Consider the following 60,934-nt stretch of genomic DNA (forward strand, 5'->3'; position numbering starts at 1 on the left):
AATCATGATTTTTTTGTTGTTGATAAGTTTCTTGTGTTTTTTTTCTTCTAAAATTCTTTGGACCATACATGATGCTGTAAATATAGTCAGTAAATAAATAAATCAATGTTTATTTAGCATAGAAATATTGACTTCCTTGAAATACAGCAGAAGAGAATTCATTCATCCCTTTTATCGACTAGCCCGGTTCTTTACGTGAGAAAGTAGGCAGTTGCTTATTTGGAACTGGTCTTTCCCAGGAACGATGGTTAGGTAACCTGCCCTAAATTTTGTTATTCCACTGAAACTTGTATCATTTGGTCTTTTTATGTTTACTAAAGCAAAGTGAAACAAAAAATATAGTAGATAAAGTTTAATATTTAGAAATTAATAGCATCTTAAACAATGGTAATTAAACATCCTCGAAAAAGTTTGCTTCAGTTCATCCAGAACAATGATTTCAAACTTCAGTCAAAGAATCACTGGTCATTTTAATACAGTTGCCTTTCTCTGCTAATTATTACTCGATAACAATTAACTTACCCATGCATGCCGTCACCAACTGTTATCCCATTTCATTGCATAGACTAATTATAATCTTTAACTAATTATAATCCAATCACTCCTGCTCCAATTAACCGCAAACTTGTGAAAACACAGACTTTCATCAACACGTGTCGTCTTTAAACCCTTATCAGTACACGGTAAACAGCTAGCTACACTGTGTATTCATAAACTTCCCCGATCGATATTTACCTGAGGTATCTCACAGGGATGAAATCGCTTAATGATTTAAGACGCTGCGCTAATAATTGAGGCACCGCGCAGGATAATTAAGCGCTGCGGGAAGCTGTATTTCGTGTTTTAAGCGCCGCGGTAGCGCGGCGCCTTATGCGGCTGGGGAAGGGCCTGATAACTGTTTTAAGTTTCAAGTCAATAGCTTTGATAGTAACAGAGATATTTGACTTCATCAAAAACTTTAACCTTTGCCAACGCCAGGGCGAGTGCAATAGCTCTACTTTTTCTTTGAAAAGTCGAGCTAAAAATTCCAGAGACCCTAAATATTCAAAGAATGTGAAAGCAAATAGGAATTTTGGCATTTAATGTCATAGATATGAATTAAAATTCTACACAATAACACTCTTTTTTCTCTCAATATAGTATATCAGTACTGTCTTTATTTATCCCAACTGTCCTACAAACACTGTAAATTATTTTTCCTAATCTCTTCTCTATTGAAGTAGCTAAAATGCTCTGTTACATGCAGGGCTTTTTTTCTTATTCAGTATCGAAGGAGACGTAAACCTCTTCTCCACAGACTCTTTTATACTGGTAATCTTCAAATCATGCAGCTTCCCCCTAAAACTGAGTTTACGTCAGGACTTTTTTTTCAAATGGAGCAATAAACTTGTCGTATTTGCTGCAACAGGAACCAAATCTTTTATACTGAAATTAAAAAGACCAGCATATTTTCAAAAAATCCACCATTATGTAAATCAGATTTGTGAGAAAATCTCTTGATACTTTTCAAGCCGATACAGGATCTATCTATTGTGACTGACTGATGTACATGTAAATATTGATGGGCAAAAAGATGTACAGACAGACAAATGATGTGTATATAAATGATATAAGTAAGTGACCTGATTTATTTCATTTCAAAATCACCAAAAAATTAGTAATTTTGGAAATTATTTGATAATTTTTACATAAATCAATAATGAATTGAATCCCCTTTCCGGGGTATGCCATGCTCCCTGACCCCCCTAGATAATTGCCTCAGTTAAAATTTGTGTCCGGCTACGGCTCTGTACACCCTAAATCAGCGCATATGTAAACAATGGCATGGAGTGAAAAAACACCCAAAATTCTATTAAAAGCTGAATGGTTTGAAAAATATAGCTGTTTTCTGTCTGATATACCAGTACAGAAAAAACTACTAAATTTCATTTCTTTGAACTGGAATGCAGGAAAAATTAGTTAGCTAATTATCCGCTATACCCTAAAGCACTGTATCTTTTGGCCTTGTAGTCAATTATAATCATTTTGTCATTGTCAGCATTTGATGGAAGATAGTACTAAGTATTGAGAAAACTGTATGTCAAGTACATTTACCTGCAATATCATAAGATTTTTGCATTTATAATCTGCACAATTTTCAATGTTTTTTATTGTACTTCAACACCGTTTTGACCTAATTTTCTAGACCAACGTACAATGGTTGTACATCTATCGAATCGTACGTTGGATACCGTTGAACGTCGCTAACTGAGGCTATTGCAATAGTTTACACCACTAAACCAGGATATTCCTTTTATTTCAATGTAGAAAACGTTATTTCAACATTTCTAGAATATCAGGTTTTCAAAGACTTATATTCTCGTCACAAGTATATGTTTTTTGTATTGTTTACAAGTATTGTAACCAGTTACACGTGTGATCAACTCCTCCAGATTACTGTCAGTGATGTTAGTGTGAGACGCAGAAGAAACTCCAATATCAGAAGTTCCCCTAGTTCTTAAGCGTGCCCATGCATTCAAGAGACTCTGTGGTGCTCGACCTCTGGTTTCGTAGTCTTACAGGTGTTATCACTGGACAACTGCATACACTCAAAAGTAAAAGATGTTTAACGGTTCATTTATAGTTGCCATTGGAATAACACCTGGCCACGATATATATATGTTTTTAGTTGATGCGCTAGACGATTGTTCGGCAGTAGACAGATGATGTAGTTGGTGGGCATAGTTCAAGATACATGGGATTCTCCACGCCCCTGGTTCGATCCTTAACGTGTCAGGTGTAAAGCACTCATATACGTGACGCTTGCCCGCCCAATGTTAGTTATTTTAGATTGAACTCACGACCCATGGTTTCGTAGTCAGATTTTGTTATCACTGGACCTCCTCTTTGACAGGTGTTATCACTCTTTAAATTAAAGAAAAAGGCTGTTAGCTTTTATATCATAAGGAAATTAATTACGCCAATTAACTACAACCCTTTAAATTTACCCATTTCGCATCTTTTAGTGTTCGTACGAGGCTGGAAAATTACAATATGAATATTTTTTTGAAATTGACGTGTTTTAGGTTTATATACTGTATACGTCTCACTTTCCAATTTATTGTTGAAATAAACCATCAATATACTCACTTAGGCGTAATTTGTGATAAATAAATGTGTCCACCTCATGCAAACATTAATTACATGCAACGCTGCTTAGCATAATGAAGAACTCAGCTCCGTCTACATGTACTACCATTTACAAGTCAGTGATCAATCAAAAAGGACTGTACGGTTGTGAGCTTTGATTCAATTTATCTACACCCTATTTGTTCCAGTTGGAGCGTAGCCATACTAAGGTTCTATGTGCAACTGATTCAGGACCTTCCGCCATAAACCAGCACCGATAAATCATTGAGGTACCTTGGAGCAAAGTTTGAAAAGCGGAGATATACAATGAAAAAAATCTGGATATCAAATAGTTCCTTAACTGTTGACATTTTCTGAATTAATTCATCCATACCTCTCTCAGAAACAAAATCAGCTATTATTTGGCAAAGCAAGTATTTCACGATACGTTCACCTTTTCACTTTTTCAATAATGCTAATGTTATGGATTTAAACGAGACACCCGCAGAAACCATCGAAAGTACGACTTTTAAATGAATTGTTAATAACTCACATAAACACAGCTAACTAATGGGAGTAAACATTTATCAGCCAGAATCTTACCAATTAACGAATTCTTTTTGAATATATGCATGTCAGTTATGGATCCTCAGCCAACAAAATCCTTCCTCAGGGAGAGAGTTTCTAAAAAAGCTTATAGCTTCCTACTCAGTCCTCTATGTTTGCATATTGTAAAACTGTAACAATTGTAGCTATATCAATAGATACTGTTTAAATCAAAATCCGTCCTAACAACACAAGTACGCGCTCTCAAAAGCAATTATAATAGGACCAACACTGTTTCTATATCTTTAAATACATAACGTTGTTGATATTTGCGATGGCTACTGTCATACTAGGTAGACAAGAAATAGTAAAATTGAAAATTTTGTAAAACCACTTTGATAACAGTACGAGAGAAAATTCATAGAAAATGTCTTGCATACTAAGTACTTCCATGTTTGTCACTTTCAGTCTGTTCATTCCTTCAACGAGTTTAATATCGGTTTCAGAACACTAGATTTTTTTATGAAAACGACCAACATTGTCAACCTACTAAATTCTGTCTCATATTTTCCGAAATGATTTGCATGTAAAGGATGTATATTTTTAAAAAATGAAGCGAGATGCAAAAAAGAAAATGATAGTGAGAAAAAATGTCTCAAGACTGTTTTCTTTCTCTGCAAATTTAAGCTTAATCTTCATGGACTGCTTACCGTTCCAGTTTTGACTGCCTTCGGTACCTTAGGTACCTTAGGTACGTTACTTTAGTGCAGGCACACTCTGAGGAGTCCGGAAATTCGAACCACGCATTCACTGATAGAAAAAAAAGTACTTATTTGAAGTTTCTATCGATTTCTTACATGCGACATCTGTGTATGTCTGATGAGTTACTTTTATGTACATATTTTCCATATGTTCTCTTTTCTCTCATTTCTCCTTGTGTTGCTTGTCCAGCTTCTTCGGGCTTAAGATTACAAAATGGTATTATGATCTACTCGCTGCCATAACATTTAGTTCATAAATGTTTTATATCCGTTCAGGTAATGAATGATCTATTTGTGCCTACTGTGCGGTAATAGGTCTTCTTTTACAACACTCAGAAAATAGTGGAAAGATGTTTTTTTTCTGCCATTGTTAATGCAACAATGAATACACGTACTTTTTGCGTATTAACTTAAAATCATGTTTTAATGTTATTAATTTACAGAATGGAATTGTTACTAATCATGCTATACTCAGTGATTCTAGATTCTATTCCTGGTGGCGATTTCTTGTTTTTGAATATTGATATTAGGTATTGAAGTAAATCCTGGTCTAATAAACAATAATAAGAACTGTTTGTCGTCTTTTATTAAACTATTGAAGTATAATAATTAAACTAGAGTTTGTACGAGACATCAGTTTTGACTTTTATTTACTTTGCTTTACCGAAACGCGTTTAGATATTTTAGTTAAAACAAAGAGCTATAAAAATAAATATTTCACTTCTTTGGTTAAAAAAGGCATTTCGAAATTAAACAACTATACAGTGATCCTTATCGCAAGGATACTACCAGTCATTCATGAGGCCTTTTAATACATGTCTCAGAACACCCAATATCTTGTAGAATTTTTGATATCGAAAAAGATTTACTAGACTCACTGTGGATTAAATGAAATATATTTGACTGCTGTAGTATTTAGACCGCACAATGCTACTTTCAATTTTTGGGATATGTACAATATTTCTATCGAAAACGTTTTTGATCTGGTCAATAAAATTACTGGAATTACTCGGGAGGCTCAATGTGATAAAGGTTCACACAAAGCATAAAGCTCTGAAAACAAAACAAAAAATGTATTTGACTGTAACCTTTATACGAATTTACTACATTGTATATACAGCCAGTAACTGAATTAGCACGCAGAAGAAAAAATCCCCCCATAACTTCAAAATTAGTTCCAACAACCCAATGTTTCATTGGAAAATGTCGAAACTGCTAGTAAAACAAAACGAAGGTAGTGAATTTATTCCTCATCTATAGTGTGAAAACATCAATATTTCATATTTTCCTATCGATATCTAGATAGAAGCAAACTGTCTTACTGATTATTTTGTTTCAACAGTTGACTCCTGTAAATCTAACTTCCTCAATTTATATTGAAAAGAAGGTCATACTAAGTACTGGATGAATTCTTGATAGCTGAAAAAAAGGTTACTGATTGTTAGTTATAATATAATAAAGTGTCAGGCCCAGATGAAATTAGCCATAAATGTTAAAGACATTTAAAAGTACTATTTGTAAAACATTATGTCTTTGTCATTAATTGTTTATGAATACCCGGTCATAAGGAAATCTACTAGTGTTATGCCGTTATTTAAATTTCACCCTCCAATTACAGGCCTATTTCGCTGATCAGTTGCTTTGGAAAAATACTTAAAGAATCATGTTCAATGGCATTTATTCAAGTGTAGTATGCCGGTCTAATTTCTAAAGTAAAACAAAATGCATTAGATGATAATCTTCTGCTAAAAAAACTATAATGAACGTAATCAAAAATGTTTGTTCGATATTCTTTCCCTGATATGAAATATGTTTCGGCTGGTGTTCTTCAGGGCTCACTGCTTGGGCCACCCTTCTTTTTAATTTATGTGAATGAGATTACAGAAATTTATTCGAGGTTTACTCGCTTATTTGCTGATGATAGCTGTTTCAACTTCATACATAAACTTCATGCACAATGCTTTAAATAATTAGTGACTGGTCTCGGTAATGGCTATTTGAATTTAATCAAGATTAAACAGAAGTATTACCTTTTTCCTAGGGTCAGAACGCAAATCTGCGTGGACCTTGAATAACGTTGAAAGTCACAAACATTTAAGAGTAACATTTAGATCAGACAGAAACTAACACGCATTTATGATTTTTACCAGTGAGCAGATAGAACACACATAATAGCCTCGCAAGTTTCCTAGACAAAAATGACTTATGTTGAACCGTTGTAGTTATTGGTTTGTAATAGGGATGGGAACGAATGTTCGAATATTCGAATATTCGAAAATCTGTCGAATATTCGAATATGAAAATCAAATTCGAATATTCGTAAATTATTGCATTTTTTTTTTTCAAAATAAATTTCATTGATTTTGGGCTATATGAACGAGACATACAGAATAAAACCATGTCATGTTAGTTTATCACGTAACAAAAGATGTCCAATTAACAAGAAAATAGCAATGCATAATTGGCAGGGGCCATCGTTACTTATTAACAGTTTGCAACAGGCGTCAATGTGTCAGATGCTTGTCAAAAGATGTCCAATTAACAAGAAAATTGCAATGCATAATTACCTGGGGTCATCGCTACGGATTAACAGTTTGTATAAGCCGTAAATGTGATATCTTTTTATCTTTTGTTAATTTTTATTGGCGCCTGTTTTATGTAACAAGTTGTAGATTTTTTTTTTCGAAAACAATACCAAACTTGTAGATATTGTCGATCTTTTCACAATATTTTGTACGAGGTTTCAGACCGATTGTAGGACATTTGCCCCCCCCCCCCCCCAGGACATTTGCCCCCCAATGAAAAAATGAACTGCTGGACATTTGCCCCCCAGTTGAAATGGCAGATAGGACATTTGCCCCCCATTGCTTATTTTTGGAATGGACATTTGCCCCCCAATATTTTTGTTCTATATGCCAGTATATATAACTGTATTTTTGGTTGTTTTATTATCAAAATTACTCTAAAAGGCAATTTTCAGTAAAAAAAAAGTGTTTTATTGATAATAATTTGATAAATATGTAAATTACTTTCAGATGTTAAGGTAAATAATAGCCTATTATTGAGTAATAAAAGTGCTCATAACAGTGATGTAATTTCTTAATTAGTGCAATGTTTTTAACGCTCAAACTTGTTAATTTGGCAATTATCTACTACAAAATTGTATAAAACAAAGCCATTGTCCCCTAAAATATGACGAATGTCTTGTATCAAGTTCCCAAAAAATCACTTGGGGACAAAACTACTGGGGGGCAAATGTCCATTTCAGAAATAAGCACTGGGGGGCAAATGTCCTATCTACCATTTCAACTGGGGGGCAGATGTCCAGCAGTCCACTTTTTCATTGGGGGGCAAATGTCCTGGGGGGCAAATGTCCGGATCCCTTTCAGACCATCCGCAGAATCGGTTTTCATCCGCAATCGGCCGTATTCGAATTAAATTTTGAAGTAGTTAATAATAAAATCAAGAAAAACGTATGATTGATGCACAAGTTCATGTTGAAGGAGGTTTAAGTCTGCCTTACTTGCATTTTACACGACGATTTTTACACGCCGATTGAAATTTTTAAAAATGGCGGCGGTAATACAACAGCGCGTCACGTGTTTAAATGGGACGACCTGCTATTTTTAGATAAAATTGCGACGGTCTAAATTATAATCGTTTTGATTTTTTGTATCATTTTGAAGCTAAAACACTGAATTAGTTTGTAACATTTAGTTCCAGCTTGCAAACAAGTTTCCTGGACATAAATGACTTATGCTGAACCGTTGTAGTTATAGATTTGTAACATGTAGTTCCAGCTTGCAAACAATTTTCCTGGACATAAATGACTTATGCTGAACCGTTGTAGTTATAGGTTTGTAACATGTAATTCCAGCTTTCAAACAAGTTTCCTGGACATAAATGACTTATGCTGAACCGTGGTAGTTATAGGTTTGTAACATGTAGTTCCAGCTTGCAAACAAGTTTCCTGGACATAAATGACTTATGCTGAACCGTTGTAGTTATAGGTTTGTAACATGTAGTTCCAGCTTGCAAACAAGTTTCCTGGACATAAATGACTTATGCTGAACCGTTGTAGTTATAGGTTTGTAATATATAGTTCCAGCTAGTCACATGCTAGTTAACAACATTTATTGTTAGGTGCTGGACGTAACGTGCATATATAAATATTTCAGCACCCATATTAATTAAACATACCCCTATCGACAGCAATATTTGTCTTTATTGCTGCAACAACAGGCCTTTCTGGACGGTTACTGTCTTGAAGACTATTCTGACTCCCTTAAATTTGTTAAACCCGGCGAAAAACTGTTGTAATTACCATGGATACAACACAGCACAGAAAATATCTCTTTTGAAGACACGTACAAAGAAACACAAGCTTTAATGCAAGTCCTGTTTTCTGTTTCATCACAGAGCATTGACCTATCTTTAAGTCTGTATATGAGTGTGTATAATTCAACATTAATTGTAACATGAGTAAATATCCGTTATCAAGTACATGAAACCCCCGTGGTTTCTATGGAAGACTATTAATGACAGAACTTACCCCCGGATTACTATGATTGTCTCCGTGAAAACAGGCCACCACAGGAACATGAGATACATGTTTGTCAAAGTAACCCTGATTCTTTGGTCGGATGTCCACAGATTCCTTACCGGTGCAAAGCATGGATGTTGACTCCGATAATGGAAGACTGGCTGAAAGAACTGGACAGAACAATGCGTGCCCAGAATCGCAAGATTTTACTACTGTTGGACAATGCTCCAGTCCATCCTAAGGTCACATTGGAGGTAAAATGTCACTGAATTTAGTTTGAAGTTAATTTTATAAAATTTAACTCCCTATGTAAATCTGCTGCCTTTAGCTGTTTTAATAAAGACTCCCTGCATGAGGTCTAGGGTTAATGCTTAACAATTTATTACTTATGAAAGGGATGATTAACAAAACATGTGATGCTTAATAAATTCTGAATGAAGAGGATTCTCGATTCTTTGGAAACAACGAAAACCAAACAAGCAGTGAAAACTGCACATTGTGTTTGATGGAGTCTGTTCATGAGCAGGAATAACAAATTTTCACAAGTTTAAATTTTTATTCTTTCAGAATGTGAAGCTGCAATTCTTCCCAGCCAACACCACCTCAGCATTACAGCCGATGGATGCTGGTATCACCCACACCGTCAAGCTTAAGTACCGACAGAGACAACTCCAACATGTTCTTCTGGAAATGGAAAAGCAACCAACCAAACTCGGGCCCAAAATTCTTAGAGATATCACGATACTACAGGCCATCTATTGGATAAACGCTGTGTGGCAGGAGGTAAGGGCAGACACCATACAGAAGTGCTTCGCCAATTGTGGATTTACTGAGGCAAGTGTTAGTGATGTTAGTGTTGTTAATGACAGTGAGTGTGACACAGTGTTTGATATTGAAGACGATTATCCGCTTGCAGTACTGAAACTCTCATCAGAACTCTTTGGATGTGAATTTAAGGAGCTTCTTGACATAGACAATCAATTCTCAACATGTGATAATAACTTACAAGATTGGGATAGGCCTACTGAGATTCTCAGGGATTTAAGTGATTGTAGAGCTGATGAATGTGAAAGTGACAATGAACAAGAGGATGTTCCAGCTGAGTCGAGTGTCAGCTCAACTGACGTTGCTCAATATCTTGAAAAGATCAGACAATATGCATTGTGTAAAAATCAGCCAGCTATGTTAGATAAGGTTATGGACTTAGATGATTTATTTACGCGGCTGAAAGTAGAGATGACAGACAAACAAACAAAGATAAGTGACTTCTTTAAAGAAGTAAAATGTGAGCTAAGCATAAAGACAGATATCAGTTGTGTTCATTGTTCGGTGTTAAAAGGCAAAATAGTTTGAATTTGAATAATGTACATGTACATGTTTTATGATAGGGATCTTTATTGACAAACATGTAGAGTAAATTGATGAAACTGTTTCTATTTATTTATTTATTTTCTTGTCTCCACATAATCTGCTGCTGATGAGATTAATAAAGATGATGATGATCACTACTTGTAAATGTCTGTGTTGTAACATGATATTGATTGTCCTGTGTATACTTCGGTACTAGTAAGGAAAACCACATTATTTATTCAAAATTTTCCCAAATCCCACCTCTATTACTGACCCTCCGATCAGAGGTCACCTGTCTTAAGCAGCCAAATTGGCTGCTTCCCTTGGGTGGCTGCTTAAGACAGGTTGGACTGTAGATCAGTTTTTAAACTTACTGTAACATCTACAGTCAGTGCCCGTTCGTCAAAATAATTCAAGTTTGCCTCTAGATTAGGGCTAATAACTGACTTTACTTAGTTTTTGATATAGTACAAAATATTGTAATGTCTCGAGTATCACCATTACAGATAATGTTTGGAGAATACTAGGTAGGAAAGAGGTGTAAGGCCTTATATAGCTTGTGTGTGCGTATTTCCTGCTTTTCGGCTTCAATGAACCCTCGCACCATTCTAGATCAAAATTACTAAAGTGTTTGTCACATGATATCATCATAATTTTGAACTGGGGTTTCATAAAAACATTGTACCTTTTTTTTCTCATCTTATTCATATTTATTTTACATTTTTTATCAAGTAACAACACATTCTGTGGTCTGTTTAATCATTCTTGAAAGTTTGGCTTAAGTAATATCATAATACATTATTTTACGATCAAGCCGTTATAATAAATTGCATAACAACAACCTGTATTATGTACAAACGTAATAACTAAAATACATGAAATTCCTTTGAAGCGTACATTTGCACAGTTTAATGACACACACAACGAAAATTGTCATGGATATTTCAACAAATGTAAAGACATTCAGAAAACATTAGGTCATTGTATATGTTTTCAGTAACTGATTATTGTAATGAAGATCACTATTACATAATAATACTGACAAAGATAATTATAATATTACAACAATAGTTGATTTTAACAAAACACATAAGACAAAACTTCAAGAGCATATGGCTTCGAAACACACTTTCTTCAAGAGCAACTCTAAAGCTCTGTTAAATACTGAAAACATAATATCACATTATCGAAATGAAAATAATATAACAAACTAAATATGTAAGAAGGTCCTTTGGAAACATAGAATGCAACCAAGCAAAATAATAGCAGTTTGTTCATGAGAGGTAAGGGATTTAGCAACACCTCTTACACCCCCTAGCACCGGCTTAAACGGAATTCTACGACCCCAAAGGACCAGAAAGCACAACAACACTGAATCCAACAATAAATGTCAACATCATTACTACAGTGAACAAGACGAATTGGTCATTGTTATTTATCAATACTCGCAGCGTGTCTATGGAATATTTCATCAACGCTATTTAAGCATTACAACTACAGTTTCGTTTCATAATTATCCCATTAAGATGAAAGAATGAATAGTTAAAATTGCTTGTATTGGTCATTTAGTACAATATGTCAGCACCAATATTTTCACGAGCGGTGTAGCCTTCCAGATTTTGAGTTCAGATAAGCAAGCTGTTTTAACTTGCATATAAAACAAGCAAATATTTTAACGAAATTTTACCCATTTCATAGGTATTTTTGTGCCTGTTAAACATCTGCTTTACTCTTCTCAGTGTACATTTCAAATTTGTTTCCCTTTAATTCATTGAACAAATAACATGTAAAGATATGTAGCGGTAGAGCAATCCTATATCAAATATGTCCATATCGATCTGCTGAAGTGACACACTGTCTTAAACATCCCCGGATATCAGAATCACGAACAGTGAATGGAAGAAATGCCGCCAAAATGCACTAATAAATATACTCTTTAGGATAATTTCTTAAACTGATGCTGGATTTCGGATCGCATTTACTTACAATATTCAAGTGACTATGATACCCTATTACTCGTAAGTGTTCATTTATTGTTGATTTTTCATTGGAGATTTAGACAAAATATTGACGGGTTACTAACATTTTTTCGAAATTTCTTAAAACAGAGATGCTGATAATTGCAATAAAACTAATAAATCTATCTAAACGAGGCTTGAACTACTCTCTTATGGACGGGTAATGGCGGCCGGAAATTGTCCTGTAGGGTTTTATCGTGTGAATCTTTCAAACTCCTCAACTTTTTCATCTGCAATAGAAAGAATAAACACGAAGAAAGAATAATGTTGTACTTACTGGGTAAATCTATATGTAATACAGTTTGCAATCATTGTTTATAATGCTTTCAAGACGAGAATAAGAAGGCCATGATGACTATATCGCTCACCAGAGTTTCACTGTGACGCGCAAACAGGCATAACATACCTCTGGCACAAATCTAAATGACGGTCGTGTTAAGTGGACAACTTGCAGCTTGTTACAACCACAGTGCTCTAAACACAGTCTGGTATTTTAGGTAAATGGTTTCTGTTTTAAGTTGACACCTTATGATATACTGAAAGTCATATTGTGCACAATCTTAAAATCCTTTCCCTAGAAATGTTTAATGTTTTGGTTTGGCCGAGCCAGAGTGTAGTGTAGATATAAACACCGTTTATCATTTACAAACGAGGAAATTTACCTGTTCCGCCGAATATTCAACCGGGTCTTTGAACACGATCCACTGAACACTTTCGTACAAAGGCGGAGTTGTCAACGAGCCTTCGTATGTCCAATATTGTGATGTAACATCTAAAATGAAATAGTGAATGTTCTGAACTGCAAAATATACTGTAACTGTGTTTATGAGCAAGGTTTGTTCAATAACTGTTTTCAATAACTGTTGATTCGCTTACATGCTTGTTTTTGTTTTTAATTTGTAAATTTTTGCCACTTTGAGCAAATCTCAAACCGAATTTTAGAAGTCACCGCGTTTTGACATATACTGAATATTTTAATGAATCGATTTTAGTAGTTAGGGAATATAAGGAAACCAGGCTGGTCATTTTTGTTCGTTTTGTTCAAAATCCATCGCTAGTCATTAGGTCACGAAATATGTATCAATTTCAAGAAGACTTACTGGGCAACAGAAAGGTCGGATCAAAGGATATGTCTATACAATCTTCAGAATTACTTGAGCTCACTTTTCCAATGTTGTCTGTAATGACCTTAAACGATTGATTCTCCATCCCTACCTGAAAAAAACATTTTGTTTCTTTTAAACACATTTAATGAATGGAAGGTTTCAAGAGTGTGTTGATAGGAGATTATGTTATGCCTATAGTCATATACAAAAGCATGTATATTAAAACAATCTGTCATTCTTTCCGGAACTTGTTTGTGAATACAGTACGAAGAAATTTAGGTACAGAGGACAATAAGAAGCAATCACTCGTCGCACGGAACATGTGTTCAATAAAAGAACAAGTCAAATGGTTTATCGCGGCCAGAAATTTGTACAAACCGGACAGAAGTTGCGAAAATGTCATTTGTGCAGGAAAGAAGCGTTTACCATAATGTCCAGTACTGGACAGGTATAGTGACCATGCACGGACACAGCCAATTTTCTCAGAGGAAGGGGGGGGGGGGAGTGATCCCCTGCCCCCACCCCCTGGACATTTTGAAATTTAGCACTTCATTTTTTTGCATTCTGGGACAGTTTTATGGACTAACCTGTTAACTTTGGGAAAATGATAAAATCAAGCTTTCTTGAAGGTAAAATTCTTAGTTTCTTTTAGATAAATAATATGAATTATGTCGGGGTCGTATGTAGCAGCAGCCGCATATACTTTACATGCAGTCCTAATGTTGCTTTTTTCGAAAAACATTTTCTTTCCTTCTTGTCTTCTTTCCTTTTTTAAAGATTTTCCAGAGGGGGTCCGACCCCCGGTACCCCCACTCTGGATCCGCGCATGGTGACATATCATGCTTTCTGTTTATGCAGGTAAACTTGTGTTTGGTTAAATTTCAACAGAGCACAATTGTCTGAACAGTGTACAAACTCATTACTGTTTTTTCGGGCAAGGGTGGAAAAAAAGTGGTAAACAATGAAAGCAGTAACAGTTTTATTAAAAAAAATGAACAATGAGACAAACATTTCCAACATCTTTATCCCATGTTAAACATACGATAAAGCCCGAAACGCGTGAAAATGTTCCGAATGTAAATCGGGTGAAATAGACGCTCGTATAGTTAGATTATGCGTCTAGATTGATTAAACTGGGCGAGTCTACTTACTTATTACTTGAGGATGAAAAAAACGTGTTTTTTAAATGTTGCTCTTAAACAAGGGTGGCGGTTGAACTACTAAAAGTACAACAACAGTTAATTCACAACAAATCGTACGGTATGTTTTTATAATCAGTAGAAGCTAGTCGTATTTACGCTTATGAGACCTGTTTCACCCATAAGTAAAGAATTCACAGGTCCATCATAGAAACTAGACTTAAGAAGAAGCTGCCCACATTCGCAGCTTTCATAGACTTCCACAAAGCGTACGATTCCGTCCACAGAGAGATTCTTTGGAAACGACTGAGCAACATGGGTGTAAATGGCAAAATGTATAGTGCTATTATGTCATTGTATGGAACAGTAAAATCTTGTGTTAAAGTTAATGGTTATTGTACTGACTGGTTTGACGTCAAAATTGGTTTACGTCAGGGCTGTATTTTGTCTCCAATTTTGTTTAACTGCTTTATCAACGATCTAGCTGTACAACTGAAATCCCTAGATCTGGGAATAAGTTTAGACAATGGAACAAATCTATCAATTCTGCTCTATGCAGATGATATTGTTTTACTAGCTCAAAATGAAAATGATCTTCAGAGTATGCTTAATTTGTTGTCAGACTGGTGTTCCTCAAATAGTATGAAGATAAATTTTAGTAAAAGTAATATAGTTCATTTTAGAAATCCATCTTGTCCTAGGTCAGGTTTTGATTTTAAATGTGGTGATCAATCTGTAGGTCTTGTTGATAAATATCAGTACCTGGGACTAGTATTAAATGAACACCTTAATTATGATTTGACAGCAAAGTATGTTGCACAATCAGCAGGTAGAGCTCTAGGTGTGTTAATAGCTAAATATCATAGTACTGGAGGGATGCCATTCCATGTCTTCACAAAACTGTATGATTCTGTTGTGTGGCCGGTCATAAGTTATGGTGCGGCTATATGGGGCACAAAGCAGTTCTCCTGTATTGAGGCTATTCAGAATAGGGCAATGCGTCTGTATTTGGGAACTGGTCGGTATACACCAACAGCAGCAGTTTCTGGCGACATGGGATGGGAACCAGTTTGTGTTAGACAAATGAAATGTGTTGCAAATTTATGGGTTCGATACTCACATATGCAAGAAAATAGAGTGAATTATAAATGTTTTAAGTACGGTTATTTGAACAGTAGTAGATATTGTAGAAAGTGGCATTATAGAGTGACATCTCTTATGAATGAGTATGATTGTAATGAGTTTGTAAACATGGATGTTCCTTTGCCTAAGTCTAATTGTATTAATAAGCTTAAAGATGCATGTTTAAGCAAATATATTGATAATTGGGTAAATACTATTAATGCCGAACAAGGAACTAGTGGCCTTGGAGGGAATAAGCTTAGGACGTATAAATATTTTAAAAATGTCTATGAAACTGAGAATTATGTATCTGCAATTTTGCCGTACAAACACAGGTCAGCACTTGCTAAATTCCGATGTGGTGTGGCTCCTTTACGTTTGGAAACAGGCCGGTATGAAAGGTTGCCTGTTAATGACAGAGTCTGTCCATTATGTCTCTCCGGTATAGAAGATGAAAAACATACCATTTTGTATTGTCCAGCGTATGATACAATTAGAGATGAATTGTTCAGAAAAGCTATTTTTTACGAGAACAGTTTCTGTAACTTATCAGATGTTGACAAGTTAAGTCTTATTCTATCTGATCCAAGAATGATACATGTAACAGCAAAATCCTGCTTTCAAATATTAAATAGCAGATATGGGTTGATATACACTCAGTAATGATCATCAATTTTATTAGAAATCTGTGTTAATATTTTTCCATTGTAAAGATTCTATTTTATCTTTTAGCATGTGTACATTTTTTAAATAATTATACATGTAGTAGCTGTACAGTTAAGATTTCACAGTCTTTAGTAACTTATGGGAGCAGCCATGCTTTTTAGCTCAACTTTTCGAAGAAAAAGTAGAGCTAGCGCACTCGTCCCGTTGTCGGCGTCGCTGTCGCCGTTTTGTTTTATAAAATCAAATATCTCTGTAACTATAAAAGCTATTGATTTGAAACTTAAAATAGTTATTTACTATCAGGGTCAACACCAGGAGAAACAATCCCCATAACTCTGATTTGAATTTTGATGGAGATATGCCCCTTTATGACTTAGAATGTTTGGTAAAAGTTTTTGATAAAGTCAAATATCTCTGTTGCTGTCAAAGCTATTGACCTGGGACTTAAAATATTTATTTACTATCAGAGTCTACACCAGGAGAAACAATATCTGTAGCTCTGATATGAATTTGATAGTTATGCCCCTTTTTAACTTAGAATTTTGGGTTAAATTTTTGATAAAGTCAAATATCTTTGTTATTTTCTGGCGTCGGCGTGAGCTGTCTTGGTTAAAGTTTGTCAAAGGGGCTGGGCCTATTATACCCAAGGTCAAGGTCACTGAGTTGTTATACATGGAATTATTTCCATGTTACTGTCAAATAGCCGAAGAGTGGAGCACACTGCCTTAAGGACAGCTTGTGTAAAGAACGGTTGTATTTATGCATGGTACTGTATGTAAAATATTGAAAGACTGTAGTAGACAATTATGTTTTAAAGACAGGTTGGTATTTATCAGTTTATAACAGATCTGATCTGTTATAATATTTGTTCTTTTAAACCATTTTTTATTAGAAACACTTAGTGGTGTTTTGGCTTTTCAGTTTTTTAATGTAATTGTCCAGTTTTATGGCAGTTTTTAGGCCATTAAAAGCCCAGATTAATGCCAGCTTCTCGGTTTTTACACATCATAATGTGTTTTTGTTGTTGTTTTTTTAATCTTTCTTAATACAATAATAGTAATATGATAGAATTTTGTGACATGTGTAGTATTTAATTTAGTCTCTTATAATTCTATAATAGAATGGTCTTGCATATGATTTTATGTTTTTATTATAATGTAATTGTATGAAATGTATGTATGCAAGAATGAGACGTAAATAAAGATATATATATATATATATATATAATATTTTCCCCAGTGTGCAAATACTTGTCCTATTCAATATGATCGCGGCCTCATCAACAATAGATAATTCTTTTGAAACGTCACAATGGTGAACAGAATCAAAACCGTTTTCAACGCGGATGTCATTTGCCGTCACTTGATCGTCGGTGTCTGTTAAGATATTTGTTTATGACAATTTTTTAAATCTCGCTTGCATTTCCTCAGAATTATGATCCTTTTTGTACTCAGAAAATTGAAATCTGCAGACTTGTTTATCTCTACGTTATATTTACCTATTTCATTCATTTCATTCAGTGAGTATGTAAGCCAAGAACACGCATTTTGTGTAAATTATGGCTCCTTGCGTTCTCAAAAAAAAAAAAAAAAAAAAAAAAAATAGAATTTCTTGGTAATTTTTTGTTAATACCCATTTTCTTGAATAGTACATGACCTTTGAATACTTGTTAATTATCATTACATTACTAGGGTCAAGATCCATAACTATCTCTTGCATTTTGTCAGAACTTTGGCCCTTTATAACTTTGAAAAATTGTATTTCTTGGTTATTTGTTAATTTAGATTACTATAGCTCTGCTCAATAGATGAGTTTCAAGGTCAAGAACCATAACTCTTTTATTGCAAGCACTTACAGACGAGCGTTGGCACACCCAGGCGGTGCTCTAGTTGTCATGTCATTTGTGATACAACCAATATTTCCGATAACTAGAGTTCAAGCAGATATTGTTGCCTTACGAATTATAAAAGTGCAACATACTGCAGATATCAAAAGAAACGCATTTCAACCAAAACGTTGCAGTAAACGAGTTTTCTGATAAAATCAGGTAAATTATACCGCAAAACGCAGAGAGAGAGAAAAGTGTTGAAATAGTTAAATGTTACGTTTCGGCATACATGGAATAATTTGACACATATAAGATACCGAAAAGGTAACAACATATTGGTGAAGTGAATGATGTTATATTACCGAATACTTGTCATCGCATAGCAAGCAAATTGTCACCGTCATTTAAGTAACGAAATATCTCCATTAGCTGAATCACACACCACTATATTGATACAGAGTCCTAGCTGTGGTCCAAAGATAAGACACGGAATAAGTGAGCAAGCGCTCATGAGCTCATGAAAATATCATGCTTGCTGCTTCAACTTATACAGTTTAGACACTTCTGAATGAGTACTTCTGTGTCTGTTGTGTAACTCTTTTATACTTTCCAAATAAAAGAAAATAGAAGAACATTTTATAAATCGTGCAATATATCTGAAAATACTCCCAAAAGAAACATTTAACGATGCACCTTACGGGCACCTGATGACCAAGATACAAAACATAAAATATATCATATTTTTCTTACGTTAATCATTATACCAAGTACAGCCAATCCGTCACTCTTGTCTACTGATTCAGCAAAGTTTTTGTATTTGGAGGCATTCCAGTGAACTAGATGTAGCTATAGAAACAAATAAAGTCGATTATCATCATAACGAGGCAAGCGTTGATTTTAACGCTGAAATTATTTGCTGAAATTATTTGTTGTTCATTTCAAAAAAAGTATCACCTCATTCATTCAAGCAATAATAACACGAAAGCTGTGGTCTAGTAAATAAGTTGTCAGATACGTCGGTTCGATTCCCACTGGGACATCAGTACTGTTTTTTTTCAGGAACCGGACTTTAGCGAGATTCTAATAAGATTCAAGCTTTCATTACCATCGAGCTAATATATACCCTTTATTTCAACTTTTCAGTGATTATATCATTTATGACAGTTCACGCTTCTAAAAATGCCGTAGGCCTAATTGCGGAAGTTTGCTGCAAGAGACTAGAAATTTTATAAGACTGGTTTATGTAAAACCATTGTGTTTTTTAATGAATTTACCTCAGCTGCATATTGTTTACCATCAATGGTATGTTCGGAGCCCTTTGTATCATCAGATCCCCAGTGAAGATGGAACTGTTCTAGTCGGTAGGTGTCACCTTTTAACGGCCCGCCCGTCAACTCTGACAATAAAGTGCTATTGTTTGTATAATTATTAGAGCTAAAATGGTATTCAATTAATACCTACATTTTTAGAGACGAAGGTATTGTTTAAATCATTTTTTGATAAACTATATTTTGAAAGTCATGAGTAATTGATCTCTAAAACAGAATTGTCAGGAATATTTATTTATAGTTTCGTAAAAACATGTACTAGTCAGTCGAAAAAAATAAAACTTAAAAAAGATACCAAAACAATTTTATGACCGTCTGTGATCAGAAAGAAAAAAACACACTACGATGTTTTGAAACTTTTAACCTCCTAGCGAGGAATAAAATCAATAAAAATATTTTTTAAAGCTTTGAAGACAATTGAATGTAAACAATGTATAAGCAAAAATATAGAACTCCGATCATAGAACACGACGGGATCAAAAACAATTTTACACGAGCCTATATACATTCTGTAGCAAGTTATTTTACATTTATAAGTATGGCTCTAAATTTTTCGAAAGTCTTTCATGCTTAATATAAATGAATAGACACAATATACATATTTAATTCTAAGCTTTTCGGTGAAATACTGGGAGTTATCAGTATCAGTCTCGCTCTCAAGTATACACTCATTTTCAGCATGAAACGGGACAAAATATTTTAACCGCTCTTTCTTCTTTAAAGTTCATTTCTCGGTCCAAATAAAGTTACTTAATGAGACTTTCATAACTATTTGCTGCAAATAATAAAATTAAATGAAACTTTCTGTCGTCACAGGACGCCATTTTAGTTTACTCCAGAAATGGTATTGTAAGCAAAACACATAAAATATTTGTACAGCAGGAAACTGTGTTTTATATTTTACTATTCAGTGCAATTCTTCATCAGTCAAGAACCAAACGATAGCAATATGTCATATGTGATGGCAGAACACCGTACCTGACTTTTGGGATTTGATTTGACACATAATACTGTGTCCATTATTCTTCAAGCACAGTTGGTTCTCCGGGTTATATCTGGTGTTTAATGCCTCGTCACATAGGTCCGAGTCGTACACAGCCTGTGACGTCACGATGTCAATCGGTGATTGCTTCTGTCCCATGCCGGGCTTATTATCCATGTAGTATTTCGCCCATGCGGACGGACCTAGTAAATAAGATATACTAAGATAAAATAGAATATAATAAAATATACCGTGATCATGTTACGGCGTCATACTTACAGTAAAACTGAATCTTTTGTTGCTCTTGTTTCGGTTAGTGCTATTTTATTCAAACAATCCGCAACATTAATTTTTCACCTTACTTGTAATAAACGTATAAGACAGAGTTTATGTAAGCATACAATTATCAAGTTTGTTTATTAAAAGTACTAAGCATTAGACGCTGTATACATGTATGACTTTACACGGTGTAAATGTGAACTGTCACAAAAATGGCATTTTTTTTAACAATCGACTGTCACTGCATAACATTTTAATTTTGAATGTAGCTCTACATATACAATTAATTTATATATAAATTAGTAAAGTTAAATACATTTGAGGAGGGTTTTCTACACTTGAAGTAAATATCTAAATATAAAATATCTAAGTGAAAGATAGCATTGGATATCTTTAAAGATGTAACCGAACGGGAATTCTGTAACGAAGATCCTGTTCGCATGTCTACAAATTGAAACACATAATCGGTGTACATTTATCTATTTTAATATCCTTTTTTCCCGGTCTTGCAGGGGTCTGTTTGCAATAGAACTTAGTAGACATATAGATCTTATCGTTAACATTTAGAAAACTTAAAGCAAATTGAGGCTGAAGTGCCGCAGGCGTTGGATGTATTGCACAATGACAGCAATACCGGTCCTGCGTGCGCTAACTAGTTCACAGATCAATATAAGATATCACTTTGGCAGGCGACAATTAATTATCATAATTGAAAATGATTTTTTTTCATTGCTTCATTGATTAACATGTAAACCAAGTGATAAACCATTTCGACATGTGTAGATTTGTTTTTGATTATGATTTGTGTATAGATGGATGTCTTCGTCCAACAGGAGTCGATTACTCACTATGCTGGAGAAGAAATGGTTTGACTTCAAATACTTCTTGTTAAAGTTTGCAAAATGGAAAAAACATGGCAGATGGTATATGTATTAAATAAACAATAAGGTTCATTTGGATCATTCGGCTTTTCGATCTCCGCCGTTAGCAAGCTATTTTTTTCAGTATTTGAAATCTTTAACTGGCAAAACTGTCCGATTAATCATCTCCGGTTGTCAATAATATCATATCTAACTATAACGATAAAAAAAAAACACATTCTTGTGAAATTTCGTAACTGTGATGCTTGAACTTTTCGTATTCCTTAAAATTGGTACAACTTTGCCCTCACGGTTGGTTTAGGGGACAAAAGTTCAGATAAAGTTCAAAAGGGCTGACAAAGCCAACTTGTGAACTTAGTCAGATACCACACTGTTGTATTACAGAGAAATAATCTCTCTTCAACAACTACCTGGTCATCGGCCTCGTCAGTTCTACCACTATTTTCCGTCCTAATTGGGGTTAAAATGTCAGTATCACATAGGATGAAAAGGTATTTGGAGCATATTTTCAGCTTATTTTGAAATGAAACGACCTTACTACTTGTCTAATTTGTGACATAGCTAACAGCAGGCCTACTCTTGTTTAATCATTCTAATATTTTTGTGTGAAAAATCGATTTAAGGCTTATATTTTACACCAAAATCAATTACTCTAAATACTAGTTTTATTTAATAAGAACTATCAAGAATTGTTCACGAACATTCAATTCAGCATGTTTAACAATACGAGCTCGTATTATTTCCAATACTGGAACTCGTAAGCAGAAATTACCTACACGTATTGTTATTCAAGAGAAAGGTGCTAAAAAGTAAGCTGAGTGTCTTGAAAAAGTAACAGTAAGATATGCTTGTGTGTTTTTTTTCAGCACAATAAATGGATAACATGGTTACGGTTTCAGTAATATTTACCACTGTGAAACGGCGAAAACTCGCTATTTTTTTTATAAAGGTTTGAAGAAGCATTTAGAAACCTTTATGCACGCCATATTTTTTTCACTGAAATGGTAACTGCAAATTACAATATCAAAGTATACTTGTGTCATTACCAAATCAATTAGCAAATAGCAACGGTTTAGATATAAACAACGTATAACCTATTTACATACTGTATTGTTTGTTCTTGCAGCATTGTCAGAGTCCAGTAACTGATCAATAGACTAATCGATCAAAGCCTTGTTGTTGCTCGCTAATGAAACTACATGTAGTATGCTAACTTATTTCGTACAAAAACTATTCATGTTATTATGAAACAGTATACATATGTTTACTTGTGAATAAAAAAGAAACAAGTCAATTAGTCCTTTTCATAGACATACAGAGCGAGTCATATCTCGATGTAACTACTGTTCTTGTACAAGAAAAATCAAGAGAAAAGTCGAAAAACCTCAAAAGAGATCTTTGTTAAACAAAATAATCTGAATGCTTGAGAAAAACGTGCTATTGCGGTCGTAAGTTTCATTTGTGTTTTACATATTAGGCATCACTTTATAATATTAAACAGATAATTTGATCATACTGCTATCTGCTTAAAAATCTGAAATGCATGACTTACCATTTGTTGCCGTGTATCCCCAGTCATCCATCCTTAATTTTCTTTGAAAATTTGTAAAAGCTCTGAAATATAAACGAACTTTGATGATATCAAAGCAGAATATGTCTGTAACGTGAGAGCTTTGCAGAGTTCCACAGATTTCCGATATTCCGCATTCACGGCAAAAATATGATACAAATTTACACTTGGCAGAATCCGGGAGAGCAATAACTTAGCACATCTGGAGGCCATAAAGTACTTGAATTTAATATATTTTCTGATTTTTACAGGATTAGGTGGAATTATGGACAGATCATTGTTGTTACAAGGGTGCCATTAATGACAACTAAGTGTTTAATAAGTCAAAGATCCATCATATGCAATTGCAAGTTCTGATCCCTAAAAGGACATACACTTTAGCAAAAAGGGCCAGTCATAATTCAGCCCAACAGTTTAGATACCTCTATACATGTATACATTCTAAATTATAAGGTTTATTTTGCATTGCGCGCAAGAAGATTCAATACAAATTGACTTTATTTTATTCTTCAAATTCTATTTTTTCCTGTTGTAGCGCATTAATTTTGAACAATTGAACAAATGGTTTTATCACGGAAAGGCTGTTATATGAATTTGAAATGATATATTTGTAGAGTCTACAAGTACTGACTTTTGTTCTCTGAATTCTCTCTTACATTTAACATTGAATTATCTAGCTTTATAAAGTTTGTCAGATTTTCTTTTTCAGTTTAACAGTCATGAAATTTAATCAAAGTATTTCTGTTTTAATAGACATTTTTATTATTCATTGCTTTATTTTCACCGTTAAAAATGCCCAAGAGCTAGGTAGGGAATAAAATCTTCCCAGAAATGATAACCGGAGAGGCGATAAAATGGTGAGATTAATGAATCTGTGCTGAACTGGGCGCTACAGTAGTGATACACAGAACGGCTTACTATAATCTGAGATATACGGTTAAGATAATACTATTTTTTTTTTTGTAAATACGAGATATGCAACACATTTTCTATTAAATATTAATAATGAAACAGCTGTTCCGTATGAAGATTTTAATGATAAGAATTTGAATAAGTGCATATTGTTGAATTAACAGAAATGAAATCAACTGGTTGGTAGTTTTTTTTTTCAAACAAACGCATCACTGTTAACCATTTCGAAATTCATGAAGAAATACGCAAATAGTGTTAATTTAAATAAGTAATACAACGAACTTTCTGTAACCCGAAATAAACTTCAAGACCGGCATGTTCACTTTTGCTGCAGACATTAAATAAGAGGAGATCAAATAGTCCAAATATGCACAAAAGAGAAAGTTAAATATATTTTACACGTTACATTTGAAGTTTGTCCGTCAATTTCAGGTAAGAGAAACTACTAGTATATATGTCTCAAGGAAATGAATTAATTTAAGTTTCGATGAAAGCTTGTTTTCAGATCCTTTACATTATTTTGATTGTAAATTTTATTGTATATATATGTGATTTATGTACATGATATATTCGATTAATATTGTTTAAACTATATATAAGTCGCTTATAGAGGAAGTATTCCGACAGACGCTTTAAATGGACACGTCTCCAAAAACTAAGTCAAACTTTTCAAAATTAAGACAATGGTGGCATTAGCTAGTAATTCTACACATAGATAAAAATTATGTGATTCAGTTAAATAGGTAGTGTTTATGTATAAAAACGATGGTATAGTCTGTAAATATGTAGAAAAGCTCTCTATAGCTTCAGCTATGCATCATGCACATTAGAGTTATCTCTAGTTGGTAACATACACATTACTACTTTTAACTACTTTTTTCTGATTTTTTTTTAACGTGATGATATTTTATGTTTGAAATAATGCTCAGTTGTAGACATATCCTTAAATGAAACCATCTTTGCGATGGGCAAATTACTTAGCATTGCTTAATCCGACATATTTGACCAGACTTTAGTGCGTTTTAATCGACCTTGCGGGGCGGGGCTTCGCGACGGTCCACTGCATTACTGTGCAGGATGTGTAGTATATTCGGCTTCAGTGGTCATCTATCTTACATTGTAACCATGTAGCGTTGAATTTAAGTCATCGGTTTGCTCTGCCTATTTTGCTCGTGTTTATTTTTTTTGAGATTACCATTATTTGCATAAGTCAGAGATTAACTCCGCCCTGCCAGGTCGAATAAAATACACTATAACATCCGGTGTACAATTTTTTCTCGTTGAATTAGCAGCCATTATCATTGGTAATTTAGGATAACGATCAATTATACGTATGAGCTAAATGCGGAGACCAATTACCTATGATTACACGGTATTTATAACCAATTAAGCTTGTGAGCTAACAATGCGGGAAACATTAGATATGATTTCTAGGAATTTATAACGTATGAGAAAAAACCCAAAATACTACAGGGCGTAACTCTAGTTAACGTGTAACACGTATATGTAACGTTCCAATGTTACTTGACAACGGAATGTAAAATACATGGCATATACATTTATAGTTATTGGATATGGGCGATGAACATTGTCATTTTTAACCGTTCACACAACGCAACTTTGAGACTGACAACTACAGTTATCATTTTGTTATATTGTTTTTAATATTTTTTTACAAACAGAACTGTTTGCATGACATATTAATAACATATGATAAACATTTTGCTACTCCATAATGTTATGATTCTGTATCGTCCTTTAAAATTTAATTTCGAAAGCACAATTAAAGTATATTCCCAATTTCGAAAAACTTTCAACGATAGATTTCAAAAGGTATGAAGATGGAACACGTTCCGCCAAAATACATATTTTCTATAATAATAATAATAATAATAATAATAAGTTTATTGAGATATTGGCATGCAATACAATTTCTCCTACAGTAGTATAACCTAATGATTTGATAACTGCCAGTGGGATATATAAAATATTGTGCTATATATACTATATGTTGTAACGCACAAGGTTTGTATATATAATATCTAGCTTATAACATCTATAAATATGAAAAAAAGTATTTCAATAACATTTCATTTTAAACTGAAAAAATGTTATGAAATAAGGAATCTTGAAATGAACAAAACACGTAAAATAAATATTATAGTTTATCATTTTTTTTTATCAAATTAAAGGGAAATATTTCTGAAAAAAAAAATGCACCGACATTTTTCGTACATAATTATTTGAATATCCATGCCTGGACGAAAAATACTAAAAATCGGACAAGAAAATGACCTAATACATTTTACAGACCGGACAGGAAAAGATAAAAGTTGACGTTTGACCTCGAAGTGTGACCTTGGCCTTTGAGCTAGGGACCTGGTCATTGTCATATTGTGAGGAACATTTGTGCCTAGTAATATTAAAATCCCTTGATGGGCGTGTTATAGAGCTGACAGGAAGAAATCATATTGCCCTTTGACCTTAAAGTATTTACCTTGACCTTTGAGCTAGGGGTCTGGGTGTTTACACGACTTGGGTTCTTATCAAGGTGAACATTTGTGCCAAGATTTAAATTCCTTGATGGGTGATAGAGTTACGACTCCAGCAGGAAAAATTCCTACTGATATTTGACTTCCAAGTGTGACCATGACCTTTTTGCTAAGGATCTGGATTTTGCAGATGACATCTCCCCTATTTATGGGCAATATCTTTGTCAGGTTATACCAAAATCCCTTAGATGAGGACAGAGTTATGGACCGGACAGGAAAATCCCTATTGACTTATGACCCCTGAGTGTACCCTTGACATCTGAGCTACGGCTCTGAATGTTGCGTTTGGCACGTCATCTTTTTGTGGGAATATTTATGCAATCCCTATATGGATGGCAAAGTTCTGTGCCATACACGAAACAGACCATGTAAATATCTTACCTCCAAGTGTGACCTTGACCTTTAAGCTATGGGTATGAAAGTTGTGTCCTAATATGGAGAACATTTGTACCAAGTTATAATACAATCCGAGTTTTTCACAAGACACGTCTTCTCATAGTGGGGAACATTTGTGCCAAATAATATAAAATCCCTTGATGGATAACAGAGTAATGGTTTGGACATAAGTGTAGACGGACGGAATGACAGAATGACACAATGATAGACGAACGGACGGAAAAGCGCAGTCCTATGGTCCCCGAAACTAGTTTCCAACCAGTAGGGGGTTTACAATAATAATGATAATAATTGTTATATTAAAGCAAAAAAAATATATATTTCAGCACTGGCCTTGGCATTAAAAATTGTTTATTAAAACAAGACTGTTAAACAACAATATAAACTGAATTAAAGACATTCTCTTTTTGACATAATGAAGCAAATGAATAGCCACCTATCATTAGATAAAGAATATAAAATATCATTTTACACGTTTTATGTAAAACGCATTAAAAACAAAAAGTTTTTCAAACGATTTTAACCTTGAAACAGTCGTATTCTGGCAATGTTTGCAATTTATATAGCACAATTGTCCTAAATCACGTCAACCGCTAGTGACTACATACAGCAGACGACTGCAATCCAATATCTTATTGATTTTGATCAATATCTATAGAGTGAAAATAAAATAATAAATCTAAAAACTGCTTCATTACTTTTATATAGCTAAACAGTTATTTCAAAAGGTCTGTTTTGTAAACAATTATCACTTTTATTCATTTGAAGTCAATAAATGGTAGAATATATTTAGTTCTCCGAGTCAGCAACTCTAAAAAAATCAGGACAATCGTATTTTAAGTTTAGAAGGTCGTTTAAAAACTTTACTGTTTATTGTAACATGCTATTTTTAAACCGTTATGTTTAAACATTTGAATGATATCATTTTTCAACTGTTTATGTAAATAGAAAAGGTTGAAAGGTCCTTTTATTTTAATTCTTTACAAGCGATTTTTATACTTGTTTATGCGTCTTAAAGCCAAGTTATTGTTGAATAAAAACATTTCGTCGTCATAATTACATAAAGAAAGGAAAGTAAATAATGTTTGTTTACATTTCTCTAGAATTTAATTTAAATTTATAGCGCCTTTACTTGTACCGCAATTGAAAATTTGGAAATCATCACGTCATAATTTGGTAAAATTTGAAAAATAAATCAGTTTTTGGCACATTTAGAGAAAAGTTATTTTTTCCATTTAGGTGTTGTTCTGTAGCTATTTTCATATTGTATCCACACGGGTACTAAACAGTGCCTGCGGTACCGCCTGTGCCGACGAGGATTGAAGGCACTTCGCTTCCTGTACCGCAGGTACTTCGTCAATGTTTACAAAACGAGCGAGATCGGTGAGTGATTTTTGTCATTTTTGTCATTTTGTTACTGCATGAAGCATTTTTTCAAAAATCGGGGAATGTAGCGGGGTGTAGATGTATCTTATCTACATATCCATGCTAAAATTTGTGGCAAATGATCAATTTCCTAGAAACGTAAGGACAAATAAGTTGGCAATGAAACGTGATTTTTTCACATCAGTGACTGTTTAGACTCATTTCTTTTCGCTGGCACAAACGATGTCGTCTCTGCCGTCGTAAATTATATTTATAAATGACATGTGATCTGCTTAAACATAAAATGTGTCCAGAAAATCCCGAATTTGAACGTTATGCCAATTTTGGAAAAGTGCCGCGGGCATTTCGACGATGCCGCAGCCCCTTCGAGGTGCCGCAGGCACTTCAAAAAGTATTGGGACATAAATTTGGCCGAAACTAGACAAACAGACAAATGGAAGAACAGAGAAACAGAAGGGCAAAAACTAAATGCCCCCATGATACTGTAATAAATTGACTTTATAGTATTGTAAAATAAATGGGACCAAACCTTTGTTACGCTTTAAGTATCCGTCCATTATGGTGGTATAGGTTATAAACCAATAAAAAATTTCATATAAAATTCAGCTACTTCAGTACAATTTTGTTACAGTTTCTAGATTTTCACTCCGTCGTAGAATTACTTTCCACAAGATATACATACATTTCCTTCAAGAAAACGAAAAGAAAAAGGGGTGTTGAATAGTATGCAGTGAAATGCAAGTCAACTGAAGTCAGGTACCCTCAACCCTCATAGTGCCGCATTTCAGAAGGCGGTCCGCAGAATAAACACCCTACTTTCGTTTTCACGTAAACAACTCGAAAACATGCAAATATTAGCATGAAAAGTGTCCTATTTTATGTAAAATTCATTCCACGAGTGAAATAATGCCCATTTGGCTCCCGCTTTACGCGCAAATGCGCGAAAAATGGAAAAAATTAGGATCTATTTATTAGGGACTTCTTTCTTTTCTACACCACGGAAGCACAGAAGCACATTTCTGCATTATAACCTATATTTCTGCCACGAGATAGGTAGGTAGTTGTCGCGATACTTCAAGAAATTATCGTGATAAAGAGAAGTTTTCTAAGTCAAAAGTTTTCTGTAAATATTATTGCGATGATTTACATTATAATCTCGATACCATTTGTGTAAAGAGTCCATTGTGGACAGCTGACATTTACTAGCTAGACAGTTATTTCGGTATAAAGTCAGAAACTATATTGATATTTCGAAAATTTCTGTAGTTATTTTAATAGCCTAACGTTTCCTGGAAATATGAAGCATATCTACAAAAAAAAAAATTGTGAAAATGTTTTCAGAAAAATGGAGAACTTAAAAGTATAGCTCATAAACGATCAAACGGGAGAAATGTAACAGTTTTTACATGTACATAAAAACCTATTTTCTTCCTGCAAACAAAACTTTGGGGAAAAAAACAACATCATATCGAGCAGCATAGGACGGACAGAGAAGTAATTTTCAAAAAGCATACAGTTTGCTGCAACTGACCGAAACAATCGCGTACTACCGTTTAAGACTACTCGCGGAGATAAACCGATTGCTAAACTATTTGATATTTGTGAATATAAAATATAATCGTACGAATGCGAGTTATTGGAGATTTGGTTAGTTATTGGATATTTGGTTAGTTATGGGCCAAATTTATGAAACTTTTTGAAGTGCCTGCGGCACCTCGAAGGGGCTGCGGTATCGTCGAAATGCCTGCGGCACTTTTCCAAAATTGGCATAACGTTCAAATTCGGAATTTTCTGGACACATCTTATGTTTAAGCAGATCACATGTCATTTATAAATATAACTTACGACGGCAGAGACGACATCGTTTGTGCCAGCGAAAAGAAATGAGTCTAAACAGTCACTGATGTGAAAAAAATCACGTTTCATTGCCAGCTTATTTGTCCTTACGTTTCTAGGAATTTGATCATTTGTCACAAATTTTAGCATGGATATGTAGATAAGATACATCTACACCCCGCTACATTCACCGATTTTTGAAAAAATGCTTCATGCAGTAACAAAATGACAAAAATGACAAAAATCACTCACCGATCTCGCTCGTTTTGTAAACATTGACGAAGTACCTGCGGTACAGGAAGCGAAGTGCCTTCAATCCTCGTCGGCACAGGCGGTACCGCAGGCACTGTTTAGTACCCGTGATCCAGCAACAATATAGAACTGTGTCCTGTTAACAAAATCAAAACGAGCGTTTTTTAACAACACGTCGCTCAGCAAGATGGTCCTTTCCTTTTGACCAGACTACACCTTTTTTTTTTTTTTTATTAAATTCAGTTTTCGAACATTTAAAAGGCTCACATTTTATTAATCGAAAATATCCAAGTGCGAAATAATTGCGATAACGAAAAGCGTAACATGTCTTTTACTAGCCAAACATTGTTATAATTATCATCATAAGGAAATTTTTACCAAAGTAGAAACTATCTCAAATTATAATGGCGAGCCCACTTGTCTGCGTAGCTCATCTTAATAAGTAAACACATGATTGACCTAAAGTCCTGTACAAAAAAATTCCGCAATAAAGGTAATTGAAACTTTAAAATGATTCAGTGTGATGCTTAGCAACGGAACGTGTGTTTTAAAAGATATGAAAAGATAACTGTTTGACTATTGTACCTTGTACTGTTGAATCTAACTGATGTATTCTGTTTATACGTTTTTTTAAACAATAATCCATTTATCATTTTCTTGATCATAAAATACAATGATAACTATAGCACACGTTTTGAAATATTTGTTTTCATTCGTAGAACCGTAATACTGCAAAAATTAAAAAGTGCAAACGTTTTTTTCAATGTCTACATAAAAAGAAAAACACTGTAGAGGTATTTTTTATCATACAAAAATGTTTCTTTAATGTCTCCGTGACTATAGAGTATTCTTAAATAGACCTGATGATTTTTCTTTCTTTTATGTTTAGTTTATATCAATTTATTCCAACTCGATTGTACCGAAAGTTGCATGAGTATTTTGATCACTCTCACATTCGTTTCCTTGTAAAACTTGTACGAGTGTCATATGAGAAGGTATGCTTGTCATTTAGTGGAACCCAAACCCACGACCCCCGGCTTTAGCGGCCGAAATATTAACACTAAAATCACCTAAAATCACCGTTCCCCTCTCTTTTTTGGATATTCCTTAACAGCATAATATATAGTTATAGTTCGATTTATATTAATTAACTTATTAAGCAAACGGATGGGGCAAACAAACATTAGAAAATCAAGAAAGACGTTTGTCTGGTCGTAATCTAAGTATTAGTTAGTTAACAGCGTCTTCGTAAACGTTACATATAATTATATCCAGGACAAGACTAAACCGCGGTGTCAATTCGCAAAGAGCAAGACAAAATAAGTCTGTCATTCCTCTATCTTAAATTTCTCCATCTGTTCTGCGGGTTTTCTCTCGGTTTGTCCCTCTGGTCTAACTGGTCGGTCCGTATTATTGTCCTGAGCGGCCTTCTTTGTATGTAAAACACTTTTGAAAGTGTTAATCCTGAAAATGGTGCTATATAAATCCGGTATAATATATATTTGGGTCTATTGAGTGTTTTTTTCTCCAGATTTTCCTACCTGCAAGAGTGTCATTGTTGTAAATTGCATGCCATTTCTTGACATTTATTAACTGGGTATGATGAACTGGAAGGAAGCAGCACTGTGTTTATTGACGCTCAAAGAAGATATAACAGCTGTCGTAATATTACAAGGTTTGTCATGTAGCCAAACGCTTTAGGCGGGAAATCCAGACAAAATTTTCATCTGACTTGCATTTGCGTTATGATTCTTTTTTCAAGATCATCTGGATCTCACAATATATTGGTACGATTTTGTAAAGTCTACTCGAATGCATAACGTGGCGTAATTTTTCGTTTCAAAATAGTTAATAGGCAGATAACTCTGGTTCAGTAACGATAGTAGACTAGCCACTAGACTGATAATAACTATATTTCTATATTTTTCCCTTTTTTGACAAATTCAATTTCATAGAGACAAAAGCCAGTCTATTTTAGAGATTTTCACACAGGACTGATGTTGAAATTATAGACTGGCTCAGTTCACTACATTCAATCATAAAATTGTAAAAAAGATATATCATAGTCTAGGAGCTAGTCTATAACGATAGCTTTCTTTAAATTATACGACCCATAACTCTGTTGTACAAACCTTTCAACCTTTTAATGTTAATTTCAAAAGGAAAGTATAGAATTTATATCAAGAACTTTTCAAACTTTAAATTGTAACGCCGAATTAACACAATTTTCCAATGGAAAACATTATTTGGCTTAAATTTCTTACATAAACATGCAATAAGTTATAAAAACATTGAAACAGTGACTATAAGTAAACGTTTACAAAAGTGATTCAACACATTCACCAAGTCTCATAGCAATTTCATAGTGATTGCTCACAACGAAATTTATAGCCGAAAAGTAAACAGTAGCATTTTCCATGACCTGGGCTGTACTACTCCCGCACGATAATTTAAACGACCGCATGTTTATATTATTGTTTGATTGTTATGGTTGTCACGCATCGTTGAACTCAAAAAGGTTGTCATTGATGCATACTGTAATGCTATACAAAAATATTTTCTGTATTGAAACGTTTTAATGAAGAAAAATCATAATTATCAAACATGTTATCGTTTGAGTTATCGTGCGGGATTTTTTCAGCTGATAGTAAAAATATTTTTGTGATTGCTAATTGTACTGCCGATCACATTAATCTCGACGCTCTTGCGAAAAATATTCTGCCGCAAAAAGTATCTATGGTCGCCTTTATACAATATGACAATCGTGTGAGTTAAAAGCTCACTGATATTTACAATATTTTGTGGATCTTTGCATAATACATGGAAAGAAATTTCCGTCGTAAAACGAATGCTTTGTAATCTTTTTGTGTATTTATTGTGTTGCAGCAAAAGTTTTAGAGTGGCTTACAGCAGGTGAAAATTTCGAACATGGGACATTGTCACTTAAGTAATATTTCCTAGTAAGACATGTGTGTTATATGCAAATCTAACGGTTTTCTGTATTTTAAAAATGCATCATTTAGTTTTACAAAGGTTTCTCAGTTAACAGGTCGAAGCCGGGTTATAACTGACCGTCACCATGCATTACTTACAGTTTATATTCGTAATTTTTGCACGAAATATTCGTGCATCAAAATAGTTTGTTATTTGGATCTACGTGTTCTTGTTAAATAATATGGATATTTTATAATTGTATTTTGTTATTATCCTGGTATATCGTAAAAACATTTTATTTTTTATAATTTACTAGATAACGTCATTGAACATACACTTGGACAAAAGTAGGCGGTCAGTCAAATAAATGAGTTTCAGTTTCCGTTAGATTTTTTGTCAAATTATACACATTTTATCCAAAATACTGGCGGTTATCCAAGACTTCAATTTTGTTTAACTTTTTATTGCATAATGTCTTATGTCTCAGACTAAATTGTTTAACAAGCGGGAGTCTAAAGTAAATATGATAATTACGCGACTACCATCTGCAAATAACACCGACATGATTAGAATGGACTGTCTTCTCCTGCAAATCTATATTTTGAACCAGGGATCAGTTACCTTCATAGAACGAGTCCTAGCTGTGACGAATCCTATATATATTTCTCTTTTAAGCAGATTCAAAGCCTGAGCTTTTGGTTTCATGTCAAAAGTGAACATGCTAAAACTAATACTACTACTACTAGTATACGAACGTTCGGTATAATTTATATGTACAAGTAAATTGAAGTTGTCATTGAAAGCTCTTTTGTTCATACTACATTGACCTCTAAGAAATATATCACGAAAATTTCAATTATCTAAAATATAGTTCAAAACTCAGCGAGAGAGCTTTATGTTCCTTTTTGCTCTAACAATGTTTCAATTTTGTACATGGCTTCTCGTTAAAGGTATGTTACAAACGTTGTAAATGACATCACAAATCATCAGTTCTTTAAACTTTTGCACAAAATCGCAACGCAGTGAATTTATGTAATAACGAAGTGATCCTGATGTAAACATAATCACAGTCAAACTTGTTCGAGTTAAGAGACCACGTGCCCTTTCATTATGGGACCTCTTCTCAGGTTCCAGTTTTGTTGTTATTAAACGAATAAATTATGTTGTTATAAGGTAAAGAAGGCGTAATGAGTGGGAATTTCAAAAACAAGTTGCATCAAAAATAACCTATTTAAATAACAGCAAAAGTTGATCTTCAACCGACGTACAATTATTAAAAAGGTCAAATGCATGTACCTTTTTTTACGCAAATGGCGTCGAAAATTCACTTTTTGTCGTTCCCTTACGTGGTTGTACTGTATACAATTCTACAGTACGTAATAAAGTCTTTAATAGTTCAAACACGGGATTCTATGGAAGCGTCCTGGTGCCAGCAGAGAGATTTAAATTTGTCTTACGTACGACTTACTATCTCCTACGTAGGAGTTAGTATCTCCTACGTAGGAGTTAGTATCTCCTACGTAGGACTTAATATCTCCTACGTAGGAGTTAGTATCTCCTACGTAGGACTTAGTATCTCCTACGTAGGACATAGTATCTCCTACGTAGGACTTAGTATCTCCTACGTAGTACTTAGTATCTCCTACGTAGGACTTAGTATCTCCTACGTAGGACATAGTATCTCCTACGTAGTACTTAGTATCTCCTACGTAGGACATAGTATCTCCTACGTAGGACATATTAAGTACTACGTAGGAGTTAGTATCTCCTACGTAGGACTTAGTATCTCCTACGTAGGAGTTAGTATCTCCTACGTAGGACTTAGTATCTCCTACGTAGGACTTAGTATCTCCTACGTAGGAGTTAGTATCTCCTACGTAGGACTTAGTATCTCCTACGTAGTACTTAGTATCTCCTACGTAGGAGTTAGTAACTCGTACGTATGTCACTGACTAAAAGACTCTCAAGCATGCGCAGTGGAACAATATACTCGTGTGTACTATTATTTAGTAAGGATTATCTGATTATCTGATACCGGTAGATTACATATTTGTAAATAATTAAACATCTCCCTTCTTTCAATGTCTCACACAAACTTCGTAAGTATGAATTAAAGACACATTTGACCAAGTTCTGAATTTGACAGATGAAGTAGTCAATAAATTTGTTTTAATAGATATTTTTGAACATTTTATTTTGTTACTGTTGATTCTTATTGTTTTTTTGTTGTTGTTTTTTTTTGTATTTTTTGGGGGACTATGTAGTGTGGGTATAGTCACACTGCGCTACCCACAAGGTGCACTTCTATGCATTGCTCCAGGCATGGGCAGACATCAGGTTACAGCCGCCGACATTCCATAAGCCAACCGGGCAGTATATGAGCATGAAGAATTGAAACATGTCATGTGAGGTTTCGAACCTTTACCATTCGGCTATGGAGGCCTCTCTTGAAATTATGTAGAGTTCAAAAGTATGATTAAAGTATATCATGAAAGTTACTAAATATAATTACCGCAAGTTATTGTTTTGACCGATTGCGTGATTTGATTGATAAACTTTCTCTCAATAAAGGCACTGACCTTGGCTAAAAACGGTCTTTCTTTAAAATTGAAGTTCGGTCATACATACTACGGACATTAAAATTCGAGTTTTTATTTCTAAACTATCCTTAATCTACTCAATCAAGGAAAAAAGATGCCAGAGCCGGGAATCGAACCCGGGCCGCCACGGCAATGAAAATTTTCCTGCTGTCTTTAACAATATACACCACGGATGAAATATGTATACAATGACCCTTGAATGTAGATATTTAATAATTAGGCAGTTTACCTCAGTAAAACGTTACAAACGCTTTTCAATTTCCAGTGTAAAAGATAGTTAAGACAACTAGTTCTCATGTGTTTCAATAACATAATCTCTCAGTAATTTATTCAAAGCTTTCTTAAGCGGTATTAGCATTAATTTCTTGATACTGGTACCTAAAATTTCTCTTTTTTCTGTTGTCGCATGATCGCAAGGACAGTACCTTAAATAATCAATATTTATTAGGTGTTATCATCATTTGAGCTGCGCCATGAGAAAACCAACATAGTGGCTTTGCGACCAGCATGGATCCAGACCAGCCTGAGCATCCGCGCAGTCTGGTCAGGATCCACGCCGTTCGCTTTTAAAGCCTATTGCAATTAGAGAAACCATTAGTGAACAGCATGGATCCTGACCAGACTGTGCGGATGCACAGGCTGGTCTGGATCCATGTTGGTCACAAAGCCACTATGTTGGTTTTCTCATGGCACGGCTCAATTTTCTTTTTCTACATTCAGGTCAAGCATTTACTAGTTACAGGAAATTACTGTAACTGCATCTAAAGCATGATTTAACATGATAATAAACTATTGATACTTTTTTGTTTCAAACACTCATTTCTACTTTATTTGCATATTAAAGATAATACATTTATGAAGTTTATTAAGGTATAAAGTTCATTAACACCTCTCCCATTCATCTGGTAATAAAAGGTACTCATTGGCAAGCACTTCATTATACAGACTGTGAAGGCCATAAAGGATATTCTATGATCCAGGGCACTGGAGTCAATCAAGGGTTATGTTACATCCTGAACACATTTGCAATGATCTCTAATGAGATGGTGATTATTATAGCTGGGATGAAGACCGCATTTGTCCAGTCGTTAGAGTCAGAGTAGACTAGCCACTAGACTGATAATAACTATATTTCTGTATTTTTCCCTTTTTTGACAAATTCAATTTCATAGAGACAAAAGCCAGTCTATTTTAAAGATTTTCACACAGGACTGATGTTGAAATTATCAGTCTAGTACAATCCGAAATGCTCTCAGAGAGATGATTGGCACCTATGGCTATTAGATTACCCATGGATAATTTGGTACATCATGCCAGTGGTCAAGTGTTATGCTGCTGATCATAAATCTGTTTACCTAACTGATTTTTAATGGTGATAGTTGAAGAACCATTCTCATCTAGAATAAACCATTTTGCTACTTTTGAAATACAAGATACAAGATACAAGAAGATTTATTTAACGTTGGATAAGTATAAAACATATAACACTTGATGGGTCATCTTGCAAATATATTTATTAACAATAATATGTTTATCTTATTTAAATGATTATTCTAATCATTAAAATTCTGAAACTGAAGAATGGATTTTAAAAGTTTATTACAGCATGTCTTTGTCAAAGGCACATTTTAAAAAATATGCCGTGTTCAAGTTTATTCAAACGATAAAGAAACTGCTTTGTATAATATATGGCAAAAACAGAAGATTATGATTGCTACCATATAAAACGTTTCAAAGGTGTTAATAATAAAACCGAGACTTGTTGTCCCAATGGAAAGCAAGTAGATATAGATAAAATTATGAGAAAGCTGTACCAAAATTAAAAGAAATACAAGTGTCAGCATAAGGTTTCTATTCAGTGACCAAGCACTGTACTGCAGTCACTGCAGCACCAAACAAAAAAGACGTTTTATTTTCTTAATAAAGATTGATAAAAAACAAAACTATTGAAGGTCGATGCATATATGGAAGGCTGGTGCACCATTCTTATTGCCAAATATCTAATGCTAATCGCTAAATACAATATTCTTCTTCTCATAATAAATGCGAAAATTTCAAATATTTAATGTTTATAATGCTGAAAGATAATGCTGATTGTCCATTGATTTTATGAAATAAAGATCTGCATCATGTTTTATGAGTGAAGCATGTTGTACCATGTCATGCCAGCATCGGACAATGCATGTTAGCATTCAACTTTGTATGGAGGGCCGGTTCGTCATGCTAATTGCCGAATGTCAATTTTAATGCTAAATGCCAATAACTTTATGCTAAATACATATTATTTAATGCTAAATGCCGTTTTTGTTAAATTATATGTCATTTAGCATTTTGCAATTAGCATGGCGCACCGTCCTTCCACAATATTGTTTTGCCATCGCATTTGACAATTATGACTCAATGTTTAAGATTTAGCATTTGGCATTAAATATTTTGCATTTGGCATGTGGCATTTTTCAAATGAAAGGGCGGATTTATTTTGTTTGTTTGTTTTGGGTTTTAACGCCGTTTTTCAGCAGTATTTCAAGTCATGTAACGGCGGGCAGTTAACCTAACCAGTGTTCCTGAATTCTGTACCAGTACAAACCTGTACTCCGCAAGTAACTGCCAACTTCCCCACATGAATCAGAGGTGGAGGACTAATGATTTCAGACACAGTGTCGTTTATCAAATAGTCACGGAGAACATACGCCCCGCCCGAGGATCAAACTCGCGACCCTGCGATCCGTAGACCAACGCTCTTACCTACTGAGCTAAGCGGGCGGGCTAAGGGCGGATTTATAATGTTAACTCCTAATGCTATATATTTTATGCGAAATATCAAATGCTTACTTGTATTTAGAGTATTAAACATTTTTAACTTTAAAATGAAGTATTCTGTAAATTGAACAAGCCTTCCATGAATAAAACTGTACTATTATAAACTAAATAGCAAATAAAGTGGTCTAATATGTGATAACGCTTAAAATTTCAAATAATGTTACTTTATAGTATACATAAGATTTTCAATCACCCCCAGTCCTCTCTACACTGGCGATTAATTGAACAAATGCATATACCTTATAAGAGATTTGTAACTAAATATTAATATGTAGAGTTACATTTTCAACACCAAAACACTTTGAAATCACATGTCTCTATTTAACATTATATTTTTCACAAGTCAATTAATTTTTATATTTTAAAACATTTGGCTCTGCTAATCTTTACTAAAGATTATACAAGTATGGGGTTTTCTTGATTTGTATAGCAGTAGTTAACTAACTGGAGTTAACTAATGAATATTATATAAGTATGCAACATGCGTAATTTGCACAAATAAGAAACACAAGAATTAGAAGCTTAAATGTATATCTAACTTTGAGACTATTCTATCTTCTGCAGAAATACCAATGTTGATGTAAAAAAAAATGTGCTATCATGTATTTACATATAGATTTTTAAAGCTAAAAATTTCTCAGAAAAGTCTTAGACCTTCTAACTAACAGAATACAGGATAACAAGAAATGAAAGCATTCTGTCCGAATATTCTCAGAGCAAGATTGCAGATTTATGTGCCTGTACTTGTGTTTTACTGTCCTTCAAATACGATACTTCAATATGCATTATTCAGCCCCTGAACCTGGATATTCATTTATGCACCAGGAGGTGATACCACAACATTATATGTGCATTCCGTCTATTAATGCTCAAGGTTTCGACACAAATATCGCAAAAGCTAACTTTTTCCGCTACCAGTTCAGGAAAAAAAAAACATCTGTTCTACTCCTTTATTGTTCAATTACAGTTTAATTCATTTTAAGTTATGTCCATTTTATGACAAGCCACAGGAATGTGTATCTTTCAGATTTTCAGTTGTAAATCCCAGCTACCAGATGGCTTCAATAAATTGCATAAACATGACTGTGGCAGTAAACCACTGATCTCTATCAGTTAGGCTGTGGTCAGTTCTTGACATTGATTGATAACAAACCTAAAAAGAGGTTTGTAAATTTTCGGATTGTACTACACTATGATATTGGACATAGGATATAGACTGGCTCAGTTCACTACATTCAATCATAAAATTGTAAAAAAGATATATCATAGTCTAGGAGCTAGTCTAGAGTCAGAGGTAAGAGGTATTAATTTTATTTTCAGAAAGTGGTATCAGAGAGGAAAGTGATTTACATTTAATGACTCTAACGACTGATGCGAGTCTATAGTGTTCCGAAAAACTATGTCAAATCAACTTGTGGTCCGACGGTTTTGCTTTCTTTTACATGGTGTGTGTATCTTCTATATAATGTATATGTTGTGAAAAAGAGGAAGAATAGAATAGTATTTAAATAAAGTAAAGCATTTTTTGACAGTAAAGTCTATTAATTACCGAATATCACGGAATTTGTAGGTTTCAGTCTTTAAATCTGGTTATCCTTTGTTTTGTTAAGTGTATGCCTAGAGAGAAGAAATTAAGGACGAGTAACTTGGTAAACATGATTTATTCCCCTTTATCGCTCTTCACAGTAGAGGCTATTTTTTTTAATATAAGAGCTAATTTCATGCGAAATAACATTTACAATTTTGTTTGATCAGAGTGACTAGATAAAAGAAAAATTGACTAGTTGAAACTAACGAAATGTTATAGAACATTGATAATCATGTCAAGCAATCAGGTCTATATGAATTCATTCTTTGTTATTGGTTAGAAACAGTGGTTAAATTATCTCACTGATTGCAATGAAAAGTTATTTATTTTAGCACATTCTCGAGACAACACATAAAATACAAGAATGTAAATAGTTTAGAAAATAAATCAAATATTGCAATAAATGCCATTTATCAGCACGGAATTAAAAAGTCAACCAGCAATGTTCAATTAACACATGTACCGGAAACGCGAGTAGGACCACAGAACACTGCAGCGCCCCAAAATGAACCCTTACGTATGAGTTACTAAGTCCTACGTATGAGATACTATGTCCTACGTAGGAGATACTAAGTCCTACGTAGGAGATACTATGTCCTACGTAGGAGATATTAAGTACTACGTAGGAGATACTAAGTCCTACGTAGGAGATAATAACTCCTACGTAGTACTTAATATGTCCTACGTAGGAGATACTATGTCCTACGTAGGAGATACTAAGTCCTACGTAGGAGATACTAAGTACTACGTAGGAGATACTATGTCCTACGTAGGAGATACTAAGTACTACGTAGGAGATACTAAGTCCTACGTAGGAGATAATAAGTCCTACGTAGGAGATACTAGGTCCTACGTAGGAGATACTAACTCCTACGTAGGAGATAGTAAGTCGTACGTAAGACAAATTTAAATCTCTCTGCTGGCACCAGGACGCTTCCATAGGATTCTCCGAGACCACCTCACGGCACAGAAACACGGCTTTTGTGATAGTTTATTACATTTAAAAAGATATTTTGAAAATACAAAACACAACCAGCAAACATATCAGACTGGACAAGGCTAGGACTCAGCAGAATTGCACCATGGTTTGAAGATAGTTACCCATTTCCTTATATCTTTTGTTTACATCAAATACTAGACAACAATGTTATCATCAAAGCTGCAAATTACAGACAGTGTTCATGCAGTGCTGAGTGATTATGAAAAATATGGAAAACCGATATATGACCATGCAGTCATACACGTATCTGATGAGATTCGTTTATTAGAAAGACAACAGCTGAACTTTGAAATAACAATGAACAGTTTTCAGTGTGCAATAAATGCGAAACAAGTGCTTACGAAGCATATAGAATGCATAATTACACACGTGTTTATGTTTATTATTAATTACAGATGTATAAGTCGTAGCAAGATAAACAAAACAGTATCAGATATAAGACATGGAGGGGGTAAAATAACCCTCATAACAGTATTATATCTGAATTAGATAGCTTGTATTACTGACATAAAATATCGCGTTAATAATATAAAGATTATAGTAATATTTTGTTGAGACCATCAATTTTGGTGAAAACCAGTTGCGATGTCTTGAAAGTAGACATGGTAATGACCATTGTAGGCTTGAACCCACGACCTCCTGACTGAGTGACCAAACTTGAACCCCCGACCTCCGGACTGAGTGACCAAACTTGAACCCACGATTTCCTGACTGAGTGACCAAACTTGAACCCACGACCTCCGGACTGAGTGACCAAACTTGAACCCACGACCTCCTGACTGAGTGACCAAACTCAAAACTGAACTTACGCTTCATATATTACAACAACAGCGTGATGTCGGAGAGATATCGATAAGTTCCTCAATGGTACAAAATTTATATTCTGTACAATGAAGATTTTATCACACCTGTAGCAAAACTCCCGTCATAACCGTTTAACCTACACTACCCCTGCTATATCAGGTGGTTCAATACTTTATAAGTCATTTACGCACCAAAAATCACTACACTTACAAATCATAAGTAACATATAAATCATAGAATATTTTATAAGTGTAAATTTACTTACATTTATATCATAATTGTTTTCATTCCGTACATCCAATGTACAATATATAACATGTAAAATCGATATTGTAAAATAACTAGATCAAAGTGGTGAAATTAAGTTATAAAATACACAAATAGTTCATGTCTATTTTTACTTCCAAGTTATACTTAGATCAATGACACTAGAGCAACATTTAACGTGTGAGGATCATTCAAGGTTATAATGGAAACGACCTTACTCAAGGAGATAAAAAAAACTCAGCTGCAAGTCTGCTGGCCTGTGTACGATCAATATTGTAAACAGATCTGGAAAATCTCCTCTTTCATGAGTAGGGAAATGTTCTTACATTTTCCAGACGAAATCGAAAATCAATGAGGTGAATGTCTATATACTTCATTCATGAATATTTACTTTAAGAAGATAATTAATCTGTTAATGCAGCAGAAGCTGGCGTTCGTTTGTTTATAATATGTATTATCTTCATCGATTATAAATTCTAAATCATGTTCCGCAACTGTGTTTGCATCTGATGAAACATGTTAAAATCGTTGTCTTTCTTAAAGCGGATTATCATGGTAATCCGTTCCTGTATGTGGTTGCTAAAATTTTATTCTACAGAAATATTTGCAAACACGACGTCAGAAGGCTGATAGGGATGAAATATACAACGGACGGTTGCATTCCAATACCTTATTGATTTTGATCAATTAATACAGATTAAAAAGTGATATAAAATTACAAAACTGCTGTATTAATTATTTACCGATCCAATTATTAAAAATATATGCTTCATTTATCTTTGTCGAATTTTATAAAAAAAGAAAATAAATTTTAATAGTAATATAAAGACAATGGTGTTTTAAATTTAAAAGGTTAATTTATTTCAACAAAATATTATAGGTTATAACACACTAAATAGTTGTTGTTCTTTATTCTATATAAAATTGACCTATTTCCAATGACCGCAGCACATATCAGGACCCATTTTAAATTTCTGTAACTTACATTTCCTTGAAGAATATTGTCAGTGCTAACTAAAAATCAAAAGAAAAGTGGGGGTCATGTTTGATGCAAGAAAAATAATTTCAGTCAAACACACAAACTGCAAAATCAGCTAAAAAATGAGACCCCAAATTATACTGGTGGTGTATGATCTAAGTTCCCATGAAAAATTTTGTCATGTTGTTATTTCATTATGAAAATGTTACCTACATGTCAAGCATAGATCTGTCATGTGATTTTAGCAAAAAAAAAAATTGCAAAGAAAATAAGGAAAATAGCTCTACAGAGCAAAGGTGGCAGGGGAGTGCAGATTTGCGAATTCCACATTGACGTGTGGGTACCAGTGTTGAAATATCCATAGAAATCTCGTTTTTGCTTATTTTTCTTTGAAACTACTATGGACTATTGCAGATACTATAGACTACATAAAGACGACTCTCCGGTCCTATGCACCTGTCGCTTTCCATGCCAGATGTAGTGAAAATTGGCCAAATCACCCAAATTTTATAGACCAAAATTAGCCTAACCGGGCCTCACTTTGAACTCTGCCATTCATCCATTTTGTATTTTTAAATCCAATTTCGTAGCATATATGTATAGTGCGAACATAGATGCATACCCAGGTGGTGTGGAAAGTGTCTCCCAACCAGCACTTTATTTCCCTAATTTTCACTTGAAAAAAAGTGGATGGATAACAGCCGAGCGTCTGGTCGAGTTTTTGTTCTGATGTTTATGTTTTAGCCTCAACCGGAAGTACGGAGCTAGGAATTTTAAAACACCCGCCATGTAGAATCATTAACCGTTCCTCATTCCCCAGATATATTAAAGAATTAATAATGATAAATAACCAGTAAGATAGATATGCCTTTATATCTACCCTGTCCTGTTTATACAGAAAATCGACCGGGGCCAAACTACGAAACCGCTCCCCTGCCACCAAAAAAACTGAGGACTATTTGTATCCGCCATTATTCTATTTAGTGTCTGTATGCCTTTAAGGAAACGTATACCATACCTTAAACTTTGGTAATGTCATGTGCGACAAATCTGCACACAAGAAGATACTTATTAAATGTTTTTGTTTTGCATCAAATTTTAACCTGAGCTGTACTGTCTTATCCTTTAGAAACCTTTCACGTAGGCATGTTAAAGAATTGTTAATAATTGGTAAGAGTTATATGCGTGAAATAAATGACCTCGATTATCACCTTCCCTGCAAGTAATTTTATTGATTTTTCAAATCAAAAGAGACATATATTGATTTTTCAAATCAAAAGAGACAAAGCTGGTAAAAATATATATTGTTTTTTTTTCTATATTCGTAATAAAATCTATTTTTTTTTAAAAATTAATTTTAAAACTATCTAGCTGTTTTCCTATAATTTCTAGTTGATATTATATTCTATGTCGGTCAAAAGCTATACATAGCTATGTTTATAATGCTATTTTATCTACCGACAATAAATAAATATTGACTTGACTTGACTTGACTTGACTTGATATTCCGTAGAAATATATAGTACAAAGCCCGGTTAACGAGCTTTCTGAATACCACACACTCAGGTAGTCGGTTAATTAGTCTGGCTACCGACTAGATAATCTTTTTTTTTTTTAGAAAAAAAATTCTGTAAAAAATTCTGACTTCATCAGTCCTGGCTCTGATTATCGTATGTTTTGAGAAGACAAGGGACACAATTATACAAAATTTGAATAGCCTCAGGAGTTATCTCCTTTGAACAAAACATACGGTCTGAATACAGACTATCGGTTAATTATACACCTAGTTTTGTCGGGTTAAAATGCTCTTATTCTACTAGACATAAAGTGGGTTAACAAGTACTTAAACTAAACTAGTCAAACATTAAAGGTTGGAAATACCTCACAGTGAAAACGCGGAGGCCACCTTGCTGACGTTTATAAGGAAGTACAATAATTGGCTTAATAAAATCAGGTAGAAATAATCATTGAAAGTTTCATATGAAACGTATGATTAGAAACGGAACCTGAATTTCTAAAAAGATAACCACGTTACAAGTATTTGGAGATACAAAATATATTTTTGACTATTATTGTTGATCGTACACTGTTTATACATTCAACAATCTGATTTCTTTTTCGTCTTGCAAGTCTGCCTCTCGTCTCTATGTTTGTTCTGTCATATTTCTCGTTTTCATCATTAACAGTGGAAGTAGCTCTAGTAGGTTGCTTTTATATTGACATTTTATTGGCCCTGGCTTGGTTCAGCAACTAAATAAAATGTACCATTTTAGAGGCTTATATGTTTGCAGTATTAAGAAAAATAACCATACAGCCAGGGAACCGGTCTAATATCTTGTATACCATCACCGTTGTAATACCTTTTTTCAGATTTAATGCTTTTGCTTATCTATCTCATTTACTCTGGAGGATATTTAAGGACAATCACAGATGTAACTATACTGGAAAATAAATTGTTATGTATTCTAAGTGCTATTGATATGTCACCTTCTCAAAATAAATAAATACTTCCAAATTTCTCATTATCATCTTGATTTTTCGTTGTTTTTAAATTTCTATCTGACAAAAGAACTTCAGTGTTGTGGTGGTTTTCGTTCCCTGTGGTGGTTTTCGTTCTAGATATCCTGATCATAACAAGTGTCACTGAAAATTTCGTTCGTTGCCTTGGGACCGGGTTTGGGAGATGATTTGGATGCAGGCAAGGGGCCGCAGTACTCTAGTTTAAACCGTGACTTTGATTTAGCTTACAATAACGAAAGTAACAAATAACAATTACAAATGGAAATAAATGGAAAAACAGTTCTACTCACTGTTATTTTATTATGATATGTCCAATACAGGTCCAGCATAAAATCAATATTGTAAGATCAAAGTTGGGAATACAAACGGAAAGGTTTACTTCCACATTGGATATAGACAAGTTGAACAAATAAAACATAAAACGTAACGTAACAGAATCGTTACTTCGACAGGCTGTTTGCCTGTATACGATCAATACTGTTAATAGATACGGAAATATCCTCATGCTCGTACATTTTCTACACAAAAAGGAAAACCAGTGAGTGTAATTAACTCGGGGGAAATCAATTAACGAAGTAGCAGCTGGCTTTCTTTTGTTTATATTATATATATTACTTGCATTAGTGAGTTTGCATTTGATCAAACATGTTTGCATAGTCGTCTCTTTAACGCAAACATTTAGTAAACTTAAAATATACCCAAGACAGTTGCAAATACATTGTACCCTTTTTTTGTTTTTGAACTCATGGATCTTATGATATACCGACACAATCAATTAATCAAGTTTGTTTGCAGGCCAAAAAAATTAGCACACGAGTTTTTCTCCGACCTTTACTTAAGATGGCATATTACTAAACATTTCGACCGTATGTATTTAATTTGTTTTAACTTACTGTTGTTTCTACACAATCGTTGTTCATATGATAGAAAAGTGGACATGATGACGTTTGCGTATAATCAATGGTTGTAAGGGGTAACAATTCGTTCTTTGGCTCGTTTTTTTGTTTTGGTTGGGTTTGATGGTGGAGAAAACCTCGGGTGCTTCTGGCATTATTTCATCACGGGTCGCACCTGGGTAGAACCACCGACCTTCCACAAGCCAGCTTAATGGCTTCCTCATATGAAGCATTCAACGCTACGAGTGAGGCTTGTACCCACATCGGTGAGTGGCTAGTGATTCGGAGTTAGCGGCCTTAACCGGTCGACCAGCGAGGCCCTTCCTTGGCTTGTGTTTGTGCGTAATTTCCAGAACTTCCAGTTCAAATCCTTGTTTACACAATGTCATTATGCTTTACACCAATCATAGAAACAACATGTGTATTTTTCATATTTTATTGATATAAAATATTTAACATATTCTTTGGTAAAAAACTTTTAAAAGTTCTTGCTTGAAATTTGGCATAAGTATACTATATTGTGGCATATCAACACGTTAAAATGACTTGTAGTAGTGTTACCAAGCATTATCTCAAGACATATTTCAGTCCTGTGCATATACAGGCTGGATAGCAGACAGTTTTATCATCCGTCTTCAACCGCCGTAGACTCGCAATGACAATTAAGGTCCGCGCGATAACATAAAATTATCGAAATTAAACATTATCTCTAACAAAATTAATAACAAATGTTATTATCATTAGCATGTGACTACTTCACAAAAGCAGATATTCATAACATCAACAATATTAAGGTACGTAAGAAAACGACCAATCAAATTTCTTATCTAAAGGTATTCTTGATTCATAATTATTACGCCATATAGCAGCAAGACGAATTTGTGCCGACTAATACTTGTAGATATCAGATGTATTACAACAGATCACAACAATAAAAATAATAACGCCAAAATGAACCAATAAATACTGATAAAATATCATTTCGTAGACTGGTGATGTTTCTTTTCCTTGAAATTATATGACAGGTTTTGCTTTATGGTGAAACATTTCTTACACAAACTTGATGCCTGTCTACATGATTTCACATGTCTACTTCAGAAATTAAAGTAAGCGTTGTTGTTGATTATGTTCTTTAAGTATGACATTGTTCATTTGAGATTATGAGACAAAACACTGTCTTTACATAATATTTGTTATCGTAAAGTGGATTTCATGTTACATATTTGCTAATATATGTAATGATAAAAAAATGATGAATTTATTTGAACGAGGCGCGGACTTTCCTCTGACTTTCATTAGCTGGAACAGGTACAGGCGGTCGGTAATTGTCCTGCATGCAGTTTCCGTCAGAATCCTTCAAACTCCTCAATGTTTTCATCTACAACAAAAAATACGGAACCCATTAATTATGGTTTAAATGTCAAAACAAAGTTCGATGGCTATTACACTCAAGAAGGCGGCCATGAAGGCTCTGTGTCGCTTATTTGAGTGAAATATTTACATAATTTCCTAGTAGAAGACCACTGTACCATATTTTATGCCAAATATCTGAGCCAAGAGAATAACGGTTTTAAGTAAGATGAGGTTTAATGTTTTCCACTATAAGTTTAAGTAAAATAGGCGAACACCAGGACGTGACCAATTCTGACACCAGGGGCATGGTTAGAATGAACTTGGTTTCAGACAAAAATATTCTTTTAGAGTTTATTTCTATAAATGTCTATTTAAAACAAATAAATCTCTGAGCAGGCCGTTTTCGATCCAGGGTATGATTTGAACTGACTTGGTAGAGAACTTCTACTCAGTGCTACATGCCAAATATCTAGGCTGAGGGTAGGAAGAACTTTAATGCTTTTTTTATATATAAGTCCATTGAAAGCAAGTTAATCCCGGTACGGAGCAAATTAGCAGGGGGATTATTTGAACAAATACGACAGATAACCACTATATACCACTAGATAATGCTACAAACAAAATATCTAAGATTTTTTCAAAGTTGTTCCCTGTAGATGCCGTGGCAACCAGAATTCTGCACGGAATGAAATTCTTTGAAAACCATCCAAAAAAAAAAAAAAAAAATCCCAGGCCAAGTTTCATCAACTTCAACTTCCAATAGCTGTTTAAGTAAAAATTTTGACGCAGGAATACGGACGTCGGACAAAGTTCAGGTGAGCTAAAAAGACAGTCGCCAATCTATGGTATTGTTAAAGTTTCTGTTTTATTTAGCGCCATCTAATGTAACTGAAACTCACTTTGTACGTACTCTACATAAAATTACAACAGTTAATTACCTGGTCTGCCGAATATTGAACAGGATCTTCGAACACAATCCACTGGACACTTTCATACAGGGGTGGAGTAGTCAAAGACCCTTCGTACGTCCAATATTTTGACGTATTTCCTAAAATGTAATATCGTGAAACGTACATGTTTAGATACGATAGAGAAGAATGTATGAGTCTTTCTGTATATAGTTTGACATTATACATCCTTAATCATTTTAATTTTTCAAAATATATTGATGTCGAACATTTTGCAAAACATTTTAATTCTTATTTTTGACTATATTTTTATCTCAAAAACCTTTTTAGTATCAACAATGGTGAAAATTTTAAAAAAGATGATTTTTAAGGCACAGTTTCACAATGGGAATATTCTATGAGTGAAAACATTGTTGTCAAACAATAAATATCTCAATCCATCAGTGTAATCAGGGAAATATTAGCATGGAATTATATAGACGAGGCATTATGTATAATTCGTTACTCAGGGCAACACATTGTGTATCAGTTAGAAACTTTTGTTACTGCGATAAGCTATTATTTTATACAGTTATACGGCTAATCATATCAAAGCTTTTAATTTCTATGCGTTTGTATCAAATGATTACATTTTTTATTTTGGAAAAGTAAAGAACGTTATATGTCATTTACTATAAAGCAAAAATGTTCAGTGATTGATATAATCGGTATCAAGCTAAATTCAAATAAAAGTGGTGCGCCAGATATGTATTTAAACGAATTTTTCTCTCATGGAAAACAAGTACTGACACACTTTGCGTTGTCACTTTTTAGCAAGATGTTTGAACTTAGATACTTTTCAGAGTTCTAGTCTAAATGTTGTATCACTACAGAAGAAAAAAGCATCAATGATGAAAATAACTAACTTATCAAGCACGTTAAGGAAAAAAATACACGAACTTCAAATAACCTATTATCAGAATGTTGTTACGTTCTTAGTATGCTGAGAGTCGGTGCGTTTTTAGCCCAAATATGGGTACAACAAAGAACATTCTGGTTTTACTTGGAATTATTACTCATATGATTAAAAGCGGCAAGCACATTGAGCATTTATTGATTTAAGTAAAACTTGGAATCAAAGGTAAAATGTTAGAAGCACTTAGATCCATTTATTCATCAATCGTAAGTGAATTACTGTTACAAATCAATTAATTTCTCTTTTGCATGGCGTGAATGCTTATCTCCTTTTATTTTTCTTATGTTTTGAATGACATAGAAGGTTTTTATAAACAATGGTATAGTCATGTCCATGTTCGAAATATTTTAGTGTTATATGCTGACGATATAGCGATATTTGCAAACAGTAGTGTTGACCTTTAGACTAGAAAACCAAGTGATCATGGCGACACCGTACATGTAAACAAATATAGGTAATAATATTGATGAGGCGAACCATAACAGAAGGTTGGAAAGCAGAACTGATTAACTTATTATCAAGCAAGTGACATATCAAATAGAAACAAATTAAGTACATGAGTGGTAAGGAGAAAAAAGTGGTAAAATAGACAATCATGTAAAAAGCGGTAATACCCACTCACACACATCACATGTTAAATTTGAAAAGTATTTGACTAATGTCCCTAAAAGTGTAACGAGCGATGGTCAACAAAATGTATCAAATAATGAACAGACTCAATACAGTGCGGACTCAGCTGCAGAATAAGTCTCAACAAGTAATGCAACTTTCCCCTCCGTCCCACAGCAAACAGAAGTATGCAAAATATGCTGAGAGACACAGCACATAACTCTGGTTAGTTTGACCATATCATGGACATTGTTCCAGGACATATGTAAGACATGAATAATATAAACAGGAATGGTTGCTACACCCTTATCTAAACAATAAATGCATTGTTGTTAGTATGCATAATGACTGATTGCACAAGATGAATGACCCTCTTGGTTATATACTACAAGGAATAGAACAAAAACTGGAGATGAGACAGAATGGAATTGATATTCATTTATACGGAACCAAGTGACCAAATGTCAACGACTAGAAAAGTTACTAAAACACATAACGCAAGGATAATCAGATGCAAGGCATGGCTGATGATCTACATTTCCACGCTGCATTCAACCATGTGTTCCACGGTTAATTAAACGCCAGATTCTCGACACGATTCGTGATTATAACTGTCATAAAATTTAAACCTGGATTTTAATTTATTTTACAACCGTTACTTTTGCGGCCAAGAAAAAAGTGTTGTTAATTCAAGTTTTCTATCATTCATATACAATGTATTATAGTAGCGTATTTTATATTTATTTTTCACAGAATTATTGTAACCTTCATTTTCTGTGCGTATTGTTATGTGTTATTTGTATATCCTTGCGTGTATCAGTGCTAGACACTGGGCACGTTAAAGAACCAGGCTGTCTATTCGCAACGAGCTAGGCTAAGTTAGCCGGACAAGCCTGTATCTGATTTCTGATCTCTCTGTCGTGGGGCTTTGTCTCACTCTGTCCCTCTGGTCAGATCGCTCTGTGTCTGTACTAGTAGAGGATGAATTATGCGCCCTGTGTGGCTGCATTTGAACTATGTAAAGCGCCTTTGAACGTGAAATTTATCATGAAAAGGGCGCTATATAAATCTGGTATAATAATAATAATAATAATAATAATAATAATATAAGTATTGTCTCATTTATTTTTACACTCCTGAATTTGAAATGAACTTGTAAACCTGATCTTCAGAAATGGTGGTCGTTTACCTGCAAATATTTGTATTAGGAAGTGGAAGTAATAAACAAGTTTGTATATTAACAGATATAGTGTTCATTAAGCTAGGCCGCTGACTTCAGGGCGCCAGACCGCCAACTTCAACAACATGTGTTCACTACAGGTGGCTCTGTCTGTGAGGCAAAAACACGCCTACCGGCAAAGCCTTAAAGACTGTTTTCAAGATGAACAAATACTTACGTAAGTTTAAACAAACATCTTTTAGACATTCATTTTGTAGATTAGAACTATTTGACGCCATTGCACCGAATTTTAACAATGGAAACTTGTGAGGTTTAGGGCTGTAACCACGGTTCTAAAGTAGAAGTTGTTCTTTACAGTCTTGTAAGCGATTATTAGAAATAAAAACTCAAAATGATTTATGAAGAGCTTGCCATAATACTAGTATCTTTTCAGTGACAAAACCATTAATTGGATATGTCAACTTCATTATGATCTACTAGGCAGTACAGAGGTAGGATCAAAGGATGTGTCACCTTCAAAAAGTCCTACAAAGCAGAAGACGGGATCAAAGACTGTAAGAAGACTTTCAGGCTGTTTTTACTTTAGTTACTGGCCAGTAGACGATTGGCATCAAATGATGTAGTAGACGAACTGGATCAAAGCCTTTAAGAAAACGTACCAGGCAGTAGACAGACGGGATCAAATAGGATTATCAAACTAGTACATTGGTATGTAATTTTGTATTCGGCTAGAGTCGATTTTGCCAGGCTGGGATTCCACAAGGTGCTTGCGCAATGTGTAATCAGGCCTGGCAAAATCCACGAGAGCATAATGCACAGTTGTAGATCCAGGTACTGTTTTAATGACGCTTTCATCATATACCTATACCTATTTCTAGTGTTATATCAGCCAAAATTGCTGTAATTTAAGATTATAAATGATACTGATACTCGTTTAAAATGTGACCCTTTTCACGCATGGAACGTCGGAACATCATCATCATGTCATTTCTTGCGTCAAATTTGACGTCACGACTAAAGCTAGTAGTCCCACCACTGATTATTATTTCCGTATTCGATAGGAGATGAATACTGGATTTTGCATTCGTTACTAAAATATATGCTGTATTAAATAGAAAATACGTAGGTATATCATAAAATGATTTATCAATTTCACGAAGACTTACCAGGCAGTAGACTTTTGGGATCAAATGATGTATCGATTTGACCTTCAGTATCACTTGACGTCACTTTTCCAATGTTGTCTGTAATTGATTTAAATGACTGATTCTCTGTCCCTACCTGAATAACGCATTAAACACATTAAACATTTGAGCGAGGCCTTCAAAGAGAGTAAAGTTTGTCACCTATAAGACAAAGTATACCGAGTGAAACAGCAATGTGAGGAAAACTTAAGTTTATTGCTTGTCCCACAATGGTCATTGGTCACTGACTTTTGTACGCCCGTTTAAATTTAGTAGGCGGCGATGAGACCATTTGCAGAGCGCAAAATAAGGTCTGTAGGTCAAAGGTTAAGGTCACAAATTGAGCTCAAATGTCAAATCCGACGTCATATTTCGTGTCCGGAGTATATAAACCACTCATGGTTGGCAAACATAAACGTTTTGGTAGATCATAAGCCACCTAAAGGTCTTTAGCGGGAAAACTGTCTTTGTCGCTTGAATAACGAATATGTCACTTAGCACTATACTGTTAGGAGTTCTATTGTCCGGTGGTATATAAAAAAAAAGGAAATCAGTGCTCATAAAAAGTCCTGCGCTCTCTTAACTATAACTTACTGCATTTACACCTTTAAACAGGACTATGACGGTCCCTTGTATAACTGCTTTACAACTTCTGAAATTAAAGCGATGACGGAAAAGATACAACAGAAATAACTTACTTCAATCATTATACCAAGAACAGCCAATCCGTCACTTTTGTCGGCAGATTCACCAAAGCTTTTGTATTTTGAAGCATTCCAGTGAACCAGATGTAGCTTTATAAATAAATAAGACGATACCACCTTTACAAAGCTGATAAAATATTACCTTGCTGTAGATGTTGCAACTGAGAGTTGCCAGTTTGAAAAGGATAGAAGAGATCGTATAAATAATGTGTATCTTACGAACTGGTATGATTATGTAAAAATGACTCTTTTTATCAATCATGTTTCTGAACAGATACATTATGACTATTAAATGAATTTACCTCAGCTGCATATTTTTTACCATCGATGGTATGTTCGGAGCCCTTTGTATCATCAGATCCCCAGTGAAGATGGAACTGTTCTAGTCGGTAGTCGCCTTTTAACGGCCCGCCCGTCAACTCTGACAATAAAGTGGTATTGTTTGTATATAAAGCTGAAATACCTACATTTTCAAAGATGGATTTTTTAAAACTATCGTTTCTCCTTTGATAACTTCAGATGAGATAACATATAAAACAGAATTTCAAAGATGGAATTTTATTAAAACTATTGTTTTTCCTTTTCCTAATTCATGATGAAATGATCTCTAAAATAGAATTTTGATTGTCAGAAGTATTTATTTCCATACGTTTATTTTAGTTTCGTATGGCATTGATATATTACAATTAAACTTTAATAAGTGATACTAAAACAGCTTTTAAGACCGACTTGGTAGATCAGAACAAATATTACGATGTTTTGAAGATTTAAACCGCGCCTTTAATTGAAAATAATGCTAATGTATAGTCAAAATATAAGACACAACTCACGAGTTTTGCTTCTACAGTGGCAAGATATGTTACAAAGGTTACCGCGCTAAATATAGCAACAAATAGAAAAGAAACTTTACAGTTCACTTGTCAAAAGTCAGTTGAAGCTTAATATATAATTCTATGCTGTACATTCATATTTTCACTTGATACCAACTAACTCAAACAAGGAAAACGATAAGTCTAGAAATATGTATAACTAAAGAAATGTTTTGAGACTTTATATCGCATGCAGTTGCATATAAAAACATTGTCTTGTCGGTTGTAATATTTCATTCTTTACTCTGCAGTCCAGCGCTTCAATAGTAATTAATAAATAAATAGCATTTTCAATCGTAAAATCACTGTACCTGATGTTGATTTGATTTGACACATAATACTGTGTCCATTGTTCTTCAAGCATAGCTTGCTTTCTGTGTTATACTTGGTGTTTAATGCACCTAGATCCGAGTCATACAGAGCCTGTGACGTCACGATGTCAATCGGTGATTGCCTTTGCCCCATGCCGGGATTGTTATCTATGTAGTATTTCGCCCATGTTGACGGACCTAGAAAGCAAAATTAAACATTTAATAAGAAAATGTATAACTCTGGTCAGGTTTCCCATCTCACAGTTCAGTAAAACTGAAACTGTATGGGTTTTTTGATGTTGCAACATTTTGGTCTGTGCAGCATTTTGCAGGCAATTTATAGCACAGAATCTATATACATTCCCTTATAATTGATAAACACATAACAAAACAAACATATTTTTTTTTCCTTTAAAAATGTGAAATGTCATAATTCTAGACTGGGCAGACGCGCTGATCTTCTGTTAAACACTGTGGAATACGTTTAATGTTTTCGAGCTATATGACAACTGTGTATGATGTTAAGGATATTGGCGAAAATGCTTTTGATAACGAAAATAACTAGTTCTAGTTTAGTTTAATATACTAATTTACTTTAGCTCGATTATGATGAAACCTTCAGACTTACTTGAACCGCTCTCGGGTTACCTTCTTGGAAAAACCAGTACTGGTGTCATATGAGTACTCATGGTCGTGACCCCAATGGGGCACGAACCCACGACCCCTGGGTTGAGCAGCCGACACCTTAACCACTATGCCACCGCTCCCCTTAGTTTTGTTTCCTGTACGTTCACACATCAATATTTAGCGGAACATATTTGCTTTTTTACTTTTCTTGCAGGGGTTTGCTGGCATCATAACTTATACCATTTTACTCGATGCAGAAAAAAAATACAGATTTATGATGTGAAAATTAAAGTGCCGCAGGCATTAAAATTTCACACAATAACGTGCTGCTAATTCGTTATCATTCAGACCATATAGTTATGATGATATAGATACAATATAAGATATGGCTTTGGCAGGTGACAATTAATTATAACAACAGAAAAAGAACTGCTTCAGTGATTTACATGTTATATGCGTCACATAATGTAACATCTGATTTACATGTTCGAGTTAGATGCGCAGATTTTTCAACAGGAGCAGAAGAAACATTTAAAAAAACTTTTTGCAGACGATGCATTTATTCGGGTACACAAAATGCGAACACATTATAGAGTATGCATTTTGTACAGAAATATTAAGCGTATTCATCCCCGAAGATATTAAATAACTTTGAAGAAGCTACGTTTTTTATTCAATGTGATAAAATTGCCTGATTAATTTTTATCAATCTGTCTGTGTAATTACTATGAAAAATCGAATCAGTGTTATTTGCTGGTCGTATTTTAAACGTAGCTTCTTCCAAGTTATTAATAATATACAAATAAAAATAGGCGTTTAATCAAATTATTCAGTTTCAGTTTCAGTATTTGTGCATCTGTGTCTCACGATTGGCTTACAGAATAAATTTGAAAACTCTGAAAAAGCAACTTGTGAAAGGACACATTGACACGTTGTGGAAAAGCACGTTGCTGTATGCTTTAGAGATTTAATACGAAAAGAAAAACAAAAAAAAAAAAAAAAAAAAACACAACACTATTTAATAACGCTACAAGCCGTAAAATAAAGGCTGCAAATAAATTAATAAATTCCACAAACAGACAATATGAACTTGGTTGGAAAATGCGGGAAAAAGACATGTTTAAAGTTCCTTAAACATCCTAATTTTCTTAGCACTGTAGCGTGAAAATGAACCCAGCAGTCAAGGAGTTTTGTTATCTTATTCTATTCAAAAACATCTCGGGATCATTTTCAGAAAATTTCTAAAAATCAATGGAGAGAACGAGCAGTAAAATGTTTAATAAAAAGTATCATTTTTTCATTACGCTTTTTTTTGTGTGTGTAACATGCATTCAGGCATACAAGTGTGACAATAAAAATCGGAAAGAAATCGGAGAATTGCTAACAAAATTGAAGTACGCTTAAAATGAAATTTTTGTTGTTGTTTGTATTTTTCCCTAAATCTCGCGTAAAAAGGATGGTAGGGGAAAATTGAAGACAATACAGTGAAAACAAAGTCGGAGACCCCCGCATTTTATCTCTCATTTTTCAGTAAAATAAATTTGTATTACGAGTTTAGTTTTTTTTTTAATTCTATGGAATAGTTTTTACACATTACTTAGTCATTCCGTTCGAAAATAATAATTTCGTAGAAAGATTTTGGCATGGTCTTTGCATGAAGTAAGAATTCCTTCGGCGAATAGTCGGAGTACATATTTGAAACTTATATTATCGTATAGGTTTCAACGGTCCTGTTATAATAAATGAAATAAATTTCTTTTTGATTGAAATGGGCGCCCGAAACTAAATTAATCTCTGTAAAAACAGCAACGTCAAAACTAATTAGGCTAAAACGTGATTTTTCGACGCCATTTGCGTAAAAAGTGTGCATTTGACCTTTTCAATAATTGTACATCGGGTGAAGATCAGCTTTTGCTATTAATTAAACAAGTTATTAAGGACGCAACTTGTGTTTGAAATTCCCGCTCATTACACCTGTCAATAATTTACAGACGCAGCGGTTGGTCAGCTATCGTAAGACATTGAAGTAAAGCGTTCAGCTATACAGACTATTTCATTGTTTAGTCTCAACGTAGTTCGATCCAAAAATGAAGAAAACTGTCTCAAACTTAACACGCTGTACATAACCTATCTATCTATCTCTTAGCCCCCAGTTTTTGTCTTATCGTTTAATCACGTTAATTCACGGATTAACGGTAATCAGTTTGCGCATGCGCATATACTTCGTGAAATGGTCTATTGAGAATTGCTTAAAATACATTACATAGAGTCTTTACCTGTCAGCTACCTTAACATGTAGTAATTACAACCACTACCTTAAAACATTGTAATTATATTTGACAACAATGAATTTTTGTGTTACCAATTTAACTTTTTTTGTTGGATATACACATTTTACATTTTAATATAAATGTTGTGTAAACAAATGTATCACCATTGAGAACAATAAATAAACAACTTTGGCTAAAAGATCAAAACTTAATAACGTTTCTTAATGTCGTTAATTTTCTTCAAAGGAATGTATGCATTATTCTATATAATCTTCATTCATTACTAAACTTTCTATCAGGGCCTCACTACAACTTACAAAATAGCTGTCAGTGTAAGTCATGAGAAAAGCATGCATATTGTATATTGAATACAAAGGGATTTAAACAAATGTAGGTCATATTTTGTCTGCCTGATAAGTTGTTTGAAAAAGGACCTATCTGATTTTCCTTTCACTTTTGATCAATGTTTAATGTTGGCTTCAGTTTATTGGTCAATTCAGAGTTGTCCCCCTTTGATTTATTTGGGCAGGTACCATCTCTACATAAAACGCGTAAAAATCAATTAGATTAATATATTGTCCTTTTCTATAAAATGCGCGGTAAAGTCACGTTGTTTTTTCTTTTTCACTTTGACGCCATTTCCTTTGGAATTATCCGTTTTGAGTCCGTTATACGTTAACGCTTTGCCACAGAACATGCAAATATAAAAAGGTGGTTTAACACCCCCGAAAAGTGACAAGAACAGCAGTTTTATGTTAGAATGAATGGCAACCCACTACTAGATTCATTAAAATGGCAACATTACTATAATTTTAAAAATACTTTTTTTTCGCTTAATTTGAAATTTGAAAACTTGTGTGAGGTCCATTTTTTTTTAAATCAATCCAGCCAAAACTCAAGCACACAACCCTATCTTTCTTAGTGACCGAACGTCGTATTATATGAAATTTTATAAAAATCGGGGTTTACTGAACGTGCAGAACTGTCTTAATTAATCTAATAATTAAAACACCAGCTATGTAAATATTTCTTCAATATAATCGTATTCAACACTAATCTTCTTTAATGTAAAATATACAACTCGGAAGCACGATTCTCCCCTACCTGGTACATAGATTTCTTTCAAAACTTTTGTTTCAAAAAATAGTACAAATTTAAGATAACTTGAATAAGAAGAAAAATGTAGTAAAAGATATTTGTGTCAGTTTTTTATACATCCTGTGTATAACATGCTTCTTTTCAATGTGAAACAGTACTTTCTACTCTAAAATTGTTATTTTGATGATGTTGATGCTAATACATATTTCATATATAAGTTATGTGAATCGTTCAGAAATTATTCCATTACCATTTTTTTCTAACAACGGTTATTAACATTGGCAGTGCAAAAGCATTACTATACTATATTGTCTGTTCTTGCAGTATTCCAAGAACTGGCCAACATTCAGATTCATCCAAAACAGAAAAAAAGGGAACCAAAAGGTCGCCCAACAAGATGAAAATGTTGCAGGCTCGTGAGCCTGTTCATGGACAGTAGCGGAAATGCATACTACCGTCCATGCCCTATAGCCCCGGGTTGAGCAGAACTCAACATTTGCACGTACATGTTACAGGTCAAAACATCCCAAGATGTGATACATGGAACCTTCGATGTGACACTTGAGTGCAATTGCATGAAAAGCGGTCTGTAGACTGGTAAATTAATGATATTAGTATGGGTAGTTATTACTTTATGAAACTTTTGAGCCATTTAGAAATATTACAGTAAACAGATGTCAAATAATCCTTTTGATTGATATACAGAGCGAGTCATATTGTTCAACAGTCAGAAAAATGTCGAAAAATATGAAGAAAAAAAAAAGAATGAAAAGAACTCATCCAAATTAAATAACCAAGGTATGAAATAAGTGCTCTTGTGGCCATGTGTTTCATTAATGAAATATGTCATTGAGCGTTTCAATATTAAATATAATGTACAAATAATATCAGTAGTTAAGACCAAAAAAATAATTTTACTATATAATACACTTATAGCTAGAAATACTTTACTTACCGTTTGATGACATGTATCCCCAGTGCTCCATCCTTATTCTTCTTTAAATCTGTAAGTATCAAACAAAATTTGAATGATTAAAAAAAAAAGAATAATTCTCAAATCAACCAAGCTCCAGCGCAACCTCCTTTCTATATCAGGAACAGCTGATTAGATTTATATGAGACGTGCCGTGATCATATAAAATGCAGCTTCGTGTATATTTGAGCCGTGACATGAGAAAACCAACATAGTGGGTTTGCGACCAGCATGTATCCAGACCAGCCTGAGCATCCGCGCAGTCTGGTCAGGATCCATGCTGTTCGCTTTTAAAGCCTATTAGAATTGGAGAAACTGTTAGCGAACAGCATGGATCCTGACCAGACTGCGCGGATGCTCAGGCTGGTCTGGATCCATGTTGGTCGCAAACCCACTATGTTGGTTTTCTCATGGCACGGCTCAAATATACATGAAGCTGCATTTTATGTGATCATAGTGTACGGAAATGATCATAATGCCTTGTAAGAACGATACTCTAGATTTTATCCATATTAAGTAGGCCCCTATTTTTGTCAATCTCCGTTATTCCATCGTTTAATTCTAGCCAGAAAACTGGAGATTCTTAAGTCTGCATTAAACTCTGGTACATATAAAAGAGAGAATTAAGTTCTTTATTTTTGAATCCTTTTTTTTCTACGGCTTGGTGAATAGCATCAAAATTCTACTTGTATTAGATATTTCAGTTTAAAATACTTGTATAAAGTAGAAGAGGACGGGGTTTTTTTTTACGGTGTGTGCAAAAAGATAACCTCACGTACTTAAAAAATATTCTACTCAGTATAAAGACGGTCTAACAGTTTTCAGTGTTGATTTCTCCGCTTGGTAGGAAATTGTCTATACACCCAAGAGATGATAACCGGAGATATGACAAAGATAAGACCGACGGGGGTGAGCTTAATAATT

The 60,934-nt window shown here is 34.1% G+C and overlaps 3 protein-coding genes across 3 annotated transcripts; 1 reads left to right on the forward strand and 2 right to left on the reverse strand.

Annotated features, from left to right (window-relative positions):
- The first annotated feature begins 9,107 nt into the window (after nucleotides 1-9,107).
- Nucleotides 9,108-10,311, forward strand: LOC128551384 (tigger transposable element-derived protein 6-like). Its single transcript, XM_053532231.1, has 2 exons — nucleotides 9,108-9,212; nucleotides 9,526-10,311. The coding sequence occupies exons 1-2, from the start codon at nucleotides 9,108-9,110 to the stop codon at nucleotides 10,309-10,311; spliced, it is 891 nt and encodes a 296-aa protein (XP_053388206.1).
- Nucleotides 10,312-12,276: 1,965 nt separating this feature from the next.
- LOC128551385 (carbonic anhydrase 2-like) lies at nucleotides 12,277-23,240 on the reverse strand. The gene is made up of 7 exons (XM_053532232.1): nucleotides 23,210-23,240; nucleotides 20,494-20,700; nucleotides 19,462-19,583; nucleotides 18,938-19,033; nucleotides 13,427-13,541; nucleotides 12,989-13,098; nucleotides 12,277-12,556 (listed from the first exon to the last, which is right to left on the reverse strand). The coding sequence occupies exons 1-7, from the start codon at nucleotides 23,238-23,240 to the stop codon at nucleotides 12,449-12,451; spliced, it is 789 nt and encodes a 262-aa protein (XP_053388207.1). The 3' UTR covers nucleotides 12,277-12,448.
- A 24,835-nt stretch (nucleotides 23,241-48,075) lies between these two features.
- On the reverse strand, nucleotides 48,076-60,098 carry LOC128551383 (carbonic anhydrase 2-like). The gene is made up of 7 exons (XM_053532230.1): nucleotides 59,993-60,098; nucleotides 55,043-55,240; nucleotides 54,165-54,283; nucleotides 53,857-53,952; nucleotides 53,141-53,255; nucleotides 49,261-49,370; nucleotides 48,076-48,347 (listed from the first exon to the last, which is right to left on the reverse strand). The coding sequence occupies exons 1-7, from the start codon at nucleotides 60,021-60,023 to the stop codon at nucleotides 48,228-48,230; spliced, it is 789 nt and encodes a 262-aa protein (XP_053388205.1). The 5' UTR covers nucleotides 60,024-60,098; the 3' UTR covers nucleotides 48,076-48,227.
- Between the last annotated feature and the right edge of the window lie 836 nt (nucleotides 60,099-60,934).

Source organism: Mercenaria mercenaria, unplaced genomic scaffold, assembly GCF_021730395.1.
Source record: "Mercenaria mercenaria strain notata unplaced genomic scaffold, MADL_Memer_1 contig_104, whole genome shotgun sequence".
NCBI classification, from domain to species: Eukaryota; Metazoa; Mollusca; class Bivalvia; order Venerida; family Veneridae; genus Mercenaria; species Mercenaria mercenaria.

Excerpts from the sequence above, each read along its gene's own strand:
- LOC128551383 (XM_053532230.1), bottom strand. The coding sequence starts at position 60,023 with ATGGAGCACTGGGGATACATGTCATCAAACG. Across the intron at positions 55,241-59,992 it reads GGGATACATGTCATCAAACG|GTCCGTCAACATGGGCGAAA; the intron begins GTAAGTAAAGTA and ends TTTGCTTTCTAG. Across the intron at positions 54,284-55,042 it reads TCAAATCAAATCAACATCAG|AGTTGACGGGCGGGCCGTTA; the intron begins GTACAGTGATTT and ends CTTTATTGTCAG.
- LOC128551384 (XM_053532231.1), top strand. The coding sequence starts at position 9,108 with ATGGAAGACTGGCTGAAAGAACTGGACAGAACAATGCGTGCCCAGAAT. Across the intron at positions 9,213-9,525 it reads ATCCTAAGGTCACATTGGAG|AATGTGAAGCTGCAATTCTT; the intron begins GTAAAATGTCAC and ends TTATTCTTTCAG.
- LOC128551385 (XM_053532232.1), bottom strand. The coding sequence starts at position 23,240 with ATGGATGACTGGGGATACACGGCAACAAATG. Across the intron at positions 20,701-23,209 it reads GGGATACACGGCAACAAATG|GTCCGTCCGCATGGGCGAAA; the intron begins GTAAGTCATGCA and ends CTTATTTACTAG. Across the intron at positions 19,034-19,461 it reads GTAAACAATATGCAGCTGAG|CTACATCTAGTTCACTGGAA; the intron begins GTAAATTCATTA and ends TTGTTTCTATAG.